General features: G+C 34.8%; 2 protein-coding genes across 2 annotated transcripts; both read left to right on the top strand.

Moving 5' to 3' along the window:
- Window positions 1-20209: 20209 nt before the first annotated feature.
- LOC145663748 (multiple inositol polyphosphate phosphatase 1-like) lies at window positions 20210-35079 on the top strand. Its single transcript, XM_081729837.1, has 8 exons — window positions 20210-20569; window positions 21395-21532; window positions 22974-23152; window positions 24037-24153; window positions 25056-25203; window positions 27427-27527; window positions 31473-31582; window positions 34121-35079. The coding sequence occupies exons 1-8, from the start codon at window positions 20380-20382 to the stop codon at window positions 34467-34469; spliced, it is 1332 nt and encodes a 443-aa protein (XP_081585963.1). The 5' UTR covers window positions 20210-20379; the 3' UTR covers window positions 34470-35079.
- Window positions 35080-53320: 18241 nt separating this feature from the next.
- On the top strand, window positions 53321-55243 carry LOC145665464 (ionotropic receptor 21a-like). Its single transcript, XM_081732773.1, has one exon. The coding sequence runs from the start codon at window positions 53321-53323 to the stop codon at window positions 55241-55243; it is 1923 nt and encodes a 640-aa protein (XP_081588899.1).
- Window positions 55244-72089: the final 16846 nt, after the last annotated feature.

The following is a 72089-nucleotide window of genomic DNA, read 5'->3' as shown; positions in this document are numbered from 1 at the left end:
CTATTTAGAAGAAGGGCGAAACAAAATGCATTACTGTTATCAGCTAACAAATTTTTATATTGAATTTCTGGTTGTCATAAAATCACAATTCTATCTATAAATCCGTAAACGTAATAATACTATTGCGTTCATGTGTAAATCTAAGAAACATCTGACGTACTGTATATATTTTCTGTTCCTATGAATACCTTCGACTATGTTAAATTTTCTTTTCTTCTGCAGCAATAATAATAATAATAATAATAATAATAATAATAATAATAATAATAATAATAATAATAATAATAATAATAAAGTAATTACATAATTACAACAGGAATTACATAAACATTATCTTCCCTTTCAGAAAAATTCAAGACGGGATTTGAACCCAGGTAGCTGCAATGAGAGTTCCTGCTTTCGCAATTTTTTAAAACAAATTGCCCCAACCGGAGTATTGTTCGCCACTTGCACCTAATCTCCTTTCGACGTATTCCAAACACTACAGAAAGACGAACACAGAAATACCTAGGACAATTAAAATTCCGACCTTGCTCTTCAGAGGGATTCGAGCCCCTAGTGGATTACGCCTGATGATCAGCAGCCTCATGATCATGTGGCCTGAATTTGCCACAAATTCGTCAGATGAACACAAGAAAATAAACTAGTAGTTATGGAACATAATCATAGAACTGTCTATTTCTACACGTGTTGATACAACTTAAAGAATGTGAAATAATTTCTGTCGTCTTTTCTTCTTTGGAAATTAGAAGTTGTGATAAAGACGAAATGTAAATAAATAGGGACCATCCCTGCAACCGATGACTAGCGCCGTAACTTCGATTTTTTCATTGGGGTGCAAGCATTAATAAGCTTATTTGAGCCCCCTAGGAAAAGTTGTTCTTCTAATTCTTGAGCCCCCTCTTTCCAATTTCTCTTAATCTTTATGGGGGCCCCAGAGTCTGTGGGCCCTCCCGCACGGGAACGTCTGCGGTTCCGTTAGTTACTACCTTGGCCCATTCCGTACATGACCAAATTATTAAGGAGACAATATTGAAAATCTCAAAAACATACGAATAAATATTATTTCTAGAGCCGCTAATAGTAGGCATTTGTTACTGAAATGGGTTCACGACTCATTTTTGCTCTAAGGGGGCGCGGTGGCTCAGTGGTAGAGCGTTCACCTCCGGTGATTGTGGTCCCTGGTTCGATCCCAGCTCGCGCCGTTGCCTTTGTGGTGGACAAACACCGTGCTCCTGGGTTTTCTCGGGTTTCTCACGTTTCCTCCCACTTTGTTTCATACCACCATTTCACTCATCTCTCATCATCAACGTCTCCTTTAGCCTAACTAGCATAACCATGGGACGTAAAACTTAAAGATTCCATTTTTCATTTTTGTTCTACTTACTTTTTGTGTGCTGTTTTGTTTATGTCATGTGGCGACCCTATTTGATGCTACATTTCTAATTTCATGTTCCTATCGTATATGGAGTAAGAAAATTTTGTCTGAAAATGGGGCCTCTCGAACGGCGGGGAGCTTCTCTGGGGGGCAGGTGCCCCCTACCCACCATAAGTTATGGCTCTGCCGATGGTGTAGCCTTAACTTGAAGAACGTTTCGTGATATTTTCCTCTTTGAGGAACGTCTATATAACTTGTTTTTGAGTTAAACAAGGAAATCTCGAGTAAGTCATTAAAACACTCAAATTGCTTATATTTTCTTATTTATATTTTTAAATATATTTTGTTTATATTTGTTTGTTTCTGTTATATTTTAGTATCTTGTTTATATTTTACCATGAAACGACTGTAACTAGGTATTAGTTTTTGTGGAAGTTTAAATGGTGCGGTGGGTGAGTGGTTAACGCATCGATGTTCTATTTGGCGGACCCGTGTTCGAATCCCGGCGAGGCTGAAACTTTTTCAATTGTTTCTGTTTCAATTTCAATTTCAATGCATACTCACAAGGGACATCACCCAATTGTCCGGCTCCGATTTCAATGAAATTTTTATTGTTGATAGAGGACATTTATTCATTACTTGTGATGACAGAAATTTTTGCCATGGTGCAGGTTTTCTATTTTTTAATAACTTTTAAAGGTTGTGATGTGGTTAATAGAGATTACTGCAGAAGTCCCTTACTACCCTTTGTAAACGGAGTGTTAATGAAAGAACAACCATGCAGATACGTATAGGGCATAGAGGGAAGTCGTATGGTACATATGGCCTTGACGGCAGCCATCTTGAAATCCGCCATTTTGAATTAAGGTCAAGTTTTTAAAATGGGAATAGGGTAATATAATACATAATTTCGGACTAGAATTTAATCAGGAAGACAATGGTGAAGTTAGTTTTAAGATTCGCCCATTTGGGAAAAAGTTACAGGCATATTAATTGTTTATATTTACAATGTGCATAAGTCCCTTACCTCCGCTTCTAACCCGCGTATTAATGATAAGAAGTGGATAAAGGTTTCGGTAATACATATTATGGCTAGAGGGAAGTGATACGATAAGGGTATCATTGACGGCAGCCATCTTGAAATCCGCCATTTTGAATTAAAGTGAAGTTTTGAAAAATGAAAACCATAGCATGTGGCACCTAATTTCAATAGTAAAATGTCTCCAAAAGCCAATGGTATGTTTATTTTTGTTATATAGTTAACTAGTATGAATTTGAGTCTTCTAATGTTCACGAAACGCCCATTATTCGATCCTTCAAATTGGCAACACTCCTAATTATCACCGTATGTTTTAAGATTCCAACTGGCTCTTTGCAATTTTTGCCATGGCTCATGTTTTCTAAATTTATTACATTTTTTTAAGAGTTGCGATTTGTCAGTTCATGAATAGTGTTGGGATAAGCATCCAGCAATCTTTCTGAATTTTGAAGACTTGTCATGTAATTATTAATTTCCTAGGCAGTGTAATCATTTATTTTAACCCAGAGTACATGAGGAACCTATGGACCTATGTGACGTAAAGAAATACAAATAAAATTATAACAAATTGGTGTTACACGAACTCAAAATTATCATGAAATGTAGCCTACATATTGCGCAAACGATAAACAATATTTTTTAAATAAATACAACTTTACAACTTTAAAGAAACAGCAGCAATGATAGAAAATATTAAAGAGACATTATATGACTGTTCCCAACACACTGTTTGTACCATGAAAAAAATATGAAAACAGGTAATTTGTTTATAAAGAGGTGTAATTTAATCGAGTTCCCGATCAAAACTGATTATAATTCTTACAAGCATGAACCATCGACAACAATCGCTAGAAAACGAATGACTTTTTTGTCTAACTAGCTAAAATATTGCCATAGAAAATAAATAAATATACAATAAACAAATAAATATAAAAGAAAACAAAATACCATTGATTTATACAACAATCATTTTTCGTTTTCTTTTTTGAAATGAATTTTCGTTTGATTTCTCGTCTCATCTACTATCCATTACAAGCTACGTCTTCGGTATTACCTGAATGCAAAGTTGGAGTTCTTTCGTTGTGTGATGATTCATGTCAGTAAACAAGTTTTTGAAGGGCAGGTATAGGAAATAAATAATTACATTGCCTAGGAAATTAATAATTACATGGCAAGTCTTCAAAATTCAGAAAAATTGCTGGATGCTTATCCCAACACTATTCATGAACTGACAAATCGCAACTCTTAAAAAAATGTAATAAATTTAGAAAAAAATGAGCCATGGCAACAATCGCAAAGAGCCAGTTGGAATCTTAAAACATGCGGTGAAAATTAGGAGTGTTGCCAATTTGAAAGATCGAATAATGGACGTTTCGTGCACATTAGAAGACTCATAAATTCATACTAGTTAACTATATAACAAAAATAAACATACCATTGGCTTTTGGGGACATTTTACTATTGAAATTAGGTGCCACATGCTATGGTTTTCATTTTTCAAAACTTCACTTTAATTCAAAATGGCGGATTTCAAGATGGCTGCCGTCAATGATACCCTTATCGTATCACTTTCCTCTAGCCATAATATGTATTACCGAAACCTTTATCCACTTCTTATCATTAATACGCGGGTTAGAAGCGGAGGTAAGGGACTTATGCACATTGTAAATATAAACAATTAATATGCCTGTAACTTTTTCCCAAATGGGCGAATCTTAAAACTAACTTCACCATTGTCTTCCTGATTAAATTCTAGCCCGAAATTATGTATCATATTATCCTATTCCCATTTAAAAAACTTGACCTTAATTCAAAATGGCGGATTTCAAATGGCTGTCGTCAAGGTCATACATACCATACGACTTCCCCCTATGCCCTATACGTATCTACATGGTTGTTCTTTCATTAACACTTCGGTTACAAAGGGTAGTAGGGGACTTCTGCAGTAATCTGTATTAATCACATCACAACTTTTAAAAATTATTAAAAAATAGAAAACCTGCACCATGGCAAAAATTTCTGTCATCACAAGTAACGAATACATGTTCTCTATCAGCAATAAAAATTTCATTGAAATCGGAGCCGGACAATTGGGTGATGTCCCTTGTCAGTGTGACATGCAAGATCTTCTCTCCTCCTGAAAAAAAAAAAAAAAAAAAAAAGATGTTGGAATGAGGAGAATTGGAGAAGGTCTCTCAATATATATAAACGTGTTCAAGAAAAGAATTAATATTGAACACATATAGTTTTAGGAGAAAGAACATTTATCTGTTACCTGTGAGGGCTACGGCAAGCCAAGTCATCTGGAGTAATATTTAAAACATAGAAGTTTCGTGCGTGTTCAAACTCGACTTGGCAGTTGCACAGACTATTTCTTATGAAGTTAGTTTAGCTTTAATTTTAATGTCCTTTGTATTTTTAGCTGAAAGATATAGATTGTTAAATTTAGTGAAGCATGCTAGTTTATACACTCAATTGAAATCCGACCAAGGTCGAATATGGGAGCGAACGTGTTAAAAATATGGAAGTTGCTGTACTAACATATTATGATGAGTGTCGGTACACTTCCCCCAGAGAAAATTATTAGCTATAATAATCTGTTAATCCACAAAAATATTTAATTTTGAACTGAGTTTATCTTTTGTCTATCTGCAATTTCTCTAGCGAAAGGAGTTTTCTCTTCCAAATTGGTCACAGAAAGCAAACATTTTGTATAACACGCGAGATACAGCATTTTGTATATAAGGCATGATGCTATATTGTGCAATAAAGTTATTAAAAATCAAATACTTATCAATTAAGATTCGGAACTGATTACAAAATTTATCACACTATCTCGATTTTTTAAAGAAGAAATATCTCAATTATGACATTAAACATAGTATCACAATATCTCCTCAGAGAAAAGATTTAAAAATTGTATCTTAACCTTTTTGCATTCATAACAAGATAACTCTGTGTCTTTTCTATACTTATCTGATTTCGATGTTCAAACAATTCTCATTGAGCTTAATCATACAACTCTTTACTAAAGATTGTGATAAAATGGTGATATTATGCCGTAGAGTAAATAAATAATTATTAACCAATTAACGATATCAAACTGTAACAGAACACGTGGTATTCACATGACGGGTCTGTGAGTGATAAGAATGTCCGTATTCAGAATTGAAAAATTGTAGAAAAGAGTATCAATTGAGCAATTTAAGCGCTGTTTATCTAATAATCAAAATAAAACTTTCAAGTACTTGGTTGACTTGATAAAGTCTGTTTTATCATATGAGATAACATCAGATGTGCAATAGCATCTGTTATTGTAGACTGATGCTGAAGTTTACTTAAATCCGTATCATTAAATGGCTGATTGATTTCACGTTTCCTTTTCTATGCACGTGATCACGTGCATGCTTCACGGGATGAGACTCAGTATACTGGAACAAGACATGAACAAATTGATTTGGTAACTTAATATGAAGGTTTGCCTATTATTGCATATAAGGTTAGATTAGTTCATCCACGGAGTTCGCTCGTGACTATACGCTTTCATTACTGCAGATTAGGAATTGATTCTCACAGAAGGCTCATGTGGCCCACGCCTCATATAACCTTGGGGTTGAAATGGAACACTGAAGTACAAATCAATCAACCAACGAAATTACTTTCTATTTATTCACTACAAGCCTCTCCCAAATCATCATTGGAGATATGGTCGTGAATAAAGCCTCCATATACAATATTTCGTGCTTTATGAATGAATGCAAAATCTCAGAAGCATACAGTATTTAAAACGGCCACATCCCCATCCTATTGGAGTGAAATTTGTTGAATTTCTGACAACAAATGGAATTGTTTAATTTGTATCGAAACGCCATTCGTTACCAGTTTCCCTTAATGTCTCACGCTAATAAAAAGAATTTCCCCTTTACTTATGGGTTTGTATATACATTACGTTTCTCCCGTTTTCCCCATTCCTTTGAGATTGAAATTCTCAAATGCGTGTAACTGTGTACGAAAACTCAGTCTTTCTTGGTCATACGTCTGCTATGTAGCTGTGTGGTAGTCAGTGGCGTCTTTAAACGAGATAGGGTACATCACAGTATCTACAATTTACAATAATGGTAGAAGTAATACTGAAGCAAAAGTAATTACTATTTTATTTATTGTATGCTACCTCTATTGTCCTATTTATGGTCGTAGTAAATTTCTCACACGATTGTTGAAATTTGAACGAAATGTTTTCTCATGTGATAACACTACCAGTGAATTCAGCCTCTTATTACTCATATAATTCTGTACCAATGTATGTTCTATTCAGTTATCCCAGAAAATAAAAATTCTGTTCCTCAATCGTAATTAGAATAGTCAATTGTTTTAAACATTATTCAACATTCTAAGCATGTGAAATAGTTTTATCACACACTAGTGGAAACACATTTCAGCAGTAATTCCCTGATCTGGCCCGAAGTTGGTACGGAAGAAGAATGTGATAGATGGGCGTAATTCCAACGTAACGCCAGTGAGATAAACTGAGCTGAGCATGTTATACTTGGCAATCAAAACTATATGCTTGGACTATTCACCCTAATAGTACTTATAACATGCCGTTCCACGATATGTGCTTCATCTGCTTGATAAGGTCTGGGCTTGAAAACCTAGCTGACTAGAGTAGAAGCCGTGTACTAAGTACTGTAAGCTAAGTTACCTTGGCGATAAAGGGACATGAGTTTTATAGTTGGAAGATAGACAGCCGCGAAGTGTCCAGTTAAGTTCGGAGGACAGGATTGAAAACGTTACGAATGTATGAAAATTCACTAGTGATACTACTATGAGTAAAGACTAGATGCGAGCAGTTTCTTTAGATTATTGCTTCCATACCACATTACCAGGTGGGGAATATATGCTGGATTTTTTCGCTTAGCTGCACGCTTAGGGACACGAACAATACAGTCACTGTGCCCGAGATAGAAACCATATTCATCGTTGATTATCACTGAGTATCCATTTCCTTCGCCATTTTAGTCTCAATCTTACCCTGAAGACGTTCCCAGCAATAAGTGGGTGTGAGGGTTAATGTTACGAGAAGAAAACATATAACCTGCCTGTTTAGTTATTGTGCGCTAGTAGGACTATGTTAACTATGATAGTACCATCATTCAGCGTCTTGTCAGTGAGGGTAGCCGAAATATCCTTCCCAGCAGTGTTGATTCTGAAGAACATAAACAAGAACGTGTTCAAAAATAATATATATCCCAATTGCTATAACTCATTGACCTGAACGAAATGATAGGAGTAGCTTTCAAGAAAAACAGAATTTATGCTATCACAACGCCATCTTTTCAGATGAACCTAATACTGAAGTATATCTTCATTAAACTTTCCATTATAATACCATCAAGACGACAGTACTCAGTATGGCTAATAAAATACAGCTCAAAATTTGTCATTATTTCTTGTACTTTAGTTTTCAGTTTAACCATGACTCGTACAATGCAAAGATGAAACATTTAATCAATAAATAAATGGCATCGGTCTGAAGGCTCTTCAATAGCCTCATGTGCACTTTAAATTTTACCAAATAATTTAGAGACAATACAGAATATCAAAAACGTAGAGAGTAAGCCAAATAACATGTACAAAACGTTATTATATGAATTAATATTTGTTTCCAAGACTTTCCGTATAATGTCTAAATTTGAGCGACCGAGAACTATGACGTCATAAACAGCGAACCCAAATTTCTAGTACAGTTTGCGGCGTAGAAAATGTTACTAAAAGGTTAAGTCCAAAAATTCTTTCACCGTGTGCTTATGCATTCAGACACATGCCTCGATCGACTAAGTACTCCTAGTATTCAATCCAACTCCTCCTCCTCCTATTTCTTGTCTCAAGCATTTTGTGTGATGTAATATACTCCTTCCATTCAGACGAGAGAGAAAAACAGGAACCACGTTTGCAAGCTTTCTAGCTTTAAAACCGTCTCGTTTGTTCTGAAATACCTTTTTAGAGCCTGAATAAAACAAATTGTCACAAAATGTTTCCATAGTTTCATAAACGTCTTTATTTGTATTCTTTTTCTTCTTCAAGGGAAAGACTACATATTACATCAAGCTAGCAAAGTGCTCCTTGTGAAATCTACGGAAATTGCCAATCACGGCAGTAGATTTTGTGGTCCCCAAAATCTGTGATGCGGGCGCAGAGATCTAAAAACTACTGACTAAAATCAGTGTTATTCAATGATTAATCTTGTTTTGTTTCCCAAGCAAATGTTCCAGGGGCTTCATTTCGGTAGGGCAGGAGTTGTAATTCCCCCTTCCTTGAGTGTGATAAACACATATTGTTTGATCAAATGTATAGCAAATCACTTATATAAAAAATGATACTCTTATGTCGGCGGAGAATTCTGCTGAACAAAATTTTAAATGACACTGCTGTTAGTAACAAACCAACAAAGTTACGATAGCACATTGCTAGAGCACTTACATTATGTTTCAAGAGTCAATGGTTTTATCCCAAGCCATATGCGTTCAAAATGGACGACATTGAGAGAGAGAGAGAGAGAGAGAGAGAGAGAGAGATTGATTCAAACAGAGGCAGACAGAAATAGAGGTAGCCAGAGAGGCATGATTTATATATGCACGTTAGGAATTGGAGAAGAGACGATCTTACAGCATCCATGATATTACGAAATTTGTGATTTTGTGAAACAGAAGAAAGAAAGTTTCCGAACTGCGAGGATCTCATCAGACAGTTGTCGAATTAAGGTGGAGAACTCTTTTTAGAGCATCAGATGATTGCGAAGGGAGAGAAACATCTGGCTGGTTTAGTTCTGTGTAAGACGAAATTTCCGAATTCGTGAACCTAGAACAGATACTCACCTGTTCCATTGTTGTCTTATTTGCACAGGTTTAACTATCCGCATGGAAAGCTAAGCATTCCCGATCTTTATCAAATGATGAATAAATTTATTTATTTCTTAGCAAGTTGAAATTACATAAATAATCTGAACTGTATGATGCGCTGAATTACATTATGCCCAATGCACTGGCAGGAACAAGCCAAACAGCAACTTCCTCTGCTTTGTCTCTCTATTCGTTCACGTCTCGTCCGTTTCACGTGGAAGGATAAAACACTCCTTTCACCACCGACAGCAATTGAATGTTAACCTGAACGCTTTTGCACGTTGCGCCTTGTAGAGCAGACAGCATCGAGTTTGCTTGCAATAAGGCAGTGAATGAATTCTCCCCCAGAAAAAGCAGGTTCTAGAATAATTTAAAATGCTACATAGAGAGTTACAACAGGGAGGGAACACCCTGTTTCCTCTATTTTATTGAGGAATCGCCGCTGATGTAGCTCCACTTTAGAGGAGTGGCAATTCTATAGATTAGCCACGAAACCTCATGTTTTCTCAATTAATAACAGAAAAATGTTTATAGAAAAACACAATTATGGACATTTATATCCCTATATGAATGAGGAATGACCGAAAAATCTTAATTTAACATGGGGTCTGTAACCTAGATTCATGTCCAGGAGAGGCTTGCTAACATAGCATAATGTTCAATGTTACCCTCTAATCATGTCTTGGCTAGGCTCTTTCTAGTGTTCGCAAGCCTCACACGAACAGTACTTTAAACATGTACTCTTGCATACAAAATAATCACACTATTATCATGACTGAAAACTTTTTTCTACCTACTTGCGCCAGGTGGAAGATGAGGAAATAGATTAGAGCCTTTAAGCCCTGCACTAGTGCGAACTTCAAGCGATAGGTGGTGGGCGAGATTTATTTTTTCTGGTTTTCGCAGAGAAAAGACTAACACAAGAACAAATGGGAATGCACAGATTTACGAAGCATTTGCGACTCATGTACATGTTATTATATAGCAATAAAATACTTTTTAATGCACTTTACAATTCCAGAATTTAATATCATTTGAAGTATATTTACTTTCTTAAGAATTAAAAAAATGTAATAAATATTCTTGAATTACCGTATATTTTAAATTGATTTACTCCCGAAATATATTGTGAAAACAAACAAACAGACAACAACAGACAAATATATAATTTGCAACTGAAATAAATAAATGTAAAATATCAGTAAGCAGAGAATTGTCAAATCATGTAGGATATATTTAAGGCAGGAAACACTCACGGGACAGGGTGTTCAGTAAATGCGATTCCCAATAGGTATAGATGATTGGTATAAGGTAGAAAACTATAGACCCATTGCCTTACTTTCGCCTTCTCAAAAAATCATCGAATCAACTATGGAAAAACGTATAGTAAGCTTCTTGGAAAAATATAATATAATAGACATTGCTCAAAATGGTTTCCAACGCAAAAAGTCAACTGAGACGGCAATATTTAATTAATCTCGATTATATTCGGGGTGCATTAGACGACAGGAAAATGTACTGGCGTTTTTCTAGACTTAACTAAGGCATTCAACCTTTTTTCGCATCAAATACTCCTCGAAAAACTAAACAGTATTGGTGTAAGAGGAGTTGTAAACAAATGGTTCCAAAGCTATTTAGAAGATAGAAATCAAGCCGTAGTAATTGATTACACGGATCAGCGGGGTACAAGTTCCAAATATACCTCTGACGTCAAACCAATAAAATGCGGGGTGCCACAAGGCTCAATTTTAGGCCCTACTCTCTTTATAATTTTCATCAATGATCTTCCAGCTTATGTAAAAACAGCCAAACCAACCATGTTTGCTGACGATACAAGTCTAGCCATTACTGAATACACTGACAGTAAAATGAAAGTTCGTATCGAACAAACAATAGAAGAATTAAATTCATGGTTTGAAAATAAATTAAAATTAAATACCGATAAACTACAGTAATAAACTTTCATAACTCTCGAAATACAAATGTAAATAATCCAATCATATCTATTAAAAATAAATTTATAGATAACGTTAAATCAACGAAATTTCTAGGACTCTGGTTAAGTGATACACTAACGTGGGATAGGCACGTATCTGTACTCCAAAAGAAACTTCGTAAAGTGCACTATGCCTTAAAAAGTGTGAAGATATCATTCAACATATCAGCATTAAAAGTAATTTATCATAGTCAGTTTGAGAGTCTACTTACGTATGGAATAGTACACTGGGGAAACGCAGCAGAAAGTAAGACAATTTTTAGATTCAAACAAGGGTACTGAGAACAATGAAAGGTACAAAATCAAGAGTATCATGCAAAAGAATATTCCGTGAGCTTAAAATTCTCCCACTGCCTTGCCTTTATATATTACGAACGGCAATCTTTATAAGAAAATACCTGAAACAGTCTCTTAAATGCAACAGTGACATTCATACATACAATACCGGAAACAAAAGCGATCTTGCAATTCTCATTCATAATATAGCACTTTACCAAAAAGGTCTAAAATATACAGGAATACAAATTTATAACAGCTTACCCATCAACATAAAAAACTCAAAATCTGATCACCTTTTTAAACAAAGACTAACAAAGTACCTACAAGAGCACTGTTTTTATACTGTCTCGGAATTTTAAGAACATGCTCAAGCTAGAAACTTGAAGTTGTCTGAATCAATAGGAAGGTATTTATTTTATTTTATTATTACATGAGTATTCTTACTTATTTATGTATTATCATAATGAAATATCTTCAATACGTGTTTCCTAAATACTAAATGAAGATAGCATAATGTAAAGAAAAAAACTACAGATTCTCGCACTATGAATAAAGCCAGGTAGATGAATAGATAAGGTGTGGTATTTCTATGTATATATATGTATCATGTTGTAAGACTAATGTGACGTATAAGGAACTATAGTAGTAGTTTATTATATAGACATAGGATTTGACATGTTCTATACGGCATGTCCAAATGTACAATACTGTGGTCTCTTGAACGCAAAATAAGTAAAATAAAAAAAATAGACTTGCGGAACTTCACTCAGTGTAGCGACAGCTGATCATCACATTATCGTGAAGTATATGTTTTACTATCACAAACAGTTACAGAGCCCAAGTAATGTTTCATATTTTACCATTTTGTCAACTTGAAACTCGATTTGAAAACATTAAAGATGTTGTCACACAGTGTTTAACAATAATGTCTAAATGAAGATTTCGACAAGAAAAATATAGAGAAGCATACATGTTAACTTATGGAAATCAATGGTGTAATTAACTTATATAATAATCATTGCGAATGGTAATTATTCAATCAGGTATAAATTTTCATCAAGCTTGTAAAATAAATTTTTAAAACAAAAACTTGAAGCTTTAACAATTTTCAATTCAGGATCGCCTTTACATCGTCAGCTAATGAACGTGTGGTTCAGAGGGACTAAGTATGGTTGAGCAAACGGTAGAATAAAATAAGTTGTTTCAAAAAATGAGATTGAATTTTGATTTAAAAAATAAGATACAAAGACGGACGGCCTAATTAAATTTACTATACTACTGTAACATTGAAAGAACAGTACGAAGATCAAGTTAAGCTTATGACTTAAGTGAATTTTATTTTTGATCTTCGTTACGATGAAAATAGCTCAAACCTGTTGAAAGTTAATTAAGCATATGGCCTTTAAATGTTTTCTCTGCTACCCCGTAGCTTTTCTAGACAATTGAATGGTCTTATATAGGTGGTTGTGTTACCTAAATTCAAAGGTGATTGGTTGTTTTCACAGACGTCAACTTTGAACTTTTTAATGATAATAAAAGATAAGCATACACACTTGAACACATGTAGTAAAAAAATATATTCGAAATCATTTTACTACAGAATTGATACGATAAGAGGTATTTTTTAAATATCTTTACTAGATCGTATAAAAGTGATAAGATTATGAGTTAAAAATTAGAAAAACTGAAGATAATATGATAACGAAAACACAGACAAATAACCCCGGTACAATTTTTTATAGATGCTAGAGATAAAAGAGGAAGAAGAAAAGTATAAATGTAAATGTTTGAACTCTGTAACTCAAAGGTGTGCCAGGTGAGTACACAGAGTTCTAAGGTTCATAATGCGCTCTCTTTTATGAACTAATCATAAAAAATAGATACAAAGTCATTCTTTAATAGTGTTGAAAACTAACGCCATTTGATTTTCCATTGCATTGATTTATGAATACGGGGGAATAATTGTTTTTTAAAGTGAATTTTAATTTCAATTATGTAATTTAAAAGGTTTCTTGTTAAAGTCTAATTAAACGTTATAACATTTAAATTGTCCTAACTTAGTTATTTCAGAATTTCTGGAACCAATTAAAACGTAGTTTACTCACTAAATGTTTCAATAATAATACGTTTTAACTGAATATATTTAAACTGATGTATATTTTCCGAAATTTTTTTGCATTTACCTTTCTATTTTTACAAAATTCGTTTACAAATATTAAGAATACATTCACTATTAATAGCTTCTTTGCGTATTATATTTGAACTGTATAGAAAAAACATGTCTATACATGTCTGGCCACCAAAACTTAACGAGTTAAATGTTCAGGTCTGGTCATAAAGAAAAATGATATCATACGATACGGACTGTTGTTCATATCAACATATACATATTTATAAATGTTATTATTATAACACCCATTACTTTTACTGAGATTTGATTATTAAATATTAAAATGAAATATAATCAAATTTAATTTTCACAAAGTAAGAAACACTGAGATAGATTTAAACAAAATATCAGTAAAATCACATCTTTAACATTCCGATAAACTTCAAAGAAAATATAAAATTAATTCTTTGCATAAATTAATGAACCGAGGGGAAAGATTTAGCAGATATTTAATCCCGTTAAGTTTTACTGTTTCCTGTTATAGTTCTTTGGGTCTCTACTGCATTTACTAATATTCTAGCTTCCTTTACATATTCACGTGCTTTATTTGAATGCTTTATAATCCTTCATCTATTAATCTCACTGTTTCCGTACTCTGCTGATCATTTGTGATTGGTATCTTCTTACATTACAGCAAGCATTCAATTAGTTATAAGTTTTTGATTTACCTACAAAAAATAAGACCCTTACACTCACACCTGCTCATGTTTGTGATTCGTCTAAATTTATTGTATTTTAATGTAACACACATACACACACACATACACACACACACACACACATATATATATATATATATATACAAGGGCGGATCCAAGGGGGGGGGCTACGGGGCTATAGCCCCCCCCTTGACGCTCAGGATTACACTGGATAAAATGGACTTCAATCCTGCTTTACACTGGATAAAACGGCAAATTATGTCTTAGCCCCTCCCTTGATCATATCCTGGATCCGCCACTGTATATATATATATATACACTAGTGATTATGTGCAATGTACTAATTCATTGTAAGTTCTTGACCTGCAATAAGTAGTGCAAATTATAAATTTAAGATTTACGATTATACATTGCATAGCTAACTTCCTGTTAAATTGAAATAAAAGACCCTGTGAAATCACTACATCCGTTAAGGGAACGAGCTTTCTGAGTAGGGTAACAACAATTGAGTTTATATGATAGCTTTATACACAAAAGTTTGCTGGAAGATTGATACAATAATGCATGGTCAAAAATCAAAATTTTGTATTTTTAATTGTAGTTTCGAAAGGATTAAAACGTTGCGAAAATTTAACATTAGTTGATACAAAAAATGCATAGAAAATCAACTGTAATGTTCCTTAATTTTCTCATTATGCCTGAAATCTCACAATTCTGTAACATTACAATAATTCTTTAATGAATCACATAGAATAAAATGGTCAATATTCTTTAGCAATAAATGTTCAATTCGGACTTTTTACATACAGAGAGAGATGGACTGTGATAACTATATTTATCATTTACACTAGTATTTACAGGATGTCTAAAAGCAACAGAATAAGACAATATCCTGCTGACTTTTCGTAATTATTTATTTTGATTGAAATATAATTAATTTTTTTCCGTGCTAAATTCTGACTAGAAAAGTTTCCATTTTACCTAACAAGTGAGATCTTTGGAGCTCAGATCATTTCCCAGGCAAATATAGATGTTTGAACACTCAATTAATTAATGTAGGAAATAAAATGAAATGAAATTCTCACATTTATGCACTGAGGTTAGGGAGACGGGGATGGTGATAATGAATGCAATAACGGGGTGAAGAAAGTGGTAGGAAACAGGAGAACCCTGAGAAAATCCACGCACACGCAATATATCCACCACGAAGCCTACTTGACACAAGCTGGGATCGAATCAGCAGAACATGCACCAGAAGCGAGCGCTTCCACTGAAACATTGCTATCTGAATTAAGATAGGATATGATGCTTTATCTAAAGAGAAGCATGGAGAAAATCAATACAATTCGACTACAGGAGAAAAATTTGAATCCATTTGGTCTTTGTATCATGAGCTTTGAACACTATAATTTGATGACTCAGCGGTAAAGCCTCAATTTTACTCTGCAATACACCATTGGATTATCTCAAGTCAACATAAGTTTCTGTCGGACAAAATGCAATTCTTAGATTTTCTATCGCTTCCTCTATCTTCTTTTATTTCAATATCTTTCTCAATCTTCAACTTGAATTTATCATCCGTCCTTCTCAAATTACAGTGCATAATTGTGGAAATATACATTAAGAGTTAAGTTCTCTTAAACACTAAGGGTACTTCAGATATTCTTCTTTAAGCGTCATCTATATGGAGCAGTTTTTCTACTTTTTATTAAATGGAATTTGAAGAGAGCACTACGACATTTATTGTTTCTTGATATGTGCAATTATCTTTGATTTGAGTATCGTTACATACAGAGTCATATGAAACCGTGGAGCACATATACTTGAACTACTTCATAATACTATATTATAAGTACTTCATACTTTAATAATTCTTGCTCTTGTACCTACTTAAGTTTTATCACTTCCCATAAAACTGCGAAAGAAATATTCGTTGAAAAAAACGTATTTTTGTTGCTTTGAGTGAAACTAGTTATTCTCCTCAAGCCGTCGACGTGCTGTATGCTATAAGTCGAAATCGTGTTATACGCTAGCATCATCTGTTACTGTCAGCCAGCAGGCAGTACAGGTAGTGACATCTACTGGGGCGCCATTGCGTAGCTTACAGACTGGTATAATTTCCTACTTCACGTAGGTGTATGGAACCCATAATTTTTAAATGTTTTGACGATTGCATGCATTACTGGCAGACTGAGATCTCTTCCTTTTATAATAAGGATAATTATATGTATCATTTGATTATTCAGCTTTTGTAGCACGTAAGAGCTTATTATTGTAGTACAATAGAGTCGAGGAAAAAAGGTAGGCTACATTTCTTCTAACTTTAAGTAACGATCAGGCCCGTATTTATATGATGTTCGCCCTTGTGCTCTAAATAATTTGCCGCCCCTTCCTCCGGAAACGACCAATATTAGAGTTGAATTCACAGTTTTTGGGGTAACTGAGATGAATGGTGACAGTTTTAATCCAATTCAACTTCAAGGTCATACTCCATTCCCAGGGAGGGAGCGAGATGTTAAAAGTAATCGAAAACGACAGATATTCGTGTTAAATTCATAGTTTTCGAGGTCGCAGAGTTTAACGGTATCAGTTTTCGTGATGTTCAAATTCATCCTCACCCTTTGGAATGGGGGTAGAAAAGATGACTTTTTAAAAATAATCAAATAAGCTAGCTAATTAGTAGAGCGAATTAAACACATTAACATATTTCTAGTGCTTGCGCGAACTCTGCGGGTTGCTAGTTTTAAATATTACTTTATTGTGAATCTTTAAAAATATCCAAAATTTTGCCGCCCTCTAAATTCTGTCGCCCTGTGCTTGAGCACAGAATAGCACTTACCTAAATACGGGCCTGGTAACGATACGCGTATTTTTTAAAATCTGCAGCTAGGACTTGAATTTCGCGGTTCGATTCGATTTCCGGTTAGATAAGTGTTGACTCAGCTTAACGAGACAGTTATTGAAGATCTACTTAAGTTCAAAAGTACAAATCTGCCATCTAGAAGGTCACAAATGATCACCCAGCTTATCAAAAGTGATCCGGTCAGCCATTACCCTACTTGAACTGTACTGCAAGGAAGGTGTGTTTAGTCATCTCAGAATGAGCTACATTCCATATAAGCAATTGATTTGCGAATGTTCATTTCGCAATGACTAAACACATGTACTAATATATATTCTCCTTATTTCCATGTACGCTTTACGAGTTTAAGTAGTCTTTCTGTATTGAAAAAAATCTTGCAATAACGTTGATAGGAATCGAGGAAGATACAAGTGGAGACACAAGTTGCAACTGTAGTTCAACAGCGGGAGTATATAGATTTTTGTTAATGATTGCTAAAATTAGTTATAGTTTGTGCGAAATCCAGTGGCGAGTCTAGCCCGGGTCAGGGAAGCCTAGGGCCCCAGTTTTTAGAGCAACAAAATAATTGAAGCTATTATTTATATTTTTTGAAAGTTAATAGTAAACTCATGATATACCTATCATAGTCTGGTTTCTGGCTGCTACCCCCCAGTTTTTATTTTCTAGATCCACCACTGGTGAAATGTTAAAACTTTGACATTTGTATCATATATAGCAAATGAAAACAACAGAGTTATAATTATGAAAGAAGACAATTAAGTGAACTTTAAAGCTGCTGATACATTACACAAAGTATCTATTTAGAGTTGACCCGAACATACGGAAATGGGTACGATTTAGTTTGGAGTTATCAAAAAGTTGTGCAATAAATGAAAATCGAAAACTTGATGAATTTTTACATAATTTTTTTTTATATAAAAAAGCGGATTTGAACACGAAAATTATACACATTTCAGCATATGGCTTGGATTTCCTTAGGTCATGTAGCATCTCCATTTATCTTGCAAATTGTCTAAAAACTTTGACAGCTTAACAGCCGTGCGTACCAACGAAGTTTAAACGAGCGTTCACTCAAACGCGTTCAACATTAAACTTTTAAGTTTAGGCGTGGTTCCAGGACTTTTGTTGCACCATTGAAAGTTGAAGTTCAATACATCTCGTTTAAGTAAACTTCGGTCAATTAGTAAAATCTATTCGGATTGGTTGTCGTTTTTTGTCTCTAATCTTCGTTTAACGAAGTAACAAATGAAGAAAGCATACCGCGTGGCGGTCTTTTCGACTTTCGAAATTGTGTGCATAGCGTTGTGAGTAGTCTAATTTCAGTGGTCATAATTGTGATGGAAAAAATGAAACAGCGAGCAAAAAATGTTTCTGAACACGAGAAATGTATTGTAATTTCATTAGTGGAAAAATACAAAGACATTATTGAATGTAAACAGACTGACTTGGATCCACGAAGTTTTAACCCCCAAATTCGGCCGTTCAAGCTAAAACCAAGTTTATCCACCACTTGACCGAGACCGGCCGTTCAAGTTTATCCATAATTAAGTGAACATTTGACCGAGACTTAACCTTGAACGTTGTTGGTGCAACAGACATTTTCACCGAACTTGGTTATGACCCTCGTTCAACAGTTGAACTTCGTTGGTGCACACGGCTATAAATGCAGTTTTATTACTAAAATACGGACACTTTTTTTTAAAGAGTTAGGTCAAATCAAGTATAATTGTAAAATTTTAATCCATATAAGAATTGATCTTTACGGTGAAATTTCTTAAAACTTTATTACATAATACAATAAACTGAACCAAATTATGGATTTCAATATTACATAAAATGAAACATTAGTCTCTTTTTTTGAAAAAGATATAATGATAAACTCATTTAATTCTTTAAAAGGTGGACTAAACAATGAAAACTTAGTTACAAATTACTTTTCTTCTACAAAATTATATCAAAGGAAAATATTTTACTTACTGCTCAATTTATAGAAAGGTCTATAAAAACTACAAAATTTATCATAAATGATAATTCGGTGGGTGAAATATATATATGAAAATGGCGCTACTTGTAAGAGAAATAAATGATATACTGTGACAGTTTTAAGAGTGAATGAAGAAATGAAGATATTAAATGATTCTATCATCGTATTTATACCCAAAACATGAAACTGTAAGTATGTGTTATCTTTAACAGCCTCTTATTATTATCTTCATTTACTAAACTACTGCTATTCTCAGAAACACAGTTACAATGAAATTATCTGCAAAGAGCAGTTCCGTTGAACATCTTTAGATATGATCAACATATATCAATGATATAATTGTTAAATTATTATCAAACTCTATTTTTGAACTGATTAAAGTTTGAAGAAAAACATAATGTAATCAACAAACTTGTGATAACAAAGTACACTGTAAGAATTCAACGAATTGCTTTAGCTTGAGATATTTGATACATTTCTAATCATTGTAATCAGTGGAGTACACAAAAGTTCATCAAGGAAGGGGATCAAGCTCCCAAGTCCATGTCGTTTCAGAATTTTTGTATACATTTCTTAATTGTAAATATTTCTTAATTGTAAATTTTTTTCATTACATATTGTTGAATGATGGAGTCTAAAACTCGAAAACTTCCCTTTTGCGTACATTACTAATTGTAATGTAATATCTGGGTTTTTCACATGTTATATTCGAGTGTTCTCCCCGAAGCAGATTCTCGCTTACTTACCATAACGTAGCTTGGATGTGGGAATTAAGATGGTTAGGCAGGGTTTTGGTAGCCAGTTCATTTCCCTAAAATTCGGTAACAGATATTGCAAAATGCAAAATTATGAGTTGGGAGTCTAGAAATAAGTTAGGAATTAGAATTAGGAATACGACGAACACAATAATTGTGCCATTGTAGCTTCATTACACAAGGAAGAATCACGTGAAAAGAAAGCTAAAGGGAACAATATTATTTATTCTTGCTAGCAAAAAATACATGTATATTTCAAAGAACATATTGTCTTATTTGTCTAATCCATTATTTTCAGGCAAGGAACAAAGGAAGAAATTGTCTTAAAGAAAATTAAAGACTAGCCTACGAATAAAAATGGTTTTTGGTAGATGCTTATTATTTTCGTTGTATGTTGGTTTAACTTTTGGTCGCTCGTTTAATCTGCCCAGCGAGAGAGAATTTTGTTATGCTCAAGACTTCTCACCTTTCCTGTTTTTCGCTACTAAAACACCATATGATGTTTCAAGAAATCAGGACTTACAAGAAGTCGTAACATACTTTAAAGGTTAGTGCTAAATGTACGGCATAAATTCGTTACTTTGATTTCAGTTTTTGATTTCTACGATATACTATATATATTACATGTGTGGTTTTCTTTTAAAAACTTGGCCACCCACATATTACTTATAGACATTCTATTTATAACTGTAATCACAAGATTTTCATTAATACGACTTGGAAGAACAGTCAAAAAGAAATAAAGAAAGTAAGCCTTTTTTTTAGTTCAAATTCTTCTACGAATTGAGACGGACGGTTCGGATACAGCTTTCCAAAGTGAGATGGGTGGTCAGAGTTTCTTGAACAAGTTTTGCATGTACTAAATATAAGCAATTAAACGTAAATATATTTATACACAAAATAAAATAAATTGAGCTACTACTTTTGTACTATATGTGTTTGTGTTTACAATGGTCACCTTTTCGTAGTAAGACTACCGTGTAAAAAGAAAATTCAAGGATAGCATATAAAATAGAATATAAGGTTTGACTTCGGATGGCTGCTTAGAATGTTCACCCAAATTAAAGTATACTGTGTGTATATTGCACGTGAAACAAGAGTTAGAAAAGATCTATCAATATAGATGAGTTTTATTGTTTTTGTAGTTTACATGTTGTTTGTACGCAAAACATTTTGATTATCACAATTTTCTCAAAATAAACAATGTATTATTCTGTTTAGTGTTTTCTTTAGATCGTCTAGTATTTAACTAATATTTACTATAACGAACAAGATATTAAAATTAAGAAACTTTCGCTTATCCAAGTTTTTTTAATATTACATTATCAATAATACTAACGATGCTTTGTATTTTGTTCTTAATTCCAAACAGAAGGCTGTGAGCCAGCTCAGTTCTGGTTGTTGAGTAGACATGCAACACGTTATCCCAGTGGTGACGATATTGATGAATTCAACAAAACGTTACCAAATCTTCGGGATGTGATTATAAGCAATCACAGGGAACATAACAGTAAGTTTTGAGGTGTATTTATATTAATACAACCAATGAGTGTTAAAATCATAACTTTTTCTGTAACCTCTAAGTATAAATATCTAAATAAGAAATGAAAAAGAAAAAAAATATAATAAACGTTATATGGTATTGTTTGCTGAATAAACAGAAACAAACCTATCTTCGCTTTTATTTTAATAAGTTCTTTGTTCACTTAAGATTTTCGAGGAATTATTAAAGCATATAATGGATATTGATCATTTTTAGTCTAGTGTACTGTTGACTTGAAACATATAAAGAAATGTTATAAAAATGATTTACTTAGCTTAACATTATCAAATATTGAGATACGTTACATGAAAACAAAAGTTTTATTTTCTCTTGGTATAGTTTACTTTAACTATAATGTTAATTAACGTTAGACATCTACTTATATTATACACATATGATCAGATAATATTAACCATGTAAGCTTCCCTTATGTAAAGTGTATATAACACAAAAAAACAACGATCAAAGTCATAGAATTAGTCTTTTTCTTTCCTCTGCTTACCGTGAAATTCTGCTACATTGAAATACGTGCCACTTGAAATAAAATCATATCTTTCATTCCATGAATCACAATGATAACCTCTAGAAAGAAGGAGAAGGATGATATTCGAAAATGAACGATTATGAAAGTATTGGTGGAATGAGAATGTAGCAAAGAACAGATGTACCGTACAAAACCCACTGACAACTAGGTACTTCTTGCTCTAATAAATAACGTTAAGTAGCGGTAGAAGAAAGTAGGGGATAATGTATCATTGCCCAAGCATCATTTTAGGCATGTCTACTGCAACATATATGCACCAGTATTTTCATATTTTACATTACGGGAAATAGAAGTTTGGAAATATACATATTTGATTATCTTAATCTTGCAAATACAAACTTGCCTTTTGGTACACAAATTTCACACTGGGATCTGACAGATCTCGAAGTGCTTGAACGATTTTACCTAACATTTTGAAAGTGATTAATAACAATATGTGACTGAAATATGTCTAAGTGTAGGAAGACAGCAAGTAGGCAGTTTTTTTCTGGAATAAACGTGTGAATTTCTAGCACAAAGGATCATAAAGTAGGCCTTGGATTCGATTTATAAACTTTTCGCTGAGAAATTATGAATAATGTTTTCGGAAACTGAGACTAGGAACCGAATTTACATTAAGTCTTGTCCATCAGTGTGGTAAAATTAATTCACAGAATAAATTTAAAATATGGTCAGGGTCATCATACTCCAGAATGTAGCTGCAGGGTTAACGAAGAAATAGGATTATCAGTTTTCAAGACAAGCTGACTTCTTTGATCTAACGTAAAGTTATATACTACGTAGAATAAAATAGAATAGTTTCTATTTATATATCACAATACTAAATAAAAATAATTTAAACATTTCAATATTTTCATATTACAGGAGGACTTCTGTGCGATGCTGACTTAATTAATCTCCAATTCTGGGACCTTAATATTGAACCTGGTATTGATGCCGATTTAACGGAAAGCGGAAAACAGGAAATGTTTAATTTGGCCAATCGTTACGAAGGGAGATATCCTTCCCTTTTGAAGAGAGAGTACGACCAGGATTCATATATTGTACGTATTATCTGTATTTCTAACTTTTATCTTGAAAGAAACCGTGCATTTACTAACAATGAGAGAATAATAAGTTATGAATATTTGTAAAATAATAATAATAATAATAATAATTACAAAGTCAACTTTTGAATTTGTATTCGAAATATTACCAAACCAACCAGACAGTTGAAAAGCTTCAAATAATTATTTCCTTCGATGCTTTCGGGGATTAAATACGAGACATTTGATTTTTGAACTGAAATTTGTGTTAATTTTGTAAGATTTGCCCATTAATGCTCGTTGATTAAATTGTTTTGGAAATTTAAGATACTCTTCTTATAGATTATAAGTATTATAACTAGACTATTGAAGAGTAATAGGGTTTTTGGTATGTAAGTTACTTTATAGTATTCAAATAGAAGAATAGTACATTACAAGCAGCCACAGAGAATTGGGTTATTGAAGATTAGGGTAAAACCTCTATATCTAAGCCATACAAGGACAAATGAATCAATTTACAATTTTGTAAAATCTAAACATATTAAAAAGGCATTTTACTTTACTCATTACCATGATCATATCTATAAGTAAAGAACATGTTATAGATTCCCATCTGTAAACAATAGCTTGAAAGTGGTTTCTGTAGCATAGAAGTTCTTATTTCAACCTTTTCAAACCAGTTATAATAAGCACAAACCTACAATTACGCAACATAATAAAAACATTAATATTCAAAATAATGTATCCTAGATAATTTCAGTTCTAAAACAAGTAATAGTTATAATTTTACTATGATAGCACAATAAACACAAAATTTAATTCTTAGAATACGTTAGTTTATCGGAGAGGAGGGAAGCATGTGATTATTTTATAATCCATTTAAACTTTCTTTATTCTTTCAGTTCCGAGTTACCAACAAGATAAGGACATACCAAAGCGCCGTGGCATTTAGTAAGGGATTGTTTGGAGATGTAGATGTGTACATTCCGGAACCAATCAAAAATGATCCTGTTATAAGGGTAAGTTCTATTTTACTAGCAGCTTTCTTAATTAAAATTTCTCTTTAATTAATAACCAACACGCTAAAAATAACGAAGATAATAACGTAAATGATAGTCAATGGGCAGGTCAATGAACTAAACAACATTCAGGAGTCATTATTTTTAGTGAGATGCAGCACCAGGGAGTTTAGCTGAGCTGTACTCTTTATGAATGGTTTGATTTACATTAAGTTACTTGTACTGTACGTATTCCATCTTGACAATTGGTTATACTGTAAGATTTCTATTCTTCTCCCCCCCAAAAAAAAAATCTAAGAGAGAGATTATTTTTTATTTGATTTTAAACTATTTACTTGCAGAATATTTAACAAGTAATGGTGTTGAAAATATAACTTCTGAAATATCTGACTAAGTTTCAGTTTAGCATTAAAATCAGGTTATGAGCAATTCTATCGTTCATTATTTGTTTCCTGTAAAGAACACAGAAATGAATACATCAGATTATTAAAATTTTGTAACCTCAAAATTACCGTACTTGTCTCTTTGAAAAGGTTGAATTTCGAGTGTAATCTTCATTTACTAGCAAAACGTATTTGAGATAGACAATTCCCAAATAAAACGAACGTGTCACCCATGCTTTTGAATTATTTTTACTTTTAAATTTACACGAGTCAAAGATTTGACCTATTTATAGTAGTATTGTCTACTAAAATTTCCAGTTATATTACAATAAGAAACAAATAAACTGCACACTTTATATACGCGTAGAATTTAATGAATATATTAATCGCCATATATATATATATATATATATATATATATATATATATAACTTCGTTAAATATTTGTGACAAATATGAACACTCAAATGACTAAATTGAGTGTTCTAATTCTTAAGTATTCTGATTCTTGCTTTTCAGTATTACAAAAACTGTGACGCTTATGAACGTCAAGGAGATGACCCCAACAGCTACATTGAATTCACATTGTTCACAGAAAGTGACCTGATGAAAGAAGTCCTGTACAATGTTAGTACAAAGTTGGGATTTGAAAACGTTCTCACGTATGGTAAGTCCATCACTCTCCACTCATATGTTAATTATCACTTTGTACGTCAATGATTTTGTTGTAGTCTATCATGCTGTCTGCCTCTCAATATCTCTTACCTGAATATTCAAATAAATGGTAGATAAATGAAACCAAAACATCCGTGGCTAGGTAGAAACTCATTATGTCAAATTAATGTAAACAAAGCAAATGTCGATAGGATCACTACTAGCTTTTTTCAATATAATTTTTAAGAAGCTTTCGGTTACGTGGATATACTTTCTTGTTTCTTACTGATAAATTAATAAAATGTTTGGTTTTGAACCCAACTTGGAATATATACAATATGCACTTTACAACAGAACTACAATTATAGTGATCTTGCTTGAACATCGGACAAACTTTAAATATTATTATAAATATTTTGTGTAGATTGTAATGTAAGTTCTTTTACATTATTTTATTTTAAAGTGTACTTTTTATAATAGTAATGTGAACTATACATCTAAACTAATACACAAAATATTTATAATAATGTTTATACATTTACTGCATATTCCAGACCATGCTCACGAAACTGTTGAATTTTTTAAAAAAAGCAATGAAATAATTACGATTATTTTTTTAAAAGAATACATATAGTTTTCCCTTTCTGCAGCAAGGCTATATGAGACGTGGAGCTACAACTTAACGTGGAATCCGAACCACATGAGCGCCCGCCGCCAAGCTTTTATGAGATATGTAAATATGATAGTTCATTGTTCCAAATCAACACGCACACTTCCAGAATATATACATTCCAAGAAAACTCCATTATCTGGACAGCGGTATATTAGACAAATATACGGAGTTCTTATGTTTTGCTACATACTGTACATACTGCACTTTCCTCGCTTAGGTATTGCATCATACCGCTGCAGGATGTCTGACATCTAACAGTCTTCCATATATTACATACGTAAACGTATGTTACATGCATCACCTATATGTTATGTACCTCCATCTGTATGTGAGTTCCTGACCGCCTACATACAGTTATTACATTCGTACGGAAAGAACGTTTATTTAGAATACTTATACGGAAAGTACGTTTATTTGGAATACTTATACGGAAAGTACGTTTATTTGGAATACTTATACGGAAAGTACGTTTATTTGGAATACTTATACGGAAAGTGCGTTTATTTGGAATACTTATACGGAAAGTACGTTTATTCGGAACACTTATACGCAAAGTACGTTTATTCGGAACACTTATACGGAAAGTACGTTTATTCGGAACACTTATACGGAAAGTACGTTTATTCGGAATACTTATACAGAAAGTACGTTTATTCGGAATACTTATACGGAAAGTACGTTTATTCGGAATACTTATACGGAAAGTACGTTTATTCGGAACACTTATACGGAAAGTACGTTTATTCGGAATACTTCTACGGAAAGTACGTTTATTCGGAATACTTCTACGGAAAGTACGTTTATTCGGAATATTTATACGGAAAGTACGCATAAAACATATGTTTTCAGTTATACGTTTGCTGCAGGAAGTTACATAGGGTTGTACACTCATATCCAAAATTATTGTCGCATGTCTATAAATATGTTGTTGTGGGAATATAATTTGATAACGAATTAACCCGGTGTTTCTTATAATGTTAGTATGTGGATAATCGGCAAAGAGATGTATGTGGCAAATTTCATGTCAAAAGAGCAGTAAATAAGAACAATAAAACAAAAATAAAACTTTCTTGTCCATTTAGCAAAATTTTGTTTTACTCATTCTAATTTTCGTATTTATAATTCTTTTCCTATGAAATTTACCACAAATATAAATTTCTCGATTATACACATAGTATCACTATTAAAAGTACCCTGCAAAATCATTTTCAAATTATATTCTTACAAGAAGACAGTTATAGATATGCGACAATCATTTTGGACATGAGTATACGTTAAATCTAAAAAGTACAGTATTTACCTACTTGTAACCTACGTTTTTATGTACACCACATAGTTTTTTTTTCTGAGTACAGTTTACAGTTTGCGACAGGTTCCCAATCTCCCAAATGACCCATAACTTTTGTGATAGTATATACAATGGAATATGACAATATTAATTGATACTCAAAAAAATATCAAACAGTAAACACTTTTATAACTAATCGATTTTAGCTCCATAATAAAACTAGCAACTAACTGTAACGTTGTATTAATTTCTATTCTTCATTTATTTATTTACAGAAACAGTTAAATTAATGTATGACATGTGTAGGTATAACAAAGCCTGGGATATTAACTCTGTTTCACCTTGGTGTGCAGCATTTACGGATGAAGAGTTTTCAGTAAGTATAAACGACGGAATATTTTCATTGTCTTGATCTCTTGTTCTTTTGAGTCTGCGATAATTTTTATTTTAATTCAAGTTCATTTCAAATTATGTCAAATTTCAATCTAATATAAATAAGATAAAGAGTTTGTGTGTTTGTATGTCTGTCTGTGTGCAGCCTGGGGACCAGACGAGTGGACCGAGAGTTACCAAAATTTCATCACGGGTACCTTGGTCCAGACCCCAGATCAAGACGAAAATTTTTTATCAAATTTCTAACCAGGGGAGTCTCACGGGGCATTTACCAAGACCGAACTGGGGATCACACAAGTTAACCGAGAGTTATCAAATTTTGGTCACGGATACCTTAGGCCAGGCCCCAGACCAAGGCAGAGCATTTTTAACAAAATTCAAAACAAGGGGGTCTCAGGGGGGGCGTTTACCGGGACGTGTAAAAGTAGTAGAAAATGATCGATATTAGTGTTGAATAAATAGTTTTTGCGGGTTCTCAGATCAATGGTGACACTTCCATTAGCGATGACTTGCAAATTCAGCTACCATTGTATGCGCTTCGGGGATCATCGGGAGGGGATACCGAGACATGTAAAAATAGCCCAAAATGACCGATATTAGTGTCAAATCCATAGTTTTCGCGGTCGCTGAAATGAATGGTGATACTCACATAGGCGTTGACTTCCAAATACAGCCCCATGCAAAGAATGGGTATATTTAATAATCATTAACTAACAATAAATACACGTAAGCACACTGGACAAAAAAGAGATATTCTCTTAGCTAATACTAGGTAACACTGGCTCCGGTTTGGATGGCTACCTGGATTCTGTTTGGAATTGATTCCACGAGGTGTTGCAATTTTGAAAAATCGATAAGAACTCACTCACTTATCAACAGATTCCGTAATTCTAACAAAGCACAGGGATGCTTATTTGTACACTCATGTCCAAAATGATTGTCACATACCTATAACTGTCTTCTTATAAGAATATAATTTGACAATGATTTTACAGGGTACTTTTAATAATGATACCATGTGTATAATCGGGAAACGTATATTTGTGGTAAATTTCATAGAAAAAGAATTATAAATACGAAAATTAGAATGAGGAAAATAAAATGATGCTAAATGGACAAGAAAATTTTATTTTCGTTTTATTGTTCTTATTTACTGCTCTTTTGACATGAAATTTACCACATACTTGTCTTTGCCGATTATCCACATACTAACATTATAAGAAATACCGGGCGAATTTGCTAGCAAATTATATTCCTCAAACATATTTATAGACATGCGACAATAATTTTGAACATGATTGTACATTTCAACCACTGTTTCAGATATTCTTACAGATTTTAAATTGGATTTAAATGTGGAGAATTTATAGGCCATAACGAAATGCTGTGGGATGCCTGAATGATTCTCAAAGCATATACAAACGCTTTGAAATCTGTTAACACTGCATTTGTCATTTTAAAAGAAAAAGTGTCCACTGTATATTGATCATGAACTTGTTGGAGAAATGAAAACACCTTATCACTAAGAATATTTTTTTTTTAAAAAAGAAAAAACATGCTGATTTGTGTTCACAATCACTTGTATGGATGTGTCCAAGTGATAATAAAAAAATTCCCATCATACAATCTCCTCCAGCTTGACCACACCCTCTACATACTGTGAATGAAATTGTTAATTAAACTTTCGGTGCACTAGACTCTTTGCACCATTGGAATACAGACAAAAACGTGACTCAAACCACACAAACAGTTACCTGTTGCTAGAGTGCATTGTCTGTGTTTTTGAGCGCACTGAAGTGTTTTAATGCCGAGTGAGAATTGATCTCTTCCAATGTTTTAGTCTCGGAATGTCCATTGCATGAAATTCTCTTCTCTTTCGAGAGTTAAAATGTCTCCCACACTGAGAAAAAACGTATGTAGGGTACATAAACAAGTAGGTGACATGTGTAGATCCTGTAGTTTTTGGACATAACATACAGCAAACGTAACGATTGTGGGTGCAAAAAATATGGTGATGCGAATGAAACAGTTGAACATAACTAAAGAATTCGCGGTAGTTAACAACATTTTACTTTTTTTTTAATTTTTAAATTTAATTTCTACTTTTTATTGCTGTTTTTGCTGTGTATGGAGATACTGACTGAACTAACAATCGAAACTAATATATAAAAAAAATTTATGTGTATGACTGTGTGTTATCAGATTTTCTCACAGAAAGAAATAATCAAATTTTGTACATAGAGATATCTTGACCAGATATTCTTTGATTTTTGATCGAGGCGAGATTGAGAGGTTAAAGTTTAAAGTAGGTATATGCATAGTAAATCATATTTTCTGTAAGGTAGGCAATTCAACCTCTTACCTGTGTTTCAGGTTACATACGTTTCGGAATTATGAATTATTTTGCCTTTACCTTATTCTTCCCGTGAGAATAGGAGGACACCAGTTGACTCGAGAATCCACAAGGGCAATGCCGAATGGGAGAGAGGTTAAATACCTTTGGAAAAACTTTTCCTCATAGTGCGAAGAACGGGCGTTTTAGCAAGTAGTATTTAGCAAATATTCAAAATAGCGTGCCGATTAAAGTCTCAGAATTTCTGAACGGTTATGGTGTGGACAGGGACCCAAAAATCCAAATTTTCTTGTAAATTTAGTCTAATTTTAGGGGCGATTTTTACAGATTTCAATATAATTCATCCTCATATTGACTTTGTGTCCCCCTAAAGTTTTGGACCCCTCACGAAATAAATTTCTGAGTACGTGCCTGATGATTGATTATATGAGGTGTGATCAAAAAGTAAGTTTACAAAGCCTGCAGTGAAACGTCTATGTATTATTTCATGCAACCAATACAGCCAACAGATAATACATACATTAGATTATTTTTTGACATAGTCTCCACATTCATTGAGGCACTTATCGCATCGTGGGGTGAGTTTGAAGATTTTCCCCTGGTAAAAATCCTGTCCTTGCGTGTTGAGTCACGTTGTCACGAAGTGTTTCACCTCTTCATCTAAAGCAAAGCGACGGCTTCCTAGGTGCTCATTCAAGTACGGAAAAAGGTGAAAGTCTCTTGGAGCGAGGTCCGGGCAGTAGAGAGGGTGGTGGATGATGTCCCAGCGAAACTGCTTCAATATCGGCCACTGCGCTCCTCGTCGGTGACGTTTACTATCCAGCCGCTAACTTTCGACATCATTCTGAGACGTGTTGGCAAGACATGACAGTATCTCCGTAAACCTTTACCAGCTGCCGGTCAATTTCAGCCACGGTTACATGTTTTGCCCACAAAAATCGAATAAATGAGCAATCTTGTTCGTTTGACCAGTTTTCTAAACGAGTCGCCATCTGTGTCGCCATTAGGTGTTGGGTGGCTGAAACTCCGCACAGTTGCCAACTTCATATAGTAAAATTACCGCACACTTCTCATACCTCTACAACAGACGAAACTCCAGAAATATCGACCTTGCAGCCTTAGTTTCTGGTCCTCCCTCATAGTATCTGTTTACTGCTGTGTATACCAGAGTGTATGAGAAATATCAATGTGTAATTTAAGTTAATGTGGTGATAAGCTTGTAATCAACAAACAGAATTTGAGATCTTCAAAGCGAAGTTTCGGTAGTTAACTCTGGATTGTGAATCATCATGATATAGATAGATATGCTAAGCAGTAAATGGCAATAAATACAAGTATAAATAAATTGTAATGAAGTTGTAAGTGATTTGCGTCATGTTGCCAACATAAAACAACAATAATAACGTTAAAATAATGATAAGTCGTGGTTTCGAAGTTTATTGATTTTTAATCCTCCTTTAATTAACATTAACAATATTATGAAGTTGTATCACAGCAATAGCTTATTATTAACGCTATTCTCCAGATCTGGTGGATGAGGTGTTAACGTTTCGTTAAATTGAATTATTATTTTAGGTTATGGAATATGCCGAAGATATAAAGGAATATTATCAATCAGGGTATGGTAATGAACTAAATATTGAAATGGGATGCCCTCCACTTAAGGATCTTGTTGATCACTTCAGGTAAGGAAAATATAATTTTAAACCCAGATCAATTATTACAATACTTTAATTTCAAAATATAGATTTTTTAATAGAGCAGAAACACATTAAGTAACAAAAGTTATGAAAACAAAAGTAAACGTTTATTCACAAATATATGAGAAGGGCTAATGTGAAGTAAACGACGTTATTAAACTATCATAAGACGTTGAAGCTCTTAAGATTCTTAAGCTAGAGCGCACGAATTATGAAAATGAGTCACAATAACTAACTTTCACGCAAAATAACGCGTAATATTAAGTGACAAGTGAAAACTAGTATATGCCTTCATAGATGTGCTTGTTACGTATACTGTAATTTTAATACAAAATGTAACTGTAACTGTAATCCAAAATGCTTAATAAAATGGCGAATTGAATTCAGTTCATACAACATAATCATCATTTGGTATTCTGCCGTTATTGGGAGGTCACTTGCTGCAACTGAGAAGTTTCGATGCTCCAAGGTCATCCGCTAATCTCTTCGTCTTCACGTACGACTTTTCTGTTTTAATATCATCCATTGATTGTAGTCTCCATTGCCAACTTCCTCTTTTTCCTTCTACCATACCCTCTAAAACGTCCCTCATGATACAGTTCCTTCTCATCCAATGTCCCAACCACTTTCTCTTCCTCTTCTATTGAGAAGAGGAAGAGAAACTGGTTGGGACATTGAATATCTAAAAGTGTTCTTTTCTCCCCTACCATTTCTAACATCATCTCATTAGTTTTTCGCTCGACCTAGCTAATTTTCTCCATTCTTCTCCACAGCCACATTTAGAAAGCTTCCAGTCGTTTCTCATCATTTTTTCGTAATGTCCATGTTTTTGACCCATACAGTACAATAGTTCACGCGAAGAATTTTTTGAGTCTTTTTCTCAACTCTTTATTCAAGGTCCCACAAAATAGTATTTTCTTCCTCCTTAAGGCTTCTTTCGCCATTTCTATCCTTGCTTTTATTTCACGTTTACATTTATATCATTACTAATAACACTATCCAGATATCGAAAACTAGCTATCTGTTCTATTTCCCCCTCCTATTTCTATATTTGACATCAATCCCTTCGTTGCAACCACCATGGTTCTTGTCTTCCTAACATTTATTTTCATCCCATATTCTTCACAACCCTTCCTCGAGTTCTCTAACATCTTATTGATTTTCTCTTCAGATTCTGGGGGGCCGCGGTGGCTCTGTGGTAGAGCGTTCACCTCTGGTGCTTGGGGTCCTGGGTTCGATCCCAGCCCCCGCCAAGTGAACTTTGTGGTGGACAAACACCGTGTGCGTGGGTTTCCTCGGGGTTTTCCCGTTTCCTCACTTGGCGGGGGCCCTCTTTCCTCCCACTTTCTTCATTCCACCATTTCACTCATTCCTCATCATCACCGTTTCCTTTAGCCTAACCGGCATAACCGTGAGATGTAAAACTCAAAGATTTCATTTCATTTTTTTCTCTCTTCAGATTCTGCAACAAGTGCCATATCATCTGTAAACCATATACATCTAATCATTCTACCTCCTACTGAAATTCCATCTTCATTTCGTAGCTTCTTTTTTCCTAACTCTTCTAGACATATATTAAATAATGTAGGCGAGAGACAGCATCTCTGTCGAAGGCCCCTTCCAATTGAACTCTCCTCTATCATTTCCTTCCCTATTCTAACACTTACTTGTTGGTTCATATATAAGTTTCTTCCTTCATAAAACTGGAAGTTGTAACAAGGATTACTGAACTAAAGTGTAAAATGATTCCTTGTTTGATGCACAGAAGACATATTTTAATGTTAGAGAAATGGAAAGGAGGATTCAGAACAAATTAAATGGTTGTGACGTTTTAAAACTCATTTTTGGGAAGAATAAAGGTAGAGATACAAGCTCACGTGTGTGCTAAGCAACATTTCCACCTGGATTAACTGATTCCACTATTAGTCCGAAATTTCTAATCTGTTCTTAATACCGTCTGCGGTATCTTGAATCTTCTTACATCATATATGACATAATATGCTAGTATAGTAATAAAAATGGTAAAATGCTGATATTTTGCATCGTGAATTGAAAATGAACTCTGAGAAACTGATGACGATAATAAAAACTATATACTATATATATTTTCGTTTTTGGAGATACAGATTTTCTTAAAATTTTATCTTGTAGTTGATTTTAGCTATATTTAGACTTGTTTCTTTATTTTGTAAATAACTATTTTTCTATCAAGAAGTGTAATAGCACAAAATAATGTATTTTTAGTGGATTAAAATATGAAAATATGCATTCCTTTGACGAACTAGTCACAGAGAAGTTTTCCATTGAGCATATTATATAAGAATGTAATATAGTATCAAGACTCTAACAATAGTTTCTTTTATATTAAAATATATATAATATTTTCAGTTTATCATTATATAGATTGTAATGTGTACGTACATAAGGGGGGGGGGTATAACATGATTATCATATACAGAACATGATGTATTAATAACGTATTTCATTATAATACTGATGTTTTTAAATTAATTATTTTTGTAGGCAGATAAACGAGAGTAGCCCATTGGCAGTATTGTACTTCTCCCATTCCACTCTCTTACAATTTGTCAGCTCTCGTTTGGGCTACGGAAAGGATGAAGAAAAGTTAAGGCATGACAACTACGAAGCCATGAGGGATAGAAAGTGGAGGTTATCTCTGATTGGTCCTTTCTCTACAAATCTAGTTGTAGTTTACCATGAATGCGAAGATGAGCCTAAAGTAGAGTTTTATTTCTCAGAAAAGCCATTCCGTTTTCCAGGATGTGAAAATTATCTTTGCCCATGGAGAATAGTTGAGAGTCAACTGGCAAAATTCACTGATAACTGTGATATAAATGAAATTTGCAAATGAAAAATGTCTGTAGATTATATTCATGGGATTGTACTGGTTGAAATGCTGCGGAAAAGCATTTCATTAATATAATTAACGGAGTTAGTTCCTTTTGTTTTTTAAATACTTTTGTAGAATGTTTATTTTTGTATTTATTATCCTTCAACAGGGAATTTTATTTATTAAATAATATATGTATATCCAAAACGTAAGGCGAAATGATTTGAGAAAATTTGTCAACGTTTTAGTATTACTTTTATTTATTGTGTGCCAAAAATCTAGAATTACCGAAAGTTTTAAAGAAAATGCTATATTAACCTCTGTTGCCATAAAGGTACAGATCAAGTCGATGTGTTTCGTTGATGATAGTATGGTCAACTTCCTGGCAGGCATACCCAAATCATGGAAGGTATAACCTCCAAATAAAAATAAAGGAATATATTGTGATCCAACTTTTAGAAAAAAAAACTATAGATTGAAAAAGATGCATACAAAATAAATGTAAAGTCAAATTGTTAATGATGACCAAACAATTTTATTGTATAAATTCTGTCAACGTGTTTTAAACTTGAATGTTGTAAACACTGTAATATTTATGAATTACTGCAAAATTGTAAAATGAAACTGAAATAAACGGATAATATTGAAACTAGTTTTCTTTTGGATTATATATCTACTTACCTTCACTGGATATTAGTGTTAATTCCATAGATTTTCATCATACTCTCTACTCTGTACAATTTAGATCGATTATTGACCCTAACTCCTTTTGATGTTGAAGTTACTAAAAATTTCAATACAAAAGGTTTTCCGTTAATGACATGCAGTGTCACTTCACTATTGAAAAGTTTGTCGTATCTTCGCAGTCATTACGAACTTGTTATCTAACTGACTAATTTTGCTTTCTCATAATTCTGAACAGCGGAAATTTTTATATTCGGAGTGAATACTTTTTTCTTAAATTGTAATTAAGAATAAGGATTAAAATCTTTAAAATAAAACTAAAATAAAAATTAAATGTTACAAATCTCGAAAATATGTGATTGTACGGGAGACATACTTTTTCATAAACTCTATACACACGCAATTCTTAAACCTTTTTCTCAATAACATTCTAATCTACACAGTCTTTGTAGTCAAACACCGCTGTTATACGAGTGTTTCCTTTCTGAGATGTATTTGCTGAATAGGTTTATAAATTTTATATTTTAAAATTCATACACTCTCCCAATTTTAAAACGAAAGTTGTATTAGATTAATTTTAGTAAACTTGGTAACTATATATAGGTGTACCATGCGATAGCATTTGTGCGGACAGGTCAGCATTTTGAAAGTAAATAATTTTCCGTCCGCATACTTTTTCTGAAATTTCCTATTTTCTCCGCTTTTTCCAGACTTATGTGTATTGTCTTCCTAATGTCGTCTATCCTATTAGTAACAGCGTTCAATGAGAATTGTAGAGGTTGGCTATCTTGGGATAACAATTGCTCTCGTATCGCGTCGCGTCGCCTTCTTTTTCTGTTCCTTTCGTATCCAGGTTTCCGGTTCTATCTGTCGTGGTTTGCTCTTTTAATGTTTCGTGAGCATATAGCCATATTTAAATGCATAAATCCAGGTAGACCGTGATTTTGTTTCTTATTATTGTGCTTATTATATGATTTCACGATATCAAGCAGGTAATGACAATGCATTCTAATTATTTGTTGTTTATATAAGGGGTTAAGCAAATGGAAGTGTGTCCGTGTTTTACAATTTCAGAACATAGTAACCGTATATATTTAAATTAACACTTATACTGAATGCACTTCAAGCTAAACAAATGAAATGAGGATGTGAACTGGTAATGTAGCACCACACAATCTATCCCACAGGATCAGAGCCTCGTTTACGTCTCTTAATACTGATTTAACCCATTAAAATATTTGAGAACCTTTTAACAAACTTGGTTATGATAATGCAAAAATTTGGATGCAATTCTCTAGTAAAGAGTTTTATTTTTGGTTTCAACAAATTTATCAAGTGAGACAGTCATATTTATTAAAAGTTAGTAAGTTGGTCTAAATGACTTGTCAACGTTGGGACAAAGTAAATTTAAAGCTAGCATCCAAAATCGGAAGGTTCTGCCTATTTCGTGAAAATTATTACTTTAAAATCTTCTTTGTATCTTAGGGGTTGCAATTCGCAAATTCCCGTGTAATAACAGATTGAGATTCTAAATTTATAAAACAATTCAAGTTTTCACTCTCAATAGTCCAAATATCTGTTGAAGACATATATATTGACGACATGCCTTAATGGCACTGCTATAGGGATGAAGGTAGAGCTTGAATACGATAATAATTAGTGCCATGAAGACACACATACTTTACCAATCTTGTATTTGATAATCTTAGACTTTTCGGAGAATGAATTGCTTAGCACAGAAGCATGTTTCATGTTTGAGTCTAATAGTGTTTCATTGAACATGTAGGAAGTGTGAATGTTCAATGTAGTGTAGCAAATTTGTGCATGCAATGGAGATATTTCTCTGTCACTAATCTGCTGTTGACAATGTAAAGGGCTTCTATCTTATGAATCTGTATGTAAAGTCAGTTTGATATCAAAGGGATACTTCAATAATGATTACATTATTGTTACAAAATTCACGAGGGAAGGTCTCGTGTCAAACCAGTCTAGTGTCGCCATATCTAACAGATAATTATTATAAATAACAAATAAATAGCCAGAAATAACACTCGTTAATAAACACAGAAAATTAAAGTGCGTTACTTTTAATTGTGGCTATTCAGCTTCTATTAAACACATATTTCTTCTAAACCGAATCCTGTTTTAAAAGAGAATATTTTAAGGCAGCTCAATATGTGGAAACAAGCATAATTCGTCTTTTACCTTTATAAACTCTTTCTAACACAAAGTAACTTATACCCAGGTACTTTTATCAATGATGTAAACGAGAAAGTAATTCACTACATTTTTTTCCGGGAAAAATCCAATTCTTAATGAAAAATACTTGAATAAGAATGAAAATTCTTAAATGTCTGTGTAGGTTTAGTTTCCGATTCTATTTAATTAATCCAATTATAAAGATCAACTTTTAATTCAATATTTATTATAATTAAAATGGTGCATTGTGTACTATTTGTTTAAATTGCAGCGAAAAATAATTAATTTTGTTTATTAAATTTCTTTACAGAAAATATACTTACAAACAAGAAGGTTCTTTTCTTTAATATTTTTATAGCAGAAATTGGAAATTCTGTATCAAATCGCTTGTGAGACAGCAAATAATACTATGGAAATCGATATGTGAAACAGAGATAAAACTTTTCATTGATAACTATAGCCATTTTTCGAAGAAAAAAAAAGTTACGCAAGAATGTGATTTTTCTGATTTTTTTTGAGAAAGACGAACTCTAATAGACCTTTTACATCGCGTTACTTATGTTAAGGAGTCCTTTAGCATCCTCTAATGACTGAAGATCACCCTTATTTAAAAAATATTATAATTTTTTAGATTTTTTGAAAGTCGTTATTTTACGGTTGCTTCACTCCATATAGTTGAAGCAAATACTGGACTGCTTTTAGTAATAAAGAAGATGACATTAGTAGAAAAGAAGAAGACAAAAGATTTTCAAACTCGGAAAAGTTTCATAATTATTTGATACTAAGCTTAAGCTCAAGTATCAGACAGAACTTGTGATAAATTTTTAAAATGCGTTTGTTTGAGCATAGTTGTGCACATTCTAGAGGTATGTAAACAGATAATATGGTTGACTGTAGTTTAATATGTCTTACTAACAGATGATGTACGTATGTATAAGACTTGGATCTACCATTTTAGGTATAATTTTTAAGAAAAGTGCGAAAACTGTGATAAAGTGGAGGACAATACGGACTCAAAGAACATATACACCATTGTATAAAAATCCAGCAATTGTTATGAAATTTATCACTGAGTTTTAAATCCTATCCTAACTATATATAAAATGATAAAAACTCACACACCCACTGACATTACAGGTACTTCCAGTTGACGTGGAAATTTGTAATTTGGCACGTTTATAGCTTTTTGGCACTAACGCACATGAAAATTGCCAAAAGTGGATATTTTTAATTTTTAGGGGGTCCAAAGGGGAGATGAAATTCGCCGTGTTAATTAAATTTCCATTTTTTTTGGATATAATATCATGTTTTAGATACCTGAAATTGGAAAAATGCTTGAAATTCAGTACGATTGTACGTTTTCGTTAGCGTTATCTAAGTAAATTACCAAAAATTTAAAAAAAGTACAACTTTAGAGTGATTTAAGAGAAAATCTTCTCCGTGTTATTTATATGGGACATCTACACCCCAAAATTATTGGACACTTCCTGTAAGGCTAGAATGACTAAATTTGGCAAAATTGTTTGTCAAAAGTGAACATTTTAAAGTTTTTAGCGGGTCCAAGGGGAAGAAGAAAAAATTCCACGTTAATTAAATGGGTGTTTTCTTAGGATACAAAATCTTATTTTTTAGGTAGATGAAATAGGAAAGGAATCCTGAAATTCGGCAGAATTTTGGGTTTAAGAGATAGAAGACCGTTGGCCAAGCTAAAGCGGGTATAACGGAATGTGCTCGTTACAGTTGTTTTGTGTCGTTACCATATTGTTAATCTGCACGGTTATTATTATCTTATGTTATCATTATGGCAGTTCCTGTTACATATTAGATTCGAGGCTAGGCCGAGTAAATGCGTATCTCTGGGGAGGCGTAACATATTGGAAGGAGCTAAATTCTACCTTATAATTCTTGACTGACTTTAACTCCATGCAGTTGAGAATATTGGTTGATTGATTGAAAGTTTGATGGGAAGGTCAGCGGTTAGGACGATTGAGAAGCATCAAAGATAATAATGTAATCCGTATTACATCGAAAACAATTCAGTTGAAAGTTTTCAAGGAAAATATCTTTTGCAATCTTATTTAGAGAAGGAACTGTAAAAGTGCTCAACTTTGAAGACATTTTGCTCATGATGCCATGGACAAATGTGTTTTAAAATTTGGGTTCCCCTTGGATTCGGCGTCCTCAAATTGATATAGAAAGCGCAACGAGAAATGTATCAGGCGTTTCACAACTGCAATAAACGGTACTTCAGTTTCCAAATTTGAGATCATTTTTGTTGTGACTTCATTCGCGGATATGTTCAGAAATGGTTTTGTTGGATTTAGCGTCCTTAAATTAGTATAAAAAGAGCAATTATATGTTTTTCCAAGCATAGGCTTTTCCAAGCGTGGTAGTCTGCATAATACTTAAGCAATTATGAACATCATTCACCCTTTTGGCTAGGTCTAAAGGATATTGTGCACCAGTATTCACAAAATTTAGATGAATTTCGAACTGTTTTAAATCTATTCCATTAATTTACCCGTGTGTGCTGTCAAGTAATCTGGCACGATTTGTTTTGGCACACTATATTTTAAAATTATCTCCTCATAATGCACTTGACTAATAGAATCTGCACTAAGATCCGGCATTGATTTAGCTCTTACATACCTTGTTGCAATATCGACTATGATGCATACATACAATATGTCTATAAGAGCTTGATAATGGAAATCGGCCAAACTGGTCAATCAATAACGATTCCATAGGCGCATATTGCATGTAGGTTTGTGGATGTAAAAATGTTTTTCCTATTTGCCTTTTATTGGCTTCCCAAGTTATACACGTCGCACATTTTTCGTGTAAAAATTCACAGAACTATTAAAGATACTTGATTTATCTCATTTGGATAAAAGGGACAATGACATAGTCATCGAGGCAATGTTGAGTTCAAAATATTCACTTTGAACAAATTGTTTGAATAATTATCAAATAAAAATTAAGTCCTGAAAAATGTAATTGATTAAATTAAAAACTAACAAGAAAATTGTTATTTTTTAAATATATTAATTACAAGTCAGGGGATACATCCTTTCTGCTAACCAGTTTTGATTTTCTTTCTTTTTTTTTTTTTTTTGAATAGCCAGAAGAACGTGCTAATTAAGGCTTATACGTCCGATACTGTGTTCTGCTCGGTGGTAGCAACTCGTGATGTATGATCTAGGGATGGCCGGATCCGGATCTGGCCGGATGCGAAGATACGGATCTGATTGGGTCCGGATCCTTTGGATCCGGATCTCGGATTTCGAATCTGGATCCGGATCTCGGATCTGGGTCCGGATCTCGGATTTCGGATCTGGATCCGGATTTCGGATCTGGATCTCAAATCTCGGATCTGGATCCGGATCTCGGATCTGGGTTCGAAATTCGGATCTGCATCCGAAATCCGGATCTCAGATCTTGATTCCTATCCAAACCCACATCCCACCCAAATTGTGATAAACTTGAATGTCAAAAATTCACCGAAAGTAATTTCACGAAGTTCTGACAGTGAAGAAGAAAACAGAAAATTAAGACGGATATTGACAAGTCTATTTGTCTCCTTCATTCGACACTAAAGATCAAATGCTTGCCTTACTAAAAATAATCTGATTTGACCCGGATGAGAATTCGAATGTCGAATCTAGGTCTACCCGGTTGCAGGACCGAGATGAAATACACACATATTTATATTTGAAACCGGAATACAAAACTCGAATATTTAAAATTCCTCAATACACCTATTTCATTGACACTTAAGAAAACAAACAATTAAGACAAGTATTGACTAGTTTTTACGTATATTTATCTTGCTCAGTCTGCTCTAAATATCAAACGTATACCTTACAATTAGATTTAATAATTATTTAGTAAATCACAATATGAGCACCGAGAATAAACTATGAATTTTGGTGCCCCTTATCTAGATTTGAAATTTCGGATTCATACATAGAATCAGGCTGAAAGATAAATATTTGAGATCTGGACACCGAAACAAGTGCTAGTACCAAGATCGTAGCCGTTTTACCTAGGTAATGCGAGCGGAAGGCGAGCACTAATTCCGCATGTACCGGTACTTTGGGGAACACGAGAAACTAAAAACAGATAAGTATTCTTTTTCAGGGGCAAGTTGCGTTTTAACATGATTTTTCATGAGTGTTGGGTTCAAATACGAAAACTGTAATGGCGACTTGTTTGAAATAAATGCCTTTTCTTTTTTAGCAATAAAGTTAGGTACTTTCACATTGAATAAAAATTAGCAAAGCACGTTTCACTGATTAGAGTGCTGGTTCTTATGGAAGCTTTCACACTGAACCGAAGATTTCCTCATGTGGGTATCGGATTGCCACAATTCACCTTGCTGGAACACGTGGTTTATCAGAAGGTCGGCCATGATTCTTTTGGACTTAGCCTGTAGACTGCTTCTGGTCTCAATTATTCCCATATAACAAGACTAACCATATATAAAGTTGGTTCGAAATGATTTAAAATATCACTAATTGACCTTAAGGGGATAATTGCGATTTAAATATTCGTAAATCAGAAGAGATGTAAAAGTTAAGCGTTAAAATAAATCCGATAATTCCTAATGCAACCTAATGATAGCAATAAAACACCTTATGTAACATTTTCAAAGCTAAGATTAACAGTTTTGTTCCTGAAGAGGGTTTATGGCAACATAGAATATTATAAATCCAATTATCATAAGTAGTACGTCTGACAGCCCCGCATTTCATATCACCATCGCCCTTCATCCTGACAAGTGGGCAATTCACTTACCCACAGTGATTTTTCAGGCATTCCAGTGACATCAATATCTCAGTTTGGGTTTGGGATCATGCTTCGGCGGACCTTGACTATCACCATCAGCAGCTATTAGAGAATCAGAACTTATTTCTGTATTAGACAATGTGGGTAACTATAGCTTTTCGTTTATAGAAGACAGAGAGCGTGCCTTAGGTGCGCGTGGTCATGGATTCAATTCCCGGAGAGGCAGTCAACAATTTCGATGTTGACCCAGCATCGTGAGGACAATTGGGGAGTTATCTTAAGTAAGAGGTAGCGGACTGCAGTCTAGAAAGCCGGCATTAGGGACTTCGGGTGTCGATGCGTTGACTACACATCCCCACTTTTAACGTAAGCCCGCTGGTAGGAACCAAAGGACTGTCGTGCCAAGAATTTAGTTTGTTTTAATTATCATAAATGGCTTCTTTATTATTAAATTTTATCCAATACTTTCTTTTCAACTAGTTTGGGAAACTGCTTGTTTTCTTTTTAATTCATGTTCATAGTTAGCACAACTAATCACTAAGGAAAAACAATCTTTTCAATAAAATTCGCCTCGCGTCTTTCGTAGCTCTAAGTTTAGTTATTTTTAGTTTTCTTTTTTTTTTTCAAGTTGAAGGGCGGTTTATCATTTTCCCCTCGCTTACCCTATTCTTTTTTCTAGTTTACCTATGTTTCTTTGCACGGACATTGCGCCTATACGCACGTGCTTAGTGTGTTCGTTTACAAAAGCGGGCCATTTTCTTGCCACTATAGAAAGTAAGAGTGCAATGTATCAGAGAAATATTAATTGACGCATGTAAGTGAATATATCTGTGATGAATTCCTAATTACTCAGTTTTTGCATCGTACATAGTTTTCTCATCTTCATTAATCTCTTCAACCCCGCTTCCTGAATTCCAGTTCTAGTATTCTTTCTTGATGGGGGACTGATGTCTCATGTAGGTTTATTAAGTATAACACCAGCAATAAAGAAAGTAGGGTTTAATTTGCACTAATTTTAAAACATTACGTTAATTAAATAATAATAATAATACGGAGCGAGCTCAGGCTACTTGTTAGGATTCTTGCTTCGCAATTGGATAATACCGGGTTCGAATTCGGAGACCAGCCATCCTGACTGAGGATTTTCCAGGGTTGTTCCTCAGTTATACCTGGCAAATGCTAGGTTAGTACCTTGATCTAAGTCTCTGGAAACCTTCCTTTCATTCCTTTTCCAATGTTTTCATCTGTTGATTACTACAGTGTAAAATGGCCTCTGAGGATGTATCTGGTAGCTTATAGTAAATAAACAATAACGACGTAATATATCTTCACGAAACGTGTGGGTTAATTTAACTACAGCCTTACAGTCCCAATAGATAGCTAAAGTTTTAATATCAATTTCCTGACTTTTATATACTATTTTCATATTGTTTCAGCTTTCAATTTTCTCATGTATGTTCCCACCGAGAATTGAACCTGAGATCACATGAACAAATGCGAATATGTTAAATATTTTTGAACACTTTAATATACAAAACACAAAACGCTTCAATGATACGATGCATGGATATGTTTTGGTTATGTCCTGCAATGTATGATTAAAGAAGCCAGGAGGGTGAAGAAAAATTAACTGAAATCTCTTTTATATTTACTCCTTCAACAAACTCCCGACCTCAGAAGGGCAAGCCATAAGTTAGGTAATAAAGTCATAAAACGAACACAGGCATATCGCTCTTCTGAAATTCTCGTGTGTATGTTTAAAAATCTACTGTTGTTCCACGCCAACCAGTCTATATTTTTTGTTGTATATACCTTCGAAGTGAAAGATATTCATTATTACATTTGTTGGTGGTTGGACTCGTGAGTCAGAAATTACTATTAATACAGAGTTTGTTTTGTCTACTATCCCTGCGATTAGAAGGGCCTTATCTAAAAGATATTTCATTTGTATATGAGAAAAGAAGAGAGTTTATTTTCTAAGAATAAAATAAATATTTTCAATGTGAAGCTAACATTAAGTTTCGAAGAGGAGCTAAACAGAAGAATTTGTTACCATTTACATCAGTTTTCAGACAGTTCACTATACTTTGAAATGGGAAGAAATCAAACTGGGAAACATTTTACTAAAGAGACTTCGACAGAAAGTGCAACATGTAAATATTGCAAGGTTAAAATAAAATAAAGAACAAAGGTAACACAAACGTGTTATGGAAACATTTAAAAGCACAGCAACCTACTATATCAGTGAATCCTAGAAAAAGTTTTAACGAATTTTAGATATTCAATTTTATCAGCACAATTTCAGATGTAGGTTTGGATACGAATCAAGATCTGAGATTCGATTTTCGGATCCAGATCCGAGATCCGGATCTGAGATTCGGATCCGAGATCCGGATCTCACTGGATCCGGGATATCCGGATCCGAAAATTTTTGGCCATCCCTAGTATGATCCCCTTGCCAAACCCATCAAAAGCACAACATAACCATCCTGGACGTCAGTGTGAGCTTGGAAACGGACTGTGGAGCATCTTCTCGCTTCGACTACATTTTGTTCACATAATATTGTCGTAGGTTATTCACTCTTTTCAATCGTGATCAACTTTTTCAGAACGGGCTCGAGTTCGTTACGTTTCAGGAGAGGTTCACAGATTCAATCGAGTAAATATTTTTGTTTCAAGTCATGTGGTACTCGAACATCCCCCTTACTTTTGTATCCGGCTTTCTTCAAATAATCTACCATACCTTGGTGATTGACGTTTAGGTCATTGGTTACTCCACGACTGCTCACATACCGGTCTTACTCCGGCAGACTATTATTCGCTTTGCTGTAATTAGTTACCTACTGCCAGAGGCGTTTTAGACATCGAAATTTCCGGAACAAAAGTGACTGGACCATCTGTTCGATGTTGCTTTAGATAACGTAGTTTGCTCATAAATAGCAAAAATTTCTTCACCGGTCTGCGCAGTATTTCCGCCTCTATCGAAATAAAATGATAAAATGTTGCCCAATTTTGTGAAAAGTTCACTTATTTTCACTGCGTTATGTCTGACCACTTTTTGCACATCTTATCAGCTTAAATTGTCCAATGTCAAGTGACGTTACGCTTGATCCGCTCCAATTCATATACCGTGAGATTTGGAACACTAACGCCATGTCTCGTGCAAAAGGGTCATACTTCTTAGCCTACCTAATATATTTTTAATTTATAGTACGCTTGAATATTGGTAAAGCCTACTATACCAAGGCATACATTTCATTTATAATCTTTAGATCTAAAATGTATTACTTATAGGTACAACAAACTGGAATTAAATACAATGGGCCTTATGTAGAGTCGTTTCGAAGTATGATTAGCGTCATACTGAAGGCCTGATTACTGAAGGAAATATATGTTCTTTAGTATGGCACTAATCACGCGTCAGAACGACTCTGCATAAGCCCAATGGCTCATGTGGTGCTTAGGTGCTCCCTACTAGAAAAGAAGTGAAAGTAAAAGTGCCACCACAATTGTTCTGGGCCCGATTCCGAAACGGTTTGTGTCACCGCAAATCTGCACTTTAGTTTCGTATAATAGGTACTTTTTTTTTAGCGTTGCGATACACCCCGCAATTTTTGCAGTGGCTGCGGAATAAAGCACCCAGTTGGGAATAGCAGAAATATGACAATCCTAAGTCGTATGTGCATTATGTGCTATTCTCTGATTCTTAAATAAAGATGAAAAGTTAATTTCAGAATGCTATAATACCGAATAATCAGTAGCATGAATTTAGATTTTGCCAGGGAGGACAACATTGTTCATTGACTTAACAGCTTCACTTTCCTTATTAGTATACATTTTGTTATTTTCTCGAACTCACGGGGAGAGGACAATTTCCTCCGCTGCCCTCTACAAATGACACTCCTGTATTATATCTTACATCAAGTCACGATAAAAAAACAAAAAGAGGAAGTAGGTAAAATCAATATAAAATAAGTGTTGAGAGCTGTGCTGTGTTGATATCATTTCTCCATTAAACTATAATATCAGAAAAGTTTGCTAGTAATGGACTTACATGCGACTTCCATTTACATTTTCACAAAGGATGAATATCGTAAATTGTAGCACTTTACATCACCATTACTAGTAATACTTCTATTATTAGTATTCTAAAGCTTTTAGCGGAAACAGTAATTTTCCATTAGCAATCAACTTATATACAGTAGTTTCAAGATTTATCGGAATAACGGCTTTCAACATAGAGACGTAACTCACGATATATCCATCACAGAGATTTCCTTGGCGCAAGCAACATCACGAATTTAGAAACAAAGCTGAACATGAAGAAATTTCTAAAAGTCAGAGATATTTTGAGTTACTTTGCACCATTTTCCGAACAATATCTATAAACTGTGCAACATGTAAGTCTGTTAATAATAATCTGACATTTTAACCTATAGGTCGAAGTACAGTACATTAAGTCCTCAAAATATTATCAGACTTTTAGAATTTAATGTATGAATAACGATGCTATATCTGATCATAGTTCTTATTATAAACCTAGTGTTGTAATTCTATTTCTTCACAGTGGCGGATCTAGCCCGGGGCCGGGGGCCTAGGCCCCCAGTTTTTTGAGTGGCAAAAATAATTTAATCTATTATTTATATATTTTTCAAAGTTTATAGTAAACTCATGATATACCTATCACAGTCCGGGATCTGACTGCCCCCCAGCTTTTACCTGCTAGATCCGCCACTGCTTCTAAACACGTGAACCAAACTATGTAAGCTTTTTCCAGCAGTTATATTCTTTCTTTCAAATCTTTGTGAAGAGAGTTTCTAACTTCCTATCTCTGACAAAGTTGGTTGCCTCCTTATGTTTGATATTCAAATATGAATTTTCGTTTACTATCAGGGAAACTGTGGACATTTCTAAAATGTAACACCCTGTCTGAAATTAAGATATATTTAATGTATATTGCGAGTAAGAAGCAATATGGAAAGAAATCAGGATGCTTCAATGTACGAAACCAGATTAAATCATCATAATATGCAAACTGTACTGAAGGCATTGTTTCAAAATGACTGACAGTCATGTTTCGATTCGATAACGTACTATGATTCAATTCTTTATTAAAGAGGAAATTCCTTCTGCCGAAATTCATAATAAACTACAGTGTGTGTACTGAGTTATGTGTATGGTGCTCGTATAGGGTCATCAGATATAAAGTATAAACAATGGGACACTCGGCAAATTGGCATTTGACAATCCACCAAGTGAATCTATAACCTTCGATTATGAGCCTATGCAATGATATAAAATACATGGATAGGTAACTCTTGATAAAATGTAGAGGTCTTATTAAACGTTTGCAGAGACATGGGTTTAGAAGTAAATACAGAGAAAACTAAGACCTCTGAGTTTGTCTCAATCGTAACACGGCAAATTATGGATGTGTTAAAATATCAAATAATACTTTCGATAAAGTGGATACTTTCAAATATAACAGACGACCCCATATTCACGAAGAAATTAAATGTAGACTAAAAGCAGGGAATTCGTGTCATTATTTAGTTCAAAATTTCTTGTCATCGCGAATTCTGTCGAGGAATTTGAAGCTTAACATATATAAAACGATAATCATGCCTGTTGTTCTGTATGGTTGCGAAACATAGTCACTTACTCTGAGGGAAGAACATAGACTGAAAGTATTTGAGAACAAGATCCTGAGACGAATATTCGGACCCAAGAGGAACGGCAATCGGGAATGGCGGAAACTTCGTAATGAGGAACTACATAATTTATACGGTTTACCAAACATTGTTAGGGTCATCAAGTCTAGGAGACTTAGGTGGGTAGGGCATGTAGCCAGGATGGAAGAAAGTAGAAACGCTTTCAATCTTAACTGGAAGACCAATCGGAAAACGACCATTAGGAAGATCTAAGTGCAGATGGGAGGACAATATTAAGATGGATCTCGCAGAAATAGAAGTACAAAGTACATAGATAGAAACTGGATCCAGTTGGCTAAGGATAGAAGTCAGTGGATAGTTTTTGTGAACGCGGCACTGAACCTCCATGTTCCATAGGCTATAGAGTTAGTTTTAGTTAGTTAGGTACAGGGGCGTCATTTCAGACTTTGCTTGGGGGGGGGGCAAGAGCTCGACCGACATAAGAGTTTCACGTTTTGTACTAATATATTAGTAGACAATCTATTCAAGTATATGTATTCCTCAAACTCTTGGGGGGGGGGGCAATTGCCCCCTCCTGCCCCCACTAAATGACGCCTCTGGTTAGGTAACTCTTGGAGGTGAGCTTTCCCCAGACGATTTTCTGAAAAACGACTTCATCAAATTTGTTCATATTTCATAAATAAATGCTCGATTAAGAAACCTACAATATGATAAAAATCATTTTCGATTTCAAAATTCACAAGGGGTAGCTTACTCTTGTTGGTGAGCTTTTTCTAGATCATTTCAGATTCCTGTATATACATGATTGCCTCACTCGCATCTCGACTTTTCTGTAAATTTAGTCCAATTTCAAAGGCGATGTTACAAATTTTAACATGATTTATCCTCATATTAAATTTGGCCTGCCTAAAATAAATTCATGCATACATCACTGGCTAGAAACATATCATGGATGGCACTAATAATTGCCATAACGGAGAAGTGGGCATACACACATCAATATACACATACACCAAGCCAGTTGTGTCATCGGCTGAAATGTGGGCCATAGGGTCAGCCAGAGTATTTTATGGGTACCGGCGATACGAAGTTTAGTATTTTATTTCAGTACACAGAGATGAGGCAAATTGTAGGAGAGACAGACTAGAAAGAGGTCATATCGTTTTTAGTTTTCTGTACTTACACAATATTCAGATATTGATTAAATTTTCTAAGAAGTACTAAATTAAACTTACTGGCGCTGAATGTGAGCCATCTGGCTATCCATAAAAGGCTATGGATAGCCAGATATCTCATATTCAACTGGGTGCTGAATGACTAGCACATCGGTTCCCAGGCGCCATTATTTCTAGCTTTCTGAATTGGACTTTGTTACCTCTTAATTCAGGTAGCTTTTCAGTTGCCTCATGATGCAGGGTCAAGACCAGAAAATTTTAGTGCTCCAATGAGAAAAGCATCAGAGACCATGTACACCGAGGTTGCGCACGCTAAGGATGTATCTAAACCAGAACTAAACACTACTACTAATAATAACAACCACTTTATTTTTTAATGTTCTCTATTTGCACCCGCAGATTATAAATTTTGATGCCTATGTTAACGAAAAAGAGTTGAAAAAGAAGAAGAATACAGTACATAACTAACCTGAAGAAATCTTATCGGAAGTAAGTTTTCTTTATACAGGTCTGTATAAAGCTTTTTTTTCGTGACAAAATATCTATTATAAAAGAGTCATAACCTGTCTATATTAAAGATTTACAAATGGAACATACAACATGAAACCAGAATTCATTTCAGTATCACTGTACTAAAGGGAGCGAGTCAGGCTTGAGGCGAGTTAGTATACCTTGCCTACGCCATTGATACTGATCAACTCTCATTTACCTAACTGGTTGCATACTGTTGCTTATTTATTAGCCTACTACAGTATTGCGTAATTCTCTTAGAATGATCTTTTCCCTTCGATTTATCTTTATCACTACCATTTTTAATTTCGAGAATCAATAGGAGAGAAGAAAGTATGGTAATCGTTTAAAAAAAAATCGAATTCGAGGTTTCAGGTGATTTGCATATTTCAGCTTTTTTACATGCCGAAAAACCGATTTTTTAAAAAAGTATAACTGTTCAAACATGAGCGGCCATTATGGGGGCACTTGCCCCCGCACTTTTTTGAAGTAACCCTTTGATATATATAGTTTCATTTAGAAATGTAAAGTTTTTGTATGTACAGTAGGACGTCGATAATCCGATCGTTAAAAATCCGAAACGTCAAAAATCCGAACGCGATCCCTAGGAGCTTTTTACTTTTGTCTTAGCACTAGCGAACACAAACTTGTGTGAAGTCAGTGTTTCTACAAAAGCTCATTCATATGTAATTGTTTGTCATACATATTTTTATTTTCCCTTAGGCCTATACAAGTTAAGTTTTAAGTGTGAGTTACAAGAACAGTGTAATTCAGTGTACGAGCAGGTTCTTCAGAAACATTAAATGTAAGTAGCCTTACGTACGGTATTGTAATTACTGTAAGTACTGTATAACCACTGTATCGATAAAAGAGCATACCATAGAGTATAGTTAAGCCTAAGTGGCATTTTCTTGGTCATTTTCGAAAATCCGAACTACCTGTGGTCCCAATTAGTTCGGATTATCGACGTCCTACTGTATTATTGGTTCGTAGAAAAAATGGTGCCATATATTTGCCGTTCCGCGAGTACGTATTGGTTGTATTCCCGTGGAGTAAAGAAAACTACAGGAATTGTGTTTTTATTGCCACAGAAAATAACCCAAAATTAACCTATTGGAGCACAACAATTTCAGCATAATTTCACTTCTTACAAGGGCTCGATATGTTAGTCATCCGCTTTGAAACTAATTGAGAGAACATTTCAAAAAACAAACAAACAAAAAAAAAAAAAAAAGTGCTTGCAATTTTTTAGTTGCACAAAGTTGACAGTTCCTAAAATGTAAGGGAAAACAGCGTAATAAGAAACAACTTCAACCTTTTCCATTGTTTTGTAGTGTGATATATGAGTGAAGTAGTGTGTTAGGGGTGTACAAGTATACATGCAATTAGATTTAGTGAATTCAACGAAATTCTAGGTTTTACGATTATTTTATATAACGAGTATGGAGTGACTCTAAGTATTGTTGTGTTTTGATGTGTTCCAAGAAAACGAAAACTGCACCTAATGGCAACGAACAAGTTTCGGGAAGTTGCAAAAACAAATATTTCTTTAAATGTCGTAGCATATGCTTGTAGTATTTACTGTCGTCTTTCATTTTCTAAGAGTAATAACATACATTCAATAGCATGTGTGGAATTAAAAATTTAAGTTGTTCATTAATCCCCAGTTTCAATATAACTTTTAGAAAACAAGCCTCATTATTCATTACTATGATTAATAATATTATTTATATTTATTTGTTTAGAAAATTTATTAATCTGATCACACAAATTTCCAGACAGAATTTTAAGATGTTCATGAGCAAGGAATCAAATCTCTTCTTACACTTTCGTTGTTTAGGAGTACAAAGATCTAGTGCCTACTTGCGTTGCTCTTGTCAATTTTACTTAATAAAATATGACATACGATAGACGGTATTTTAACTGACAAAGATAGTATCCTATTAATTATACAATCTTTCGTCAAACAAAATGTTAGAAACAACCAGGAAAAGTAGCATTTATATGCAAATATTCAGATCATGTTTCGCCCCCCATTTTTAACGTCCAATTGCCGCCCCTATGTTCAAATGTTCCTTCCTACCGGCGTAAAGATGTTCAAACGTCTTGAGACCATACCGTTCAATTTATGAAAACCAAATATAAAACTTGAAATTTTTATAAGATTCTCTATGGGCGTTTGTTGAATTTTCTTTCTATCCCTAAAAGTAAAGGTAGTTTACTGCAGGGTGAAGATTAAAAGTTGCGATTTTCTCAAAAACAGTTTTAACGATTTTGTTCATATTTCATAAACGAATGTTCCACTAACAATCCCATTGTATGGTATAAGTAGTTTTTCTGGGAAAATTCATAAGAAGTAATTCATTCTTTAGGGTGAATTTTCCGGACTATTTTCTGAAAAACGACACAAGCGATTTTGTTCATATTTCGTAAATAAATATTTCAATAAGAACCTGACAATATGGTATAGCTAATTTGTCTAAAAAATATCCACAAGGGCTAGTTATTATGGGTGTTTTCCGGACGATTTTCTGGAAGTAATTTTTGTTCATATTTAATTAACCTCTTAACTGGATGAACCGCTTCTAAGCGTCACGGAGAATCTAACCTTTGTTGGGGCAACCGCTTTTTGGCGTCACGGAAAGATCTTTTTCTAGCTGTTTATGCCACGTATGAGCGTTGCATTTTGGGGAAATTTCTTGTCATCCATTGGCGATATTCTCCTCTGGGTTTTCCTGCCATCTATTGAGCATATTTTCAGTGGGCAACTTGTTAGTCATTTGTCGAGAAAAATGGCTGCCTCTACAAGTTCTGCTGCTGGTTCCTCTGTTATAAAACGATTTCGTGATGATGATATTACACCTCTCCTAGATGAATTATCAATCACAAGTGAAAGTTCTAGTGATTCCAAAGAATATCAGTCTACTGACAGTGAGAGTGAAACAGAATACGACAACGATGTGCCGGATAGTTATGTGCAAGTACCAACACAATGGGTAGAATTCGATAGTGCGAGGCCACCATTTGTTTGCAACGATCGAGGAAATTCATCTAGGAGAGGTGCAATATCATCATCACGAACTCGTTTTCTACGAGAGGAACCAGCAGCAGAACTTGTAGAGGCAGCCATTTTTCTCGACAAATGACTAACAAGTTGCCCACTGAAAATATGCTCAATAGATGGCAGGAAAGCCCAGAGGAAAATATCCTCAATGTATGACAAGAAGTTTCCCCAAAATGCAACGCTCATACGCGGCATAAACAGCTAGAAAAAGATAAGATATTTTCGCGACGCCAAAAAGCGGTTGCCCCAACAAAGGTTAGATTCTCCGTGACGCTACGCAAAGCAACTATTGAAAATTGGGAAACTGACATGTTTGTGATGATGATGATGATTATGATGGTCATAACTGTGAAATCTCTATTGGTTCATGTGGGTTGTACTAGAGTAGGTTATATTAAAATAATATATAGTTAAAATTTAGTACTATTATTTGTTTCAAAGACTTTATAAAGCAATATTATAATATAAATCTTCTATCTTAAATTAAGCTTAAAAAATTCCCCAACAGGCTATTGGCCTCAGGTGACAAATTACTCGCTTAAGAGGTTAATAGATGTTTTGTTAATAACCTAACAACAAGACATAACTCATTTCTTCTGGATAAATTAACAAAAGATTTTTGGAGGTAAGTTTTTCTAAAAACAATAATCAGACATTTTGTACATATGCCATTAATAACTATAATAACTTGTCTTGAAAACTATTTACTCAGTCCCCCCATTTGTAGATACTAATCCAATCTTTTGACATCTTTTTCTTCACAGGCACTCTCTCGTTATCATGAATATAATTTCCCTCATGTTCGTCATTATCATCTTTACAGCGGATGTACTCTCTCTCATGAAAGAACCTCCAGAAGCAATTCATCACGGTGATTTTATGGAAAAAATAGTTATGGAATATTTCTACAACGAACACTGCCTAGTTACTTTTGAAGACAACTCTTACTTCGGACAAAATATTAACCAAAACGTATTTAGAGGTATATTTATTCCTGTGATACACTTAACAAGAACTAGCGAGCATGCCAGCAGACAAAATGAACGCCTACTTGTAAACTCAATGAACAAAGGATGTAGTACTTTTATAGTTATATCAGAAAACATCACTAGTACTTTCCTCATACTTAAAAGTTCTGCAGACTCATCTATTCAGAGAATAACAAAGAAATATATTGTGATCAGTGACAATAGTTTAGAAGACTTGAACAAAACATTTAGTACGAAAATGTTCAAGTTTTTCCCTTATATCTACATTATTCAAAGAATTCGTACTTCCATTTCTACAATATCTGGTAAATATGTAGTACTAACAAATAAGTTAGGAAATGATCTGTTATCGGAGAAGTTAGTGGTAGCGGTGACATGGCAAGATCGTAATTTCATAAACTCAGCCAAAATACCAAATGATAAGTTAGACAATTTAGAGGGCATATCTCTAAAGTTGCTGTGGATTGACTATCCTCCATATTCGATAAAAATAGGAGACATTTATGATGGAACTGATTATAAATTGTTGAGTGAATTTTCCATTAAACATAATTTTACGTGGGAAATTTGTGAGAAAGAAGTTACATGGGGTTTCCCATCAGACAGTCCTGATACTCCAAGCTACTATGGGTATACGAAGTCAGGGAAATTTCACATAGTTGTCCCAGGTGATTATCTTACATTAAGCAGAAAAATAAATCTAGATCAGAGCACACCGTATCTTCGAACAAGTTTGGGATTCCTTACACCAAAACCACGTCGTATAATCATTCTCTGGTCTGTTTTTCTACCTCTTAAAATCGATTCATGGATAGCAATTCTGGGATTTGTGTTTGTTTCTTGCTTCCTTTTGTATAGCTTTTCAATTATTCAGTTTCGAGGATATAAGTTTCATCCTAAGAGCCCTTATTCACAAGTATCGAATGTATTTATCAATTCTATTATAATTTTGTTAGAAATGGAGGCAAAGTGGCCCTCTTATCCTGCCTTGAGACATTTAATAGTATGGCTCAGTATAACATCAACTTTATTGGTAACTGCATATAATTGTAATCTAGTATCATTCCTTACATTGCCGATATATACTAAACCAATTAATACGTTGGAAGAGTTTGAAATGTCTATGTTAAAGTGGGGAACAGATGATATTGGCTGGGTGGATTATTTTGAGGAACCAGAAGATGAACTGATAAAGACTATTTCACAGAGGTACTATATTATTGACGATACCGAAAGTTTCAATGCTGTAGCGAGGAGTGGAAAAATAGCTGCATTAGCAGAGATACTAATTACAGGTCAGGTGTCCACTATCCATTTCTTAGACGATGAAACGCTTAAATATTTACAACTCATGAAAGAGAGTGCACTATTCTTTTATGTAGTTTTTAATGTTCCCAAAGGATCAGCGATTGTAGAAAAATTAGACAATTTTATCCGCCCTTTAAGAGATTCTGGATTGCTCTTGAAATGGCAATCTGATGTCATGAGTTATCAACCAAGAAGACAAACGTTGCTGTTTTCATCCCACAATCATCACAGAACGAGTGAACCGTGTGCACTTTCAATGGAAAACGTTCAAGGATGTTTTCTTTTGCTTTGTATTGGTCAATCAGCTTCCTTGTTAGCATTTGCATTAGAAGTAATCATACGTCTAGTGTTAATAATCAGACTTAAAATTTCTGAATTCTTGCATCGGTATCCATATTGCGAGTAGGATATTGACTGAATTTGATAACTTTATTGGGAAATTTAGAAATTGTTGAAAATATGCATTATTTATAGTATTGAATGTAGAATCAAGAAGGAAAAATTGCTCCTGTGCCTTGTGATTTTATGAGTGTAATTGAAAAACGAATTGGAGCAATCTGTAGCGCAAGGAAGGTTGTCTACGACTTACTTGAAGAGGATCCAGTTGAAGTTCGTGTAACAATGAAATGGTGCTGAAATTCAACCGTTATCCGGAAGGGTTTACGAAAATCATGTGTAACGAACCATCCGTTAATCGTTTTGAGCAACATTTTGTCAGCTCTTTATTACTGTGTGTTTCTGACGAAAGTTTGTTTTTTCTTTTCTTTCTTTTTTTGAGTTGACGTAGCACGATTATGCACCGAGGATAAGAGAAGCAAATGAAGACAGTGGAAGGAAAGGGGAAAACCCTGAGAAAATCCATGAACACGGTATTTTCCCCACAACAAAACCTAATTTATATATTAAATTATTAAAATATTAAATAATATTAAATAATACTATGTTAAATAACCAACAGTCATTGTTTTGATACACCTAACTTCGAGTCTAATTTACTTATGTGAAATTTATTTGGAAAGATTTTTACGGCGGTTATCTGCCATGTATGATATAGCCGAGGAAGTTCTCTTTTAATTATCAGATTGTATGGTTATTTTATCACACTATTGCAAAGAGACCGATGGGGAGTTAAACTAAACATGTGATCTGCAAGAAACTGATTACTAATTCGTTGAATGTGAGAAACAACTTAACATGGGCTTGATTGATAGTAGAGAAAATATGTAAAATACAACTTATGAATACTTATGGATATATAACAGAGTAGACAAAAAAAATTGACATCTAGCATGTAAAAAGTGGCATTCATAGCAAGAGAAGTTGATAATATAAATGAAATGAAATCTTTAAGCTTTACGTCCCACGGTTATGCCGGTTAGGCTAAAGGAGACGGTGATGATGAGGGATGAGTGAAATGAAGAAAGTGGGAGGAAACGGGAGAACCCCGAGAAAACCCACGAGCACGGTGTTTGTTCACCACAAAGTTTACACGGCACAAGCTGGGATCGAATCAGAGACCCCAAGCACCGGATGTGAACGCTCTATCACTGAGCCACCGCGTCCCCGATAATATAAATGAGAACAACTGTGATTTAAGTTAGTACTACACCTGTTCCGATATTAATATGTATGGTTTTGGTGCTATGAAAATCACTATCCTTCTTTGAACGGCTTATGATTTTCGGGTGCTCCCTCCCCCCTCAAAAAAAAAAAAAACTCATTTCCAGAACATTTCCAGAAATGAAGCTTCAAGAGGGATTTTGAGATTAACGATATCACGAACGAATGAGACAGTATATTTTCAGCAATGAAGCACTTTTTGAATGTTAAACGAAAGTGGATGAGAGAAGCCGAAGAAGACAGTAGAATTGCGGAGGAAAACAGGATAGTTACAAGAGTACAATTAGCAACTGATTTCAATGCTGGAAACAAGACACCCGTTTAGGAGAACACCACTTATTGAAATGTAGCACAAATAGGTTATTCTATTCTTCGTCCTAGGGGACTGCTCATGTTAACAGCAAGAAAGCAAGAAGCGTCGCCGGCAGCTTGCAAGGTCCGCCGAGACTGGATTGTTAAGTAGTGGAAGAGGGTCATATTGTCCAATGAATTCCATTTAATTTTGTTCATTCTGACATTAGTACATGGATCCCCAGTATCACGTGTCTCATATGCAGGGGATAAGGGAAGAGTGATGATATGAGGCCTGTTTTGACGAGATGGATTAGATTTCTTTGATAACTGTTGATGAGCATACGAACGCTAGGAATCATTTGAAATGCGTTTATGATTACATACATTCTTTCAAAAAATAATAATAATAATAATAAAAACTAGCATTTTCAGTGAAAATTGATATTTCCAGTAGAATAATTCTCCATGCTACACAGTTGGTGCCATATAGGAGTGGTTCCAGCACAATGACAACAACTTTACTTTACTTCCAAATCCCTCCTCGTGCAATGATCTCAACTCGATTAAGCATGTGCGAGATATTGTAGAGCAGGCGACATCACTAGCATGCCTCCCACCAAACAGTTTGTGAGAATTTACTAAACGCTGTCCTGTCTGTTTGGAATAGTTCTCAAGAACGATACTGGGACCTTGTGGTTTATTACCATAACGAGTAAGGGAAGTTCTGTGATCCAGAGTAAGACCTGCAAGATACTAGGTTGGTGTGTCTTTATTTGTTCGCCTACTCAGTTTATATGTACTGTTCATATACAATAATTGGGCGAAACAAAAATTAAAGACACCAAACTAGTACCTTGTAAGTTTTACTGTGAATGGCAGACCGTCCATTTTTTGTGGTAGTGAAACTAAAAAGATCCGGTAAAGTTCTTAAGAAACACTATTTCAAACAGAAATAGTGCCATTCTCCAATTCACACGAATTGGTTGGTATGAGAGCATGAGGGAGGACAATGGTAAGCACCACTTTCGATGAAACTGAGTAGCTAATTAAGTTGAATGGGTTAGGATCGTAGGACCGGACCACAGAACAGTATGTAGTATTAGAGCAACCGGCCATTCGGGGGCAAAGATGATCAAATTGAGCTTCTCTCTCTCCACGCGAGTCGTGACACTTTAGTAAGCATCTTAGATGGACGTTCCTAGTACTACTTTCGGTCTATTAGATTATTATACCATATTGAAACACTTTGGAACTTTGCATTTTAAACATTGAGGTTTAATAGATATTAGGTAACTTCAATGAATATCAGTTGATAACATGAGAGCCATGCTTTGTACAATATTCATATAAATTCCGAATATGTAGTTCCGTTATACTGTATAAATAGACTTGTACTAAGAAATGTATTTTTCTTTACTTTCGTTATATAATAAATTGTTATTGAAGGTTGAGTTTCCATGTGGAATTGAAGTTACATACTCCCAAATAATATAAACAATTTGAATTCTGAATTACGAAACGATGCATGGAATATGGTTGAAGCACCACGAATACGATCAAGAAGCTCTTACCATCTGGCTATGTGTTACGTTTTATTTAATTTTAGCTCTACCGCTTCATACAGTACGGCACATAGTTTGATTCTGTCTGACGTGAGTTTTCCCACACTCACGTTAACAATTTAACTCCTGTCCCTAAGACAATTGTACTTAGGGTCTGTCATCTGGTTAGAGGATTAGAGTGAAACGCTGAAAGTTGATGTCTGGTTGGAGGACTCAGTTTGTTTACAAAAGTTGCTACGCTTATTTTTAACTACTTTGTTAGGCGCAGCTTGGTCATCTCTATCCTCAAACAGCCGGCTAATCTAACAAATTTGGTAGATGCTATTCCGGAAATTCATGCGTTTTTTTCGCACCCAAAAATCTCCAAATTTCGATACACATCGCTTTGCCTGAACAGTGTTCAGTGTTAAGTGAGTTTTGTGTTCAGCGTGTAAGTGATTTAAATAAAATTTGAGGATTTCTACGTAAGTACAACCAAATTTTTTACTGGTACTTCAATTTCCAGTATAATTGAGGTTAGTATGACGTCTAGTTACTGACTTACACCGCGTAAAGATAGACCATGGAGTTTGTTAGTAGCGTAGGGACGAAAATTGAAGCAATAGGGATTTAGGAAGTGAATTAGTACCGTTGATCCCTCATTAGATTGATTAAAATAAAATAATTAATTTCGTCATTCTGTGTACTAAATCCTGTGCGTTACGAATATTCAATTCAAAAACTGAACCATAAATAGTACACATTTAAGTTAAAGGGTTCCAGCGCTACTGATTTTATTCCAAAGCCAATTCCTAAAAAATCATAATGAATTTTTGATGGGACTTAAGGAACAGAGCAAGAAGCTGAAACATAAATCACATGCACAATCCCCTGTGGATTCAGAACAGACCTTTGTAGAGGAAACTTTACCGCAGTATTGATTAACAGACCAATATGGAAACAAGCGCTGTCTCAGATGTGACGATATATTAAGCAGGGTTCTCGGTCACCTGAATTTGGTCGATATATAGTGCTAGATGACGAAATTCTAGTAGATACGCGGGAATCATCCTCCTATCTGGAATCACCCACTTCCTCTGAGAAATTAACGGACCTATCCGAGAGTGGACAACTAGTTACTCCTGTAACTTGTTCTACCCAAGCAGAACAGATTCGTTCAGAACAACCTCAAGTAGAAGAAGTGCAAGGCCGATTTTTATCCAGGTCAGAAGTAGTAGACTATCGTTTAGGTAAACAAATTGGTGCTGCTTTGGTCTTTTCGAGATAGCGGAAGAAATACAAGACGCCGAACTATATGCGGACATTATTCCTAAAGGTCCTACATCTACTGTTCAGATAATAAAAGTAACCTGTTGGTGCTCAGTTAGAAGTTCCAGTTATCGGCGAAGGACAAGTTTCATATATTATTCCAATTAGAGGGGATGATACAAAAATTAACCCCTCATGCAAGGTGAATCTTCACATAGTTTCAAAGTATGTAATTGACAGTTTCTCAATGTCGACAAATCACCGTCAGTTCAGACTTTGGTCACGTCGGAACCTGAGCTAAATATGGCTAGAAGTTCAAGGAGCATAACTAGTCCCATTGCTAACGAGGCATTGATTCATGTTAGTCCGGAGATGATTTTTTTAACTAAGCATGAATTGTCAGAACACGAGTTGCCTACAATTCAGGAGATTCCTAATCATGAGGAATCCAAGCCTGAAGAGTCTACACATACCAGTGAATAGTATGCTGAAATGCAAGAAATTATGCAGCCTGTAGACACAGAGAAAACTTGTGGTGACTCACTCAGTGGAAATAGTTTTCCCCTAGTGGACGCTACTCATCTAAAATTTCTCAGTATACCTGTAGATAAAAGTTTAAGCTAGAAACCTTCTGAAGTTATGGTCCAACAAGAGTCCTTATAAAAAATAGTGCTGCTCAGCGAACTGCCTCATAATGTGGAGACTCCAATCAAGTTACCTGATAAAACAGTAGAGGCTACAATGTTAGTTTTGTCATTCGAACCACGGATAGAAACCACGGACTTAAACAACCAGTAGACGCCATAACACAAACGGGTCAATGATTACAAAAGTAGATTTTACATCATTAAACAAGACTCCTAAATTAGTAGATGTCAGTACACAATCAGATTTTTTGCTTTAAAAAGTTATTCAAATAGTTACCGATCCTGATTTGAAAGTTGTCGCTTTCAAAGCGACTTAGATTGTTTAGAGACAGTAATCTTAACAAACACTCAGGAAAAACTGGAGACATCTGAAAATCTAAAGTTGTCTCCCATCTCTGATTTAAAAAGTGGTGAATATAGTAGTGACTCGTGTATCGAGGAAAGAATTTTGAAAAATGTTGCCGACAAATTTGAGTACGCCGAGAACGAAAAATCGGTAGTATGTTTTAGCCCAGAACAACTAAATGAATCTGCTAAACAACTTAATGAGAATTCCTCGTTGATTCGTTCAATAGAAGAATTAGCTGAGAAACTTAATCAGGAAAATGGAACTAATAAGGAGTTAGGATTGAAGTCAGGCACCGAAGCGAGGCCTTCCGACCTGAATTCTCATAGTTTCGGAAGCAATGAGAGAACAATTGTCCTAGGAAACGCAGACAATCGAACATAATAATCTCATTCTTTATCCTCTCTCTGAACAAACAAAGAGTATTCATAAAAGTGTTTCAAAAGAGAAGATTCTCTTCTGGGATTGGATAATAAATTTGGTTGTGAAATTAGTGCACTTAGGGATTCTGATAATAAGTCAGAAACTGAACGTTCTTTACAGCTTAAGGAAAATATAAGTTCACATATTGGTCTTGAAGAATTATTTACTGAACAAGACATGGTCCCAAGCGCCTCCTACGGTCCCATTTTAACTAGCCCAATACCGAAAACAAATCCATCACTCCATTTTAATCAATTGGTATCACAACTGAAAATGGAGCCCCTGATAACATTTAGCGATTCGTTAAAAACAGAAGAAATTAAGACAATAATGCAACACCTGAATCGCTAAGTCTCAGTGACTGGTAGTTTTGTTGAAATACATTAAGCAGGATTCGAACAGTGATTTCTTTTAGAAAAGAAGATAACACCACAGATAATCTCTCTTTCTCTGATCCCCCATCCAAATATACAAATGGAAGAGTGAAACAAACTGTGAATGCTATTTTTACATTTCATCCCTCAGTCTGATTGCAATTTTTTTTCTGAGTAAGGGTTAGAGTTCAGAGATAGTTTTTAGAAGAATGTAATACAGTTAGTCGTAACTATTGTTGGTTCCAAAAAGACCAATGGAATATTTTGTAGTGATTTTAAAGGACTCTGTTTTGTATTGGTATGATCTAGATATTGAAAGTTTACCGAAAGTAGCCTATGATTAACTTAAGGTCAAAATCAAATATGGCTTTTCCAGTATAGAGTATAATGTTACGTTAGAATTTGATCTGTGAAATCGATGCCAATAGTCAAATAAATTTTGTAATGAATTTGTCTTGAGGTTAGAGATCTTAAACGGTTTATGGCGAAATCTCTGACAGACAACAGAGAAAATGAAAGCTGGTTTATTACCATATTATTTAGAACAATTACTTCTGATCACAGAGAAACTTATACGTAGCAAGATTATTTAGCTTTCTCGTAAGTACGAGTATGCAGTCAGAACGACCTACAAATGGGCGGCATTATAGCTCCTCCCTGTAATAATGATTGCAATTATACGCCAACTACAGAATTTCCTGTTGATGATGTTTATCCAGCATAGTGACAGTTTTATACACATTTCAGAATACATCATAAAGATAAACCATGTCAAGACGAAAATCTCAATCCCTATGGGTAGCTTATGGTCCCTCAATACTTGCTGCAAAAAGAGTGAGGTTTGGTACGTGTTGAATTTAGGTTAAAATTATCCGATATCCGACCACTTCAAGAGATGACTCTATATACGAAGTGTTGCGGGAACGTTATCACTATTATTACCCATCAGGGTTGTTTTGTTCAAAACAAAATGTTTAAAACAAATGATTAAAACTTGTTTTAAACAATTGATTTTGTTTAAAACAAAATTTGGTAGGAGGGAAGATAAACGGGCCCTCGGATTTCAGGTTCAAAATTGATCACAACGTTTCCTTAGGTCCCAAATAGTGTTTTCTGAAAATTTCAGACCGCGGAAACTTCACAAAGGTACCCAAAATTACGATAGAATTTACCAGATATGGGCAGAGAAGATAAACGGGCCCTCGGATTTTTGGTTCAAAATTGATCACAACGTACTCCTTCGGTCCCAAATAGTATTTCCTGAAAATTTCAGACCGCGGAAACTTCAAAAAGGTGCAAAAGAATTTACCAGATATGGGCAGGGAAGATGAACGAGCCCTAGGATTTTCGGTTGAAAATTAATCACAGCGTGTTCCTTAGGTCTAAAATGGTGTTTCCTGAAAATTTCAGACCCCGGAAACTTCGAAAAGGTGTCCAAATTTAGGATAGAATTTTCCAGATATGGGCAGGTAAGATAAACGGGCCCTCGGATTTTCGGTTCATAATTGGTCACAACGTATCCTTGGGTCCCAAATGGGGTTTTCTGAAAATTTCAGACCGTGAAAACATCAAATACGTGCCCAAAATTACTATAGAATTTACCATATATGGTCAGGGGAGATAGAGGGGCTCTCAGATTTTCGGTGGAAGATTGATCACAACGTATTCCTTACGTCCCAAGTAGTGTTTCCTGAAATTTTCAGAGTGCTGAAACTTCAAAAAGGTGCCCAAATTACGATGAAATTTACCGTGTATGGGCAGGGTAGATAAACGGGCCCTCGGATTTTCGGTTCAACGTTAATGGCAATGTGAACTTTACGTCCCAAATAGTATTTCCAGGAAATTTCAAAAGGTACCCAAAATTACTATACAATGTACCCTCTATAACCTCGTATAGACAGGTTAGATTAAAGGGATCGCAGATTTTGGGTTCAAATTTGATCACAACATCTTCTTGAAGTCCCAAATAGTGTTTGCAGAAAATTCTAGACCGCGGAAGCCCTATTTGAGACTTAAGGAAAACATTGTGATCAATGTTGAACCGAAAATCCGAGGGTCCGTTGATCTACCCTGCCCATATCTGGTAAATTCTATACTAATTTTGGACACCTTTTTGAACTTTCCGCGGTCTGAAAGTTTCAGGAAACATTATTTGGGACCTAAGGAAGACGATGTGATCAATTTTGAACCGAAAATCCGAGGACCCGTTTATCTTCTCTGCCCATATTTGGTAAATTCTATATTAATTTTGGGCACCTTTTTGAAGTTTCCGCGGTCTGAAATTTTCAGGAAACACTATTTGGGACCAAAGGAAGACGTTTGATCAATTCAGAACCTAAAATCCGAGGGCCCGTTTATCTTCCCTCCTACCCAAAATTGTGTATGTTTTTAAACAATTTGTTTCAAACACGTGGATTTTTAAGGCTTGTTTTAAAGATATGTTTATTTTGTTTTATTTTATTTTTGTAAAAAAATCTGCCAGAGAAAGAAAATTGTCAAAACGTGCTTCCCATTCAGAAGACTATTTTCTTCTCATGTGAATGTTCTGATTTCTCGTGGCTACAGCAAATCAGTGTGGTGATCTACAATTTATTTTGTCTCTTTTCTCTTCTTGCTTTTCACGTTTATTGTATTCTTTAAATGCTTATCAGTTAACTTGCGAGAAAGTGTAGTAGTCGAAGGTTGGACTACTTGTAGAACTGATATTAAAAAGTAAATAAAATAATTGAACCACTGATTGGAAAAAGGGAATAAGTACAATTTTTTGCGATTTTAACCTGAGATTGCAGATGTGTTCCTTTAAGATAGTTACATCATTGAGTAGAAAATAGGAATGTTTGGGCAGCTCTATATGACCAATGTAGAAGACAAAATCTCTCGCTGATTAGAAAAAGGGAATAACTACGTTTCTTATTTCCTTCTTCCAGTCACTACAGGATACCACCACAAGTGTGAGACTGTGTGTATGTAGACAACCATTAGAGCCCTCTGCTGACGTTACGATACTTCGCATTGTCTTCGCATTGCACAATCTATAGAGAAATATTTGGCCCAATCAGTTACAGATTTACGTGTTTTCAGTGATACAAGTGATGATCATACAATACCAAAACTGGAATCATACAATGACATTAATGCTTTTCAGTCTGATCGTGTCATAACGGTTTACCACTAAACAGCAATATTTGCCTGTCAGACGTCACAGTTTTTACCATGTGACCGAAATTTTGTTATAATCAAACGAGAACTCAAACGACACAATCCCATTTATTTACCAGCTCAGTATAACCACATGATTACGAATGCAAGAAATACTGATACTCCATTTCAGGTTTACGAAGTTGTCAATGAAGAAATCTTAGATGTTAAACATTGATGGTAGCCGTTTTAGAAGAAATCTTCAGGTAGCATTGTGGACAAAACAGTGAAACTCCAAGTACGTAAATAAAGATACTGTTTATAAAGCAGAATCTCTAGGTTATGTGCAAGCTCATAAGTTTATCAATGGACTAAGAACTGATATTTTTCGATTACTCAAAAGTAATGTCACAAACGTTCCACTGCCAACGTCAAAGGCATACGATTGGCAAGACCCGATCAATCAGAAAAAGATCAACGATTCTTCACAAATCATCAAATGCATACCTAACCAATACAAACAATTTTATAAGATGATTTGTTCATGGAAAATCACTGACCAAGAAACTGTAGAAGACGAAGTTGCAGACGGATAGTACCCTATGTAAAGTCATTCTATTTTGACAACGTATTTTGCTACGTACTATGTTCAGCTGTCTATTGTATGACTTTTCTTGCTGTACGAATAACATGTGCTTTAAAAAAAAAGAACGGTGACAATAAAAGTGTTAGAAGCCTAACATGCGTGATAGTTCGGATACATATATCCAAGATTAACATACAACATTGTATTCAGCATGTATATTTTCATAGCTTTCTATCATAAACTGCACATTACATACCTACACACAATTACAATTGCGTCCAACTCTAATTGATTGGAAAAAGGGAATATTTTTTCCATTTTTAAGCTTATCTAATCAATTGCAGTGCTGCAATACAAGATTCTTCTTCTTGTCTTAGTGTTTGTTAGTTCTTTTGCTACAAGTAATCAATTATACACTTTTTGCAACAAATACAAACAACGCCTCGGGAAGGTTTTTTAGCGTTTTTGAAAACTTAGGTCTGATGCACTTATTCCCTTTTTCCAATCGGTGATTCAATTATCATGGAAACAAGTTTTTGTGTTGTATTCAGAAAACAAACAAAGGGTTCTTTGCTAAAATGCGGTTCGGAAATTAAAATATCGCCGGCATTCGTTGTTACACTACATGTTGGTTCTCAGTCTGTATATGTACCAAATTTCTCAAAAGTAAATCCCCACGTTGAGCGGGTTTGCATATCCAGGCTCCTAACTATGAAAACATTTACGATCACTCCAACTCCAATCATTTCACAGATTCAACCTGTTGTATATAAGTTATTAGGACGTAAAACTGAATATAATTTATACGAAAAAGACTTATGCATTGCAAGACCTGTAACTGCCAAATATTCACCACAAACTTATAGTCGTATCGACATAAACAAAAAGAAGTGTGAAGCAGGAAACTACTTTATGCAAAAGTCAAAAGAGACGCACTGAAGACATACGAACTGGTCAGTTCGGTCTGTGCAGTCGCGGTGTGCACACCGCTCGTCTGCTGTGTGCTTGTAAGCTGTGTGCAGTTGCGAACGCTTCGTTTTTGTTCCTCGTGTTTTGCACATTTTTGTGTGGTATTGGACTGTGAACGTCTTTATTACGACCCAGTACTATTCTTTTGGTCTTTTGATAACGGTTTTGCGACATGGTTAGTTTACGAGTGAATACTATACGAATTAATTTTCGTCCTGTCAGTAATCGTCCCACGTCGATTAAACTCCATGAGTGGATTGCTTCAACCTTCAAATTATCCCCGGACCAGGTTATTTCAATAGAAATGGACTTCAACAGGAAAATATTGTATATTAAACTCTTAAACCAGATTACTTATGAGCAAATACTACGTGATTCACAAGGTAAAGTTGTGTACAAAGATGATGACAGTGAATTTGTTCTGGACCTTGATTCTGCTAGTAATATGTCGCAATTAGTTAAACTACACGTATGTCCTAGTGAACTAGATAATGCTAAAATCATCAGTGTGCTTTCTAAGTACGGCGAGGTGCAACATATTGAAGACGAATACTATGATGCAGGTCACATTTATAAAACTCGTACTGGCAGGAAGTTGATACGCATGAACATTAAGCATTCCATACCTTCCTATGTGACAATCGCAGGTTTACGATTATGGGTCACATATAATGGTCAAATCAAGACATGCAGTTTCTGTGATAGTCCTCTACATTTTTTCCAAGATTGTGATAAGCGTCGCTCTAGTACCCTTCCCCTATCTTCTCGTCCCGTACTCGGATCTTCCCCTTTGTCACGCCCTGCTCCTGTTAATCTTCCTTCCGCAACGCCCACACCAGAATTACTTAATTTCAACACCTTCCCACTTTTGACGTCGCCTCGTGACATTCCTGCTGTCAAATCGCCCGATCCTCCCGTGCACCTTCCTTGTGATTCCATGATGCATACAGCTCCGTCGACTTCTGATACTATGGATTCTGCCAACGGCACAGTGAATATTGAAGAGGCCCCTCCCATTAGTGATGACCATATTGTTGAGCCTCCACAGGAACCTGATACAGGTTTATGTTCACTTTCTGACCAACGTGTTCTCAACAGTGATGACGTTCCTTCTGTGCACCGCCAATCTGATGTGACAACTCTCACCTCTCTGTCCCCTTCTGGTGCCCCACCTAGTGTCAACGCCCCACCTACTAGTGATAGTGTTTTGCCCAGTGATGTGGTTGTTTCTACTGCTAGTAACCTTAGTGCAAGTGACAATGTGTTTTTGTCCCAAACCCGGCGCAAGAAAAAGAAAACTGAAAGTGGCGACAGTGATTTTTCTTTGAAGTTAATAAAGTCTCAAGATAGTTATATTGTAGAGTCCGCTCGTACCCGTTCAAAGTCTCGTCCTAGGAAAGAGATTGACAGTGCATCGGATCTTTCGTAATATCCCTTCTCTCTCTAATGTCCTCTTCTTTCTCCTTTCTACAATTTTTTTTCTTTGGTGGATCCAAATGTATAGTTTTCGTATCGCCACTCTAAACTTAAACGGTTTAAGTTCCTTGGTTAAGCAACATGCTTTGAGTGATTTCATCCGTAAAGCAGAGATAGATATCCTCTTCACACAGGAAGTGGCTTTGCCTGACTTTTCCAACCTCTTTACTCACTCCTGGTGCTCTAATTTTAATCCCCAAGGCTTAGGAACTGCAATTATATATAGAAGTGATATAGACTTTCTTGAACATCCTACTCCTCTAACTGATAGACTTACTGTGGGCCAACTACGGACTATACGGTTATGTAACAGTTATGCTCCTGCTGGGAACTCTCAAACTAGAGCAAGGAACAATTTCTTCGAAACTGATCTCATGCAGGCGTTATATAATGGGTCCAACCCCTGTATCCTCGCTGGAGACTTCAATGCAGTACTTTCAGAGATAGATGCCCAGCCTCATTACCCCTTCTCACCTTCCCTACACAAAGTGATTGAAACATATGACCTCGTCGATGTGTGGCGTTTCTATTTTCCCAGCGTTCCGGGTCATACTTTTTGGACATCGCATTCATCCTCGAGACTTGATCAAATTTACGTCAGCCGCATCTTATTGCCTTACGTCAAGGACATCAAAATTGAACCTGTGATTTTTAGTGATCATTATTGTGTCGTTATGACTATCAATTTACCTGTAACAAAATTCCTTAAAAGTAATTCATTGTGGTATTTTAATACGTCGATCCTCGCTGAAGCGGACTATCAATCTGTCATCCGTGCTGAGTGGGCATCCTTAATGGAGGAGAAACGCAGCTATAAAGGTACTTTTATGAACTTTTGGGAGAAACGTGTAAAACCTGTGTTTCGTTTTGTTAGTAAACAATACAGTATTCATCGTCATCAGGCCTTCTGTGAACAGTATGCATATTATTCTAAGCTTTTACGGGACTATGTGAAGGCGCAGGCTCAAGGAGAATCTGTTCGGCCTCAAATTCATCAAATCAAGGCTTTTCTTCTCTCTATGCATCGCCGACGTATGTACGGCCATATTGTTCGTAGCAAGATTCCTTCGACTGATTCCACAGAATCTGTTAGTACTGTCCACGTACAGCGAGAACGTAGTAGAGGTAAACAACAGCTGATTTCGCATCTTAAAGACCCCGATGGACATTTATATGAGGGACCTCACGTGACTGCATATCTTATAGAACATTTTAAACATCTCTATGCCACGCCTTCTTTGTTTGTCAGTGATGATACTCTTTTTGAACACATACCAGCTACCTTAACCGATGGTGACAGGGAGCGTCTTAGCCAGCCCTTCACGGTAGACGAGGTCATGATCTCCATTAAACTTGGTAAGCGAGGCAAATCCACTGGTGTCGACTCCTTGCCCGTGGAATTCTATGTCACTTTTATTGACATCCTTGCTCCCTTTCTCACTGACCTTTTTAACGAGTATCGTGATAGTTGCATTTTAGGAACCTCCTTACGAACGGGTATCACTGTGTTGGTTCCCAAACATGCAAACGCCCATGACGTTGATGCCCTTAGACCGCTCAGCTTACTGTGTACGGACCTCAAAATTTTGACCCGTGGCCTCACTCTGCGAATGAAAACATACATTGAAGATCTCTTAAGCCCCTGTCAATATGGCCATGGACAGACTCGCCGTATGTATGAAGCGCTATCCAATCTTCGAGATTTTATAGCATATCATGAGTGTAGAACTGATCATACAGTGGCTATTCTTTCAACGAACTACTCTAAGGCTTTTGATAGAATTCAGCATCAATATTTGTTTAATGTGTTAACTCGCTTTGGCTTTGGTGACAAATTTATCTCTATGATTAAAGGTGTCTATTCTCAGAGAATCACTAAGATGAAGATTAATGGTGGCTTAAGTGTAGCGATTCCTTTTAATAACGGAATCCTTCAAGGCGATAGCATGTCCAGTATTTTATTTAGTTTATCTCTGGCTCCTTTGTTATTTTCTGTTCAATCTGTTTTACCAGGGGTCCCTGTATATAATACTAAAATTGTTGCACAAAGCTATGTCGACGACACACATTACTTCGTGAACAGCCCTGTAGAAATTCAACATATTGTGTATTTACTAACCAAGTATCAAAGAATATCTGGTGCAAAATTAAATGACAGTAAAACGAAAATTATGTGTTTAAATGACAATTGTACTCAAGAGTATGGGGTTTATTTTGCGGTTGTCGACTCTCTTAAAATACTAGGAATTGAATGGTTTCCTAATACCACACGTACCATTACTACTAACTTTGCCCACGTTGCTGCAAAAATTAAAAATATTCTTTATTTTCATAAACATCGTCATTTTAGTTTATTAGGCAGAATGTTGTTTCTTAAACAGACTGGGTATAGCGTACTCTGGCACCTCGCCCAGATTTATCCCCTCCCCCACAATATCGCCCGCTCCTTACATAGTTCTGCGTTGTTTTTCCTTTGGCACGGCAAATTATTACGTGTGTCTTCCACTCAGTTACGTTTGCTTCCCAAGGACGGGGGCATTGGCTTTCTAGATGTAAACATTCAAGCCAAAGCTCTCTTGTTACATCGCAGCTGTCAGGTCGCGTGTTCTACTCACAGCACTGTCTCTGCAGCGGTGTTTGCAGCGTGTTTTGCCTGTATTGATCTTGAGGGACCTATCAATGCCTTCCCGTGGAGTTGGAAATATCCTCACCTGAAAGACGTCATAATAGACATGGCTTATGCACTTTTGACAAAATGTGAAATAGAATGCATGTCTGTTAAGGACTTGTATTGGTACTATTTAAACATTCATCCCGCAGTTACACCACATATAATAGTCAAGCAACCCTCTCATAACTGGTCTCGTATCTGGTGTAATGTTCATGCTAAATTTCTGAACTATACCCACAAATCTCTTTGGTATGTTATTGTTAATAACGCATATGAAACAAAAGAACGTTTGTATCACTTAAACATTGGTGCTGATAACTTGTGTAATGTTTGCCAACAACCTGACTCTCTTAGTCATAGATTCGAAACTTGCTCCTCCGTCACTAGTATTTGGCAGCAGTTGTGTGTACTTTTAAGCAAAATATGCCGTCTTCCTCCTTCCTCTTTTCGTGCCACTGCTTTAATACTTTACCCAGATTTTAATTACTACCCTGTTACAAAGAATAATACTGTTATTTGGTTTGTGGCATACACTATTGTCTATTTGTTAACCACCCCCGGACCTTATCACCCTGATCTTTACCTTGCTTTCCTAAAATCCGCTGCTACCAGCATTTCTATTGCTCGTAAGCGAAAATATTTTGCTAATTTTTTAACAGTCTTAACTTAATCGTCTGGTCTTTTGTATATACTATCAATATGTATTGGTGAGTTTTTTTTTAATGTTAAACCTTCCTGTGATCTTTATGTACTACTAAGCATGTAAATAAATAATAAAAAACTGGTAAAAAAAACTGGTCGAGCGGTTTGGGTCGCTAGTCTATCAATTAGAAGTTTATGTGTTCAAACCCTCAAGGAAGTATTAGGTTTTTTTTAAGTGTTCCTATTTTCATCAGAGGACTGAGAAAATTTCTTTAAATAAATCTTTGGCAACTACTTTTCTCTCAAATTCCATTAGAAGGGAACATTATATGAATTGCAAATCTAAAATCCACAGCTGAGAACAAAATATTATGTTCAATATTTCATTATTATCCTTTGATTTGTAATGAAAAACTAATTATAAGCATTGACGATTTCAGAAGATTCTCCCCTGGTAATGGTCAATATATGAATGAGAGAAAACTGATAAAACATTATTAGTCCACTTTGAGCATGATCGAAGGTAACTTATGGCCACGAAGGAGGAAATTTATGTCGACAGAGTCTCAAATTCTCTCACAGGTCATGCCCTGAAATCATCACTATTTGAAAGGTTTCCTTAACAAATAGAATATTACATTTATTTCTCGTTCTACGTTTTGAAATGGAAAAATCATAATTTTAAAGTGAATTATAATACGATAAGCATAAAGATTTATAGAAGTAATAAAGTAAATATTCTTGTGTAAGTTATCGATTTCTAATCAGATTAAAACTCGAATATTCGTTTGCATCGCACTTTAAAGTAAATCCTCTTTATATATAATTCTTACTGGAAAGTATGTTTAATTCCAATTACTTAATCAATATTTTTAATAATATATTTTTATTGTAATACTTTTACTATTCAATGTTGTATACACTACATTTCCCAAAGCAAAATCTCGCAAATGTATAGTGGACTAGTGTATATTATCAAATAAATTATCATTTTGTTTACGTAAATACTGCATCGTCTCATTTGAAACTTCGTACTTTAAATAATAATAATAATAATAATAATAATAATAATAATAATAATAATAATAATAATAATAATAATAATAATAATAATAATAATAATAATAAAAATCATAGCCATACTTTTATCAAAATTTCAGGCTTAGTCAATAAATGAGTTCAACGTGGTCTCTATTCGAAGTTCTATGTAATCGAATCCGATAGAAATACAAAGAGAAACTTCGAGAACAAGTAAA

The sequence above is a fragment of the Thermobia domestica genome, chromosome 11 (assembly GCF_964235325.1).
Source record: "Thermobia domestica chromosome 11, izTheDome1.hap1.1, whole genome shotgun sequence".
NCBI classification, from domain to species: Eukaryota; Metazoa; Arthropoda; class Insecta; order Zygentoma; family Lepismatidae; genus Thermobia; species Thermobia domestica.
The sequence above is the reverse complement of the archived record's forward strand: the minus strand, read 5'-3'. Positions and strand labels throughout refer to the sequence as shown.

Coding starts and splice junctions, on each gene's coding strand:
- LOC145665464 (XM_081732773.1), top strand. CDS start 53,321: ATGAATATAATTTCCCTCATGTTCGTCATTATCATCTTTACAGCGGAT.
- LOC145663748 (XM_081729837.1), top strand. CDS start 20,380: ATGGTTTTTGGTAGATGCTTATTATTTTCGTTGTATGTTGGTTTAACT. Junction 25,204..27,426: donor TGAAAACGTTCTCACGTATG/GTAAGTCCATCA, acceptor ATTTATTTACAG/AAACAGTTAAATTAATGTAT. Junction 31,583..34,120: donor GATCTTGTTGATCACTTCAG/GTAAGGAAAATA, acceptor TTATTTTTGTAG/GCAGATAAACGAGAGTAGCC.